This window comes from Symphodus melops, assembly GCF_947650265.1.
Source record: "Symphodus melops genome assembly, chromosome: 21".
Classification (NCBI taxonomy): Eukaryota; Metazoa; Chordata; class Actinopteri; order Labriformes; family Labridae; genus Symphodus; species Symphodus melops.
The window spans coordinates 10,831,263-10,892,210 of NC_136711.1; the positions used below are offsets into that span (position 1 = coordinate 10,831,263).

Below are 60,948 nucleotides of genomic sequence, written 5' to 3' on the forward strand. Positions count from 1 at the left end.
AAAGCGTAAGCTGGTGTGCCTAAACTTTATATTGTCAGCTGCAGAAACACATGCCCACATTGCTTTGGCTGAGTTCCTGCTCTATCAAAGGAGTGACCAATTTGCAATTACCAAGTTTCAAATGAACAATAACTTTAGTTGAACTTAAATAGATTGGTTGGGGATCCTTTTTTCTATCTAATTTTATTTTACTGGAGAGTTTTTGACACAGAAGCCTGACATGAGAGACTGGTAAACATTTGCCAAAAACAGCTTTTCAGTGATTAAAATGCATAGTTTATTTTTACATGCTACTTTTTTAATGCAATAGATCTTTGACAAATGGCCTTAAGCTCGATGCTGTGCTCTGCTCAAATCAAATTAGTCCCTGAGGTTGTGAATAAAATACTAGAAAATAAATATTAACAGTATAATTTGAAAAGTCCTTCATCATCTGTCGTATGTCTTAGGGTTTCGCTGCATCATTTAAATCTCACCCAGCTTTGCATACATTTGCTTTCAAAACAAGACTTACAAGCTGTTTAGTCAGCAATGTCTTAATCCGAGCTAAAGTGCTGAAAATGTTCTCTGAAAAAAAAAAAACGTTTTCTTTTTTTTAATTCTCAAAGTGAAAATATTCAGTCTTAGGTGTTTCTGCAGGCCAAATCAATCTTTATTCAGAGTAGAAATTATTTTGAAAAGGCTGAAACGGCTGGCATTGTTGAGTTTCTAAAAACATATAGGCAGCCTGTACTTCATGCTTCATTAATTATTTTCAAAGAAAAGTGAAAAGAGGGAATCGATTTAAAATGTAGTATTGATCAAGTATTGATAGCTATATAGAATATATAATTTCCTGAATGAAAACATTTTGTTACAGATGGTATTTCATCTTATTTCAGTGACCTAAAAGGAGTGATATGTAACTCTGACACATTGAGTTTAAAATTGGTACTGCAGTCCATATTCAAAACATTGGAGAGAAATGTATCCATCCCCTCATCCCCCTATCATAAAAATAAAAATAAACTCGGAAAAACTCTGAGATTTTGGTGTGACAATCTATTCAAAGTGTGAGATCTGATGAGATGAATATGGAAATATCCGACACGTGCAAATTATAGGCTGAGGGGTGACAAGAGAGGCTGCAGAGTAACAAGCATGAAACAGGGCCCCAATTATGAAAAATGATAATTAATAAACACATGTTATGACAAGACATGTTGTTTTTTTATGCCTTGTAATTACATGATTAAGGCCTGAGGCTGTCTGCAAGTTTGTTGGAGTGTATGAAAGTGCAGGATTAATGAATTATTCTTTGACATGAGGGAAAAATAGACAAGAATAAGAAGCTACAGAAAGGAACAAGAGGAACAAAGGTAAGACAGACAGGAACGGAGGAAGGACACTTATGCAGCACATATCTCTTTGGGATCAAATGAAATGATGTTTTATGTCATCATATGTAATCTCTTAAAGGCTGCATGTTAAGAAAAAGATGGTCCATTGATCAGATTCTCTAGAATACGCATCACAGGGTAAACTGAAGTGCAGCTATTGATTTTACATCAGTGACACTTCCTTCACTCTTGTACTGTAAGGCTTGCGAAAAGCCTTGGGGATTTGAGATTTATTGGAAAAAATATCAGAGGTTCTTTTTAACTGTCTGTTCATGTACATTTGACAATAACAGCCTCAACAGCCATCTGAAAACCCCTCCATTCGCACACAGCTTTACAGATTAAACAGCCTCTGTTTGATTTCATACCTTACCCTTTTCTATTATCAGCTTCCTGATGGATGCCTTACAATTTAAGTGTCGTATTTTAGGGTGCATGAAACAACTCAAACGAGAGTTGAAGCTTTGCAATCTGATGTTCTGGTCATTGGGAGTGTGCGACTCTTCAAAAACAATTGAATTAGGTTTGTCAGATGAGAACCCAGTCGAGTGATGCCTGGAATATTATCTTCACGAGTGCCCTTTCATTATCCAGTAGTGCACTTTTGCTTTCACAGGAATGCAAAAAGAACAACGCATTATGGTAGACTGCTTGCAAAAAGAAATTTGAAATGCAAATTTAAGATTTAAATGAGTAAAGTTGGACAAGTAAACAGCAAAAATATATTTTTTAAATTTTTAACAATGGGAAAAAATTAGAATCATATATAGCTCTGTAAGCTTTCCAAAGATTGTGTTTTACAGGGGTTATGCACTGATGTGGAATTACAATTAAAAGAAAAACTCTCATATGCTCCACATATATTTTTCTGCTTTTCAAATTGGATACTTTCCTTTCACCAGGATGTGTCTGCAGCAGCTCTAAGAAGGTATTCACTTTGCATAAAGACATCGAGGGCATGAAGCTTAATCATAATGTTGAACTTCCATCTGTGCTGCCTTGTTTAGTTCTTGAGACATCGCTTTTGTTAAGCAAATAATTCTGGAGCATATATGTTTCATGGGAGTATAAGGCTAAAAAGTACATTTCTGACGGTGTGTTAAAGAGCCAAACTGCTTAACTTTTTTCTGGTCCTCATGCTAAGCTTCACATTTCCTGGCAGTCATACATATATACTTATAATTAATTAAGTTGTAATCTTATCTAAGTCACTACATAGACTCTATAAGAATATTGATGACCGGACATTTCCTCAAAAGTGAAGCTGAAACATTAAACGTTTTTGTGCTCCCCCTTCTGACTGGCTAACTCCTCATGAGCTAAATAGCACTGTACTGAATGTAAGCACACGTAAAGTGTTAAAAATCAGGTGACACAGTCATATACACTAATGTCAGTCATTAGCCACACACATACACACAAAAACATTCTACTCACTCAGACACAACTTCAATGCTGCATGTACACACACTCACATATAAACACACTGATATCCGCATAAACAGTGTTAAATCTGAAGCATAGCAGCCCCAATTGTAATCTCCCTCCCAGTTGCTAGGCAACACTGGAACTTGCAATAGCGCCTGGGTATCATGGCCTACTGCAGGTTAGTTGTGTGTGTGTGTGTGTGTGTGTGTGGGGGGGGGGGGGGGGGGGTTAGATTGTGACCTGGGTGAAGAGGTTGCAAGGGTTCTTCTTGGAGATGGAGACTCTCGGGGGGAGGAAGATGTTGATTGCTTCTACTGGTGCTCTGATGAAGACTTATTAACTCCACATATGACCATCCAACCATCTCTTCAACCGCCAGCGGACCCCCACGGCCAGCCATTTCTTGCATGGAGCATTATGTAGGACGGGTTATGTTGCTAGGTGAGAGGCCAAGCAGCAGGGACAAGTCACAAGTGTTTCCTTTACCAGTTTGTTTTCAAGGTGAAAAGGGTAAGAACGCTTGATACTTACCAAAATGTCTGAATTGTTAAACAAATCAAAGGCCACAGAAAATTATTTTTTTGTCTCTTACATGAAGCTTTAATTGGTCTTGCCAATTGCCAAATGGCATGCGGGGGAGTTCCCACAGACGTGTGCAGTGCCACTGCGCCACCGGCGGCCGACCCCAAGCATTTTGATGCAAAACTTTATGTCCCTTGACTTCTTTGGATGCAGAGAAACTGGTGTATCAGACAACCATGACAAACAAGCTGAAAGTGGCCACCGGTTTCATTAATCTGTAGTGTGAAAATAAAACAATATAATATACAACACCTCTCTAGTTTTTACCATAATGTCTACAAATGTTTTGTTTCATCGTCCTAAAACCTAAAATGTAATTTATTTCAATAAAAAAATTAAGTCTCACCTAGCAATATTATTACCATTGATTGTTGAATCAATATGGTTTAAAATACACAGGGGTGACTGAACGATTACTCATGAATCCTTTCTGAAGCAGTCTGGAACATTATCAGGAGAAGGCTGGATACTACAAATAACATGACACTCACAATAATTTGATGAAATACTTCACATTGATTATTTTGTGATGCTTTAGTTATAACCTGTTAAAAAAGGGAGAGGGTGCCAAATCCAGCAGGAGGGATGGTGTTGGATTTGGCTGTAAAGCTTCATTGCCCATCCTACCTTCAGGCAATCTATGCTGCCAACACATCACCCCAGCGCCGATAAAATAGTCTCTCCACTGCATCCCTCATCCCTAAGAGGCAACCTGGGAGCAAGTTTGTCAGGCTTAGTCAAGCTTACAGTACCTTCTGCCTTGTCGCCAAGCAGAGCTAAACTAACCACCCCGCAGGAGAAGCTGCCCTGCAGCTAAACAATGCCGAAGGGGGCAATTTAAAAAAAACCATTATAATCACATGAGGAGAAATGTCTCTGGCTTGATAATTAGCAGTGGGGAATAGCGGGTATCTTTTATGCTGTTTGGTTTGACTGCAGTGCAAATGCATAATGGGCTTCTTCATTATCCCATTTCCAGCTGTCTCTGAAGTACTTTCAGGAGAGAGGAAATACCAACACTCATAATTCATACACATTTTAGGGTACACAACGGTTTTTTACTGAATTGACCATCAACAGCCACACTTTGTTTCTGCTAGAGTCAAATAAAATTCATTTTATTAAATACACAGCGGCTTAAAAGAGTAGTTTGATTTTTCAGGAAACACACTTGATTTCTTGCAAAGAAAATTGTGTTGCAGTAGTTCATTAAAGACATAATTATAAATAATAAACTTGCGTATAAGGAATGTGTAATGATATGTAACGATAATAAAATTAAAGTAAAAATTCACAGAATTTTGGAAAACAATCACATGTACAATAATGAATGGATGTATGGATGTTTTGGGGCCTGTTCTACTAAGTGAGCTACACCATCGCCCCAAGCTAACCATATACTAAATGTAGTTTTATTTTTACAAGACCAAGCTGAACCACAGTGATGATTCAAACGATGATAATGCAAACTCTAAAATATCATACCTACGAAACAACTTTTGTTCTATTCCTTGATGGAGCAGATATTTCTATACAGGTGACAACCAGAGCCAGATATGACTTGTGCAATTTGAACATATCCCTTGGCAACCTGGGCTGAAATTTACAGACAGCCTCCAACAGTCTGTAAGATTTGATAGAGGTTACTGATGCAGCCATGTATTTTTTCATTCTCTCTGGAACACTCTTACTCAAACAGACGTGTTCACAATACAACAAGGCCCCTCGGCTACAACAATGGTAATAGAGAGGCACTTTCACTGACCGCCCAGGCATATCTGCACATGGACCATTTGTTTCACTGCTTTCACAAACGTGGATCTATCTCCGGCTCTGCTCGCAATCTGCCTTTATGGCCCCTGACAACTCATGTGACAAATAACCTCCAGGCCGCTCCCCTCCTGATATCTTCGCTCCCTCCACAATCTGTCCTTCCCTTTTCATGACAATCGTCTAGTAGCTAGGGCTGACCATGTGCATTAGCCGTTGGGAATCAGTGTCTGGCATGATTATCCACCTGCTGCCGGCATCAGTCTTCAAGTGTGTCCGTGTGTTGAAGTGAAATCATGCCACCCTGTGGAGGGAGAAGCTTCAGAGCAAACCACAGAGATGAGCAGATCACAAGTTTGGAAAGACTGGGTAGCTCGGATCCAAAATATGATTTAAATGTTATGTAATGCTTTATTGATCCCTGGAGGAGATTATCTTTTTTACTGTTCTCCCCGTAGGCTAACTTTAGGTCAGAGCACTGGGTCACATACAAAACAGCCTTGTCACACTACAGGACATGATTTAAGGACAAATGCTTGCTGACACTGGAACTAGAAGCTAAAACTGCTCTCACATTGTCACCCTGTTGCACGAACAGCATTTTAGATTGTAGGTTTTCTGATTCAAACACGTCAAGACTGGTATTGAAAGGGAATATAAGGCAGCTGCCATCTCTCAACTACTAAACTTTAAACTTGAGAAGTATCCATCTATCTGACAAAAAAGGGGAAGAAACCTTGGGAGAGCCTAGACTCTAGAGCAGGGGTGTCAAACTCCAGTTCTGGAGGGCCGGCTTCCTCAGACTGTTAGATGTGTCCCTGCTCGGATGCAGCTGAATCCAATGAGTGACTCGTTATCAGGCTTCTGCAGAGCTTAATGACAGCACATTGGTTTAAACCAGGTGTGTTAGAGCAGGGAGACATCTAAAAGTCTGAGGGAGCCGGCCCTCGAGGACTGGAGTCTGACACCTGTGCTCTAGAGGGATCCCTATTCTGGAAGATCAGCCGAATGGGTGGCCGAAGCAGGCTTATTTGTCAATTAGCTGATAAGCTTAATGGGAATAAAACATTCAGATGTTGTTTTATGAGAGATAACTAAAAGGAGGACCTGGTTCACCATCATTACAGAGATACTATTCTGAGGCCAATCATTAAACATTATTATACAATGATAGAGTAAATGTGAAGTCAATCATATTAGTCAACGGTCACTGTTTTACTCTTCCCAGAAACATGTCTGTTAGTTTCATGCCTATCTTTTTTATATTCTTTCCTTGGACTCTTTGTTTATCTCCTTGGGCATGGATTGTCCTTCTCATCCATCCTTTCCATAGTTTCTTCCATTAAATCTCTATCCCGATAACTATGCTCAGGACTGTGAAGAATTGTGGTCCCAGAATAATCATTTACGTCGTCCGCGAACTCTAAACATTCTTCTAAGTTTTGACTTTCCTTATCTTGTACTCCGTTGCGCTTTCTTGATCTTTTCCTGGGTAAAGAAGGCTGTGGGTCCAAACTAAATGTTGACTTTTTGCTGCTCTCATCTCCTTTTTGAACGCTCTCACTTGATTGTTTCTTAGATGGACCAGGCTGTGCATCTTCATAAGCAACCTCAGGACTTGCACGTGTATGTTCAACTTGACTTGTCCCAGTGTTGTTACAGTAAGGACTCTGAGTGTCACTGTCACTGCTGCTGTCAGCAAACTCGTCCCACCATCGGTGTTGTTTTCTTTCTCTCTCTTCACAGTTTTCTCTTGACCGACTTCTACACACTCCAGGCAGAGGGTGATCATCTTCCATACTCTGGTTGGTGTCCACCCCAATCCCAACCCTGACCCTAAACCCACAACTAGTACTAGCTACCAGATTGTCAATGTTGTCAACGTTGTTACCTTGGTTGTTGTCGTCGTTTTCATTTTGGGTGTTGCCAAGATTGCTGATGCAGTTGTTTTCAGCATTTTCATCACTGTGACGGCCAACAACATCATTTTCTTCTTCATTGTACGGATTGTTTCCTTGGTTTTCATCAATTTGATTGTTGTCATGGTTTTCAACATTTTGATTATTGCCAGCGTTTTCATCGTTTTGATTGTTGCCATGGTTTTCAACGTTTTGATTGTTTCCTTGGTTTTCATCAATGTCAGCATTATGTTGCTGTTCATGTTCCTGAATTACATTAAGAAAGAGAGCAAAGCCAGCCTCCTGAAATCCGTTATTCAAAAGGAATTCCATCCAGGGTAGGAGACCAAACTGACGTCGATTTCCAGGTAGCTGATCACCTGTGTAAGACACATTTCGTTGAAATTGTGGGCCTAAAAGGAGAATTAAGAGAATTTAAGTAGATTCAACGTTCAAAGAATTTAACCAAAGTCATTAAATCTTAAATAGCTTTTGGAGAGTCTTAACAGAGTTCTGGGTGAACTTATGAACAGATACATACGATTTCGACCATTTTGTTGTCCGTCTCCTTTTCCATTCATTTTCACCAAAAAGATCTGGAAAAATTAATCGAAAAGGTTAAAAGGTCAAAACAGATTACCTCAGTATATCTTAAATGTTTACATTTCAGTTCTGATATGAAATCATTTTTGTAACCCCACATTAATTAGACATTATTCTCCAAAGACTAATAAATCGGATTAACAATGAAATGTAATGGTTTACAATTTGGCCAAAGGTTTTATGTCTAGATGGTCCACTGTTTCTTAAGATATGATCACATAAAGAGATACAGTACATGTCCCTATAATATGTTGTTAATAAAACAATTTCAGAAGTTTTTAATGAACTTCCAACACGCACTAGATTGCTTGTAAAAAAAAAAAAAAAACGTTTACAACAAAATGTCAGTTTAAAGATTCATACAAAAATGTTATTTTAAGTGTGTCACCTACTATGGTCATGTAAATGCTTAAATCATAGGCTACAATAATAAGCCAAGATTTTATGTACAAAGTTATCGACTTACCTTCTTCTCTGTGTAGTCAGATTATTTGCAAACCATTGAAAAATGTATGGTCATCTGATGCAGAAATGTAAATTTCCAATAGACAGTTATTTCCAGGAAAAGTGTAGTTAGGTTTTGTTGTGGAGCTTGTTTTGTTTTGACCAAATCATCGTTGTTAGTGCAGCATTCTGTAACATCAGTGTTTCATTCTACTTTGATGCACCAAACTGTAAAACACGCAGAGCTCAATCATATATTTTTATTGCATTGCCTCTGACATGTGTCTGTTTTAGGGACTGCGCTGATTGGCAGCAATATAAATGTAAGTATTCTATGCCATATATAATATTTAAAAAAAGATTACATTTGCTATAATAAGTTTGGGTGAAATAGGTAATGTTTGCAGTTATGGCTGCAGTCAAAAGCTATGTTTAAATAAGGCTGGAACGTGACTTTTGTTGTTGATTTTGTGAATGATTTGCATGTGCTACACTTATGAATTGAGTGTTTTTTTAAATATATTTTAAACATGTTAAAAAGAGAAGATAATAAAAATGACAAATAAGAAGACAGATAAAATTACTTGTACAATGAAAGAAACCCTACAAAAAAGCTTTCAAATGCTAGCTTCTTCATTTTCATTCGGAATATAAAATGTTTAATTCTGGCAGTGACTGAGGTTTGTCACGAGGATGAGAAACCTTGAATCCTATCTATGCTTGTATAAACACTGTATAGATGTATTTTATATCTATATAGATGTATCTTCAAAATCCTTACATTTCATATCAATCTTACTTTTCATTAAAAAAAACAATATATGGATATACATAATTCTTTATACATTTGCAGTTTGGCTGGTATGTGTTTTATGTGGGAACCTGCCAACAATATTTACCTAACCCCTTTTATGTTAATCCCATCTGTCTGTAATTTGTGTATCATAAACTAAGGTTATAAAATAACTTCATTTTAGTATTGTTAAATTTAGTGATATTTTCGCCATGAAAAAAAAGTAAATTCTCTACAGAACAGAACACGTTAGTATCATCCACAAAAAAAACAAACAAACAACAACACACATTTGAAAACATTTAACCCGTTGCATATATTATGTGTCACCTATGTGAACAGGCTTTGTCGGCATGCTACCAACGTTGGATCTGTCACATAGTCCTTTAAGAAGGCTGGGACTTGTGTTGCCTTACCACTTCAATGGCAATGAAATGTTGTTGTCTTCAGATCTAGCCCCTGAAAAACGGCTCCATATTGCAGGTGTAGTACAGTAAGACTATAGATCATTAGGGCTGACTGAGCAGGTTTGGCTTAGATGTGTCGCCCCCTGGTGGTGGAATGAACTTCTAAATTCCATTTGATCTGCAGAGTCCCTTAGCACCTTCAAGAAAAAGCTAAAGACCCAGCTCTTTCATGAATACCTATGATCTTGATAATGATGGTTTTATTTGATAACAACAATGTTTAAGATGATTTTTATACTGATTATAGCTGTGAAGAACAGCCTTCAATGTTGTGCAATGCCCAGCACCCTTGTTTGCAATTTTCTAAATCATTTTCAGTGTTGTACTTACTCTCTGATGTAAGTCGCGTTGGATAATAGCATCTGCTAAATATATTGTATCCTCACTCACTCTTTAGTTTGAATGTCATGTCTGGCTCGCAGGAATATTGTTTGAGGTCAGTAAGATACAGACTTCACTTAAAGTTTTATTCAGACAGTTTCACCTTCTTGTCAAGTTCCTGTATTTAAAAAGATAAAAGGAAGTAACACAACACATTTCTAAATTATGCTCATTCTCAATTAAGCAAAATGACCTTAATTAACAGTTATCTTAATTACACATAATAGCGCATCAATTAAAAAATAAATCAAGATAAAAACATGGCTAAACTAATGAAACCTCTGTTAAAAACTACTGTTGAGTGTCAGCACTACTAAAATGTAGATATCTACATTTCATCAAATCTGATAGCTTGGTAAAGACCCACGGTGCATCCCAGTTGTTCATTTGTAGAAAGCCTGCATGCCATTTCTTTTCTTACGTCTCCATCTTGAAAGGAGGTTTCTAAACTTGGTTTGCCGCTGCGTCTTTTTTTAGCACACGTTTTCAGAGCCACGCCTGCTGCCTTGAGTTTGGTTCGTAGTAGTAAATCAACTTTAGTGAATGAACGCTTGTTGTTTGCTAAAGGGCCTTTGTTTGAGCACAGCCCCGGTGTCCTCGTGCGTGTTTGGCCGCCTGCTGAAGCCTGATTTCGCGAAGCGACGCTGCAATGGACCGGTGAGTCTGCGACTTCACTGAAGGAGGATTTCCTGTCGCAAGTGCAACTTTTCTCTTTCTCCTACATAGCCTACATTCTTAAATGTAGGCTATGGAACGATTTGATAGGCTATATTTTTTTAATTTATGGAAACAGATGACGGGTTAGCTAGTTGATCAACAAAATATTGACAACATTTTCTTTTTTCTTAGGACATTAATTTTTAATATTCTTCAATAAAATATATAATAATTTTGATTCATAGCACTGTTAACATACATGACTACCTAACCTTATTTACTCAGTTTTACTCTTTACAGGCAGTCTACACTAAGGTCTGTAGGCAAACTTTCAGTTATTTTAAAGACTTGTTTTATGCTAATATTTTATATTGTAACGCTCTTTCCTCTGAGAGACTACATTACCCATCATTCTTTGCCACATGTCAGTTTCTACAACAAGAGGCAGCACAAAACCAGACAACTGTTATTCTTTTTTGTGATACAGTATTTTTTACACAGACTGCCTCAATGTTGATAATTGTTCAACATGAGTTAAACATTCATGGTAAAACTTTTCCAACAGTCTCTTCATATGTTTTTTTTTAAATGGGTCAAGGATTCCCCGTCTAGAGTTACTTCTCAGACAGGCGCTACAGTGTACATTTTTTAGTGGCATATTTGATACATTTAAGAGCAGTGTATTTGTGCCTTCATGTAGTGGATCTGCTACATTGGAGCACTATAAGGCAGCCATGTTGCTGAGCGGTGTTGGTGATGCTCTGGGATACAGAAACCAGCTGTGGGAGTACAATGAGTCCGGGCCGGCTATTCACCAGGTTGGTGCTGCACACAGAGGAGTCATCCTAAAATCTGTAAAAAGTACAAACACTGCTCTAAAATGTGAAGCCACATGCTTTCTGTCTGTGCAGGAGCTGAAGGAACTCGGCGGCTTGAAAAACATCAAGGCTGAGCTTCCCGATTGGCCGGTGAGCGATGACACAGTTCTGCACCTGGCGACAGCAGAGGGACTTGCAACTGGTGAGCTCAAGATGACATCGGATTAATTTGCTCTCTCTGACTTTTCTATCTCCTTCCCTCATTTTCTCTCAAACCAGAAACTGAATACATTGATCTGGTAGTAGGTGGCGTCCTGATGAGACTTAATCAGAACACACCACGCCCTCCAGCTAAAGGTTAAATCTAATCTCTAGTCTTGTCATGATTTGCTGCTCTATTACGTCTCTGTATAAGTGGAAGGAAAATTGTCGCAATTCTGTTTGACCTTTACTTTGACAAGGCCTTGTTAGAAGATATGTAACATCTTTAGGAAAAAAAAAACTAAATATGGACAACACTAAAAAAAGTTGTCTCCCTCATAGGTAAGGTGGGGGAGGAGCTCCTGCATGAGGTGGCTGCTCGATACGTTGAGGGGATGAAAGACATGGAGGGGAGAAAACCAGGGCCTTCAAGCATCCTGGGTGAGACAAAGCTTTTATCTCTGAATTGTCATCGATAAGGTGAATCTGTGGTGAAGATTGCATTTATACCCTTTCAGGAGTGTCCCAGCTGAAGCCTGGAGAAGAAGGGGGCTACAGAGTGCCCTATAACCCAGAGGGGACGGGCTGTGGAGCGGCCATGAGGTCCATGTGTATTGGACTCAGGTGAAACAAACACATTTTAGACCACTGAAGGCCACATGAAAAACTTTTCAAAAAGCTCTGTCGTTTGTTTTGATCTCCATGAGCCTTAGTCCCACAGAGTAGACGTCAAGAGAAGTTAATGTTAGAGTAGATTAAAATGGGGATAATTAACATAGTTTTATCAATGCAGGCCTCTAATTGGCTTGTGTTCCTGCAAATGTCTTTTATTTATAAATATTTATAAATGCATTATTTTAAAGTAATAAGGAGTTGCCCTTCTTACGTTACAGACATGACTTTTAAAAAATGAAGGTCACACTTTAAAATAGCATGGAGGTGGCTGACTGGCTCACTGTCACTGAGACAGTAACTCCAAGTGTGAATAAGTTTCCTTCCTCTGTACTGCTTTGTATCTTTCTCGTTATTATTTTCTCAGTTGATAGTTTGGACTGAACATGGAGAGAAATAGTTTTGCGGCACTTTAAAGAAATCTCTTCAGAATTTTTTTTTCCAGTTGGAACTCAGTTTCCGATCCTATGAAATAAATCTGGAACAAGATCTTTAGGCTGGATTCACACAATGCAACTATAAGCATGAATCACAGCATGAATCCATCAGTAACAACAACAAAAAATGACGAATGTGAATGACGTTGGCGTTTAATCCCCGTCCCATGTCAAGCTAGTTCTGCAAACTTTCCATTGACTCAAAGAACTGAAGCACCATCTGGTGTAGCTCAATCATCACATTTGAGTGAGCAGAAACATTCATCAGGAGGTGATTGGATTTATCAGTGCTCTTGTTTCTGTGGTGTATAGGCGTTAAGGCAGGTGTCATTCATCATCTCTTTTAGGATAATGAGGCACCGTGGTTTCCTCAGTCGCAGCGACATTGCTGCTGTGGATTAAACGCAGAAATAAGACGATGAACATTTCAAATAAACATTGGAGGCACATTTCTGCGTCTGGTATCCAGATGAATTTGAAATAAATGCAACTGTCAAACTCATCCTTTGATCATGAGCAAATGTGACAAATAAAAAAATAACAGAAAGTGACAACCAGTAAAAAGAGTTTGTGGAGTCAATTAAAGAATGAAAAGAAGTCATTACTACAAACATATTTTTTTATAGAGCTGACACAGAAATCTTAATGTGTTTCTCAGCTGTGTGACCGACCTCATTAGACATTCATAATAAATACTGAAAATGACTTTTCAATGTTTTGTCCTCACCAGGTATCCAAAGCCCGACCAGCTGTTGTCATTGGTGGCTGTCGCCGTGGAGACGGGCAGGATGACCCACCCTCACCCGACTGGTTTCCTTGGCGCAGTGGCGTCGGCCCTTTTTACCGCGTATGCCGTCCAGCGCAGGCCGATCACGACGTGGGGGCTCGGGCTGATCAATGAGGCCTGTCCAATAGCCAAGTGCTTTGTTCAGGGTCGAGGCTTCGCTGTGGAGGAGACGGAGAGAGACTGGGAATACTTCTGTGACAAGTGGCAGTGGTAGGAGCAGCTCTAATCGGGCTTTATTAAACGAGTGAGGGGTGATGTATAGTGAGCGAGCTGTAACCACTGCTGTAGACTTCACTGTTACCAGACTGTAGCCGTATTTAAAAAGCCTACGTAGCTGTTATTACTCACAATTATCCCAACATTTATAATCATGCTGAAATGAAGCAAACTGAACGGCACAAATCACCGCACACCTGATTGATCGGTTTCTGCCTCAGAACAAGTTCTTACCTGTGCAGAATCCAATAACCACGGACTATAATCCGGATGTCTCCGTGAACAGGTACCTGGATACGAGGGGCATCTCTAACGGGGTGGGGCCTGGAATCTGGCCCTCTTCCTACGGCCCAGCTGAGAGAGATGACGTCTACAAGAGCTTCAGCCTGTCAGGCTGGGCAGGACGCAGCGGCCATGACGCTCCCATGATAGCGCTGGACGCCCTGCTGGGTGCAGGGTCAGACTGGGAGGAGCTGATGAGCAGGGCAGGTTTCCATGGAGGTCAGACATTCAGACAACACAATCTACTCATTTTTTTAATTTCTCGAGTCTGGCCCAAACTGTTGTCCTTAAAAAATCACAAACATCTAATGAGCTAATCCCAAAGTATTTTTTATCTATTTCCCGTACCTCACGTCTTTATACCTTTATGTGGCCGCTTTAAATATTAAGCCTGGTCTGTTGCACTTCACACTCATTCCTCACACATTGTTTCAGTTCTTCTCTTTGCTCTACATTCAGTGCACTTCTAGCTCAGACGCGCCATTTGGTGTGATGCTCTAAACTAACCAGCTTCTCCTCCTCTCACGGGAGCAGCTTTAGTGTAGGTGTGAAGGATGACGATGAAAGGGAAACTTCTTTGATGTAACACGCAACCTAGCTGAGAAAAAAAAAGAAGAAGAAAAATCACGAAGAGACTTTGGGTATTTAAGTTCTATGGCTATCTGTGGTTTAGATTGTGATACAATGAACAGAATGAGATATACTCACACATTAGTAAAAACCCTTGTGACTATGTCAGTGCAGCAACTAAGGCTCAAAATGATAATCATAATAATATAGCATTTATTTCTGAATAGTTTTTAGGATTTAAAAGGTAAAAAAGACAAATTACTAAATCCTACATGATCATTCACACTGTTCGATTTCTGGCTGTGATTTAACACATTATGATTTCTTGAGTTTCGTTGTCATCCAGATAAACTCATTATATCGTGATGACAACTAACTAGGATTAACATGTAGATGTACACTAGAAATGACATTTTTGTTTGTGGTTTTGAGATCTAGAATCCTCTGTAAAATGCTGAGTCATCCACTGGGATCACCAGCTGCGGGCTAACTTTGTTGGAGATGTGAATCTGGGCAGGAAGTGTGGGAGCAGTGGGAGAGTTGTGAAACAAACTAATTCACTGAAAGACCCTGGAAATGCTCTCGGGCTGAGAAGAGCACAGCTGGATGATAATCTGATAGCCCCCTGAAATGTGCTCACCAAATTGAAAATCAACCCGCATTTGATTTCGGATGGTTACTGCAAATCATGTCTTTAAAGTATCGATGTGAACCGTGACAACTTTGAATTGATTTATAACTGCCTCACGATGTTCAGTTTCATCACTTGTGCTCATTGTCTCTCGTACAGGCGACAGTGACAGCACCGCGGTGATCGCCTGCTGCTGCTGGGGGCTGCTCTACGGCACCCAGGGGGTCCCCGAAAGCAACTACAGCAACCTGGAATACAGAGAGCGACTGGAGCGCAGTGCGGAGCAGCTCTACTCCCTGTCACACTGAGGAGGAGACCACAGCCTGCCGCGCTGACAGGATGTCCAAACGTCAATCACCGCGGGGGAATTAGAACATGCACTCGGACACGTTGACGTCGAGCTAGTCTTTGCGCTAGGTAGTGCATCGATCCAAAGTGAGGTCATGCATGTTTGAAGGGGTGAGCCGTGTCCCACTAACCAAAAGAAGACTCATCAGTGGCACAACAAGGACCGTCTCCTGACGCTGAGGCTGCTTTGTATAAAGGGCTCCCTCTAGTGACCGTTTGGATGTGAACTTGAAGAGTAGTACCGCTGAGTGGAACCAATCCCAGCTAATGAGAATACAGAAAAATCCCCCAGGAGCTAATTACTTTGTTTTGTCAGCCTGACATAATAGCCGACGCTTACCAAGCTTCAAATTAAATGCGCTCTCGTTATCAACCAGTAAAAAACACATTTGTGTCTCATTATTAGCTAACTGTTGTTTCATGGAGTGTGGAGCAAAGCTGGAACGATAACGCGCCAGAGACAGTGAATTATTGATACAATAAAGTTTAACAAACAAAGCTTTGTAGTTGAGTTGAAAACTTTATTTTTTGGTCATTGTTGTTTTATTGTTTTTTTTTGTCTTGTCCATTTTTTATTAATTATATTTTCCTACAGGAGAAGAAGAAGAAGGGCAAACGGGGAGGGGGGGGAAAAGGGGTTAAACTACTAGATTGAGTAAAAAAAGAAAGAGATTGTTTTCTAAAAATCCCCTCCTCTTCAATCCCTGCTTTTAGTCTCTGTTTCCCACTGTGGTGTCATGGTACTCATGAAACCTCAAAAGGCAAAAAACACACAAGTGTCTTCTGTGGGTTTTTTTTATTATCCCTCTCCGACTGATCCGCCCAGTAAGGTGCCTCATGTCTCTGAAAGAGGGGAGTGGAAAGAGGAGCAGAATGGCAGTAGTAGCAGGGGGTCGCACTCTGCTGCGGTCCTCTTGCGTCTTCGTCATTTGCATTAAAAAAAAGATTCTCCTCGTCCTCCTCTAGGGGCCAACAGCGCCGAATGAAGAGCGTTACAACAGGAGCATAAGGTGCTGTGAGACGTTTTCTCCTCTTCCCTCCTGTGCACGACAGTGTCACTCTCTTTTTTTTTTTTTTTCTCTGAGTAGGATTCAGTGTGGGCCTCACCTCCAGAAGGCAGCAAGGATGTCAGGGCTCATTCCTGGGAACAATTTGGGATGAAAGGAGGGGAGGGGGCAGGTGGGGTTTAGTTTCCAGGCTGATGGAACGAAGCAGGGTGTGTCTGTACCTGCATTGCTGTGGGAGGAAAACAAAACGACAAGAACTATAAAAAAAACAAACCACGCCTCGTGACTTCAGAGAGAATGGAAACCACTTTCATGTGACAGGACAATGGCAGGGTTTTTTTTTTTATTTATTTGAAATCCTCGTTTCCTACCTTGTGGATGTCCTATGTAAAAGTGTTGGTGTGCTCCTTGCTGAGGTCCGTGCTGGCCCGGGTGTTGGGGCACTGAGCCGGGGCCCTGCTGAGGGGGCGGCTGCAACATGACTAACTGGGGCTGACCGTGGCTCCCCGAGTGGTGGGGACCCGACATGGCTCCTTGTACATGGGCCTGGAGTTTAAAACAACAAGTTTGGGTCGAGTTAAAATCTTCCTAACACATTTAACCCGCTGTGCCGGACTCAAGTCAAGAACTTTATTTGACTCAATCATCAGGCATGGGACGGTTTTTATAGCCACAGACTGTTAGCACAAGATTCAATCATTTCATCCGGGACAGTTTTCTTCCTTTTACATGGGTGAGGGATTTGATTCAGCTAGGCACCTTTAAAGTACTGAAGCCCCATCAATGTACTTCTGTTATTTTCACTGCCAAACAGTTACTCCTGCATTGTTTGTGTAAAATGCTAACGCTAACTTGTTTCAGGTAGCCCAAAACAACGAACTGAACAGCGATGCTGAAGCCATGGATCCGTACCTGTGCGAGCTGTCCCAGGGGATACGACTGTGGGATGCCCTGGTGGCTGTGGATGCTGTAGCCCTGGATGGGGTAGGAGCCCTGTGGAGACGTGTGGCCTGGCGGCATGTTAGGTGGGGTGGGTGCCGACATGGGACCTGAGTGGTACAAGGACGGGGGCTGTGGGCCTGACTGGGCATTCTGAGAAGAGAAATCAGATCGCAAGTTAATCTGGCACGCAGATGCTGGATCCTTGCCCACAAAGGTGAGTCCTTCAAATGCCAGTAGTACCGTAATTAACATCATAGAAGTGCATGTTAAATTATACATGTATATAAAAGACCAACAACATCAAAGACTCGATGCTGTGACAAGGAACAACAAAAAGGGCCTCGGTATCCTCACCTGTCCGGGGCTGGGTGCAGCGTGCTGGGGAGGGGGCTGGTTGCCTGTGGGGGTGCTGGAGGGCTGAGGCTGATGCACTGCGCCCGAGTGGTGGGAGAAGGACTGTGGAGCTTCACAGAGAGAGAGTGAAAGAGAGTGTCAGGATAATAAAGCTTTAGTGTCGGTGTATTGTTAAGGCTTTTAAAGATCGACCGCCTCTCAGCGACTGATGATGTCGACATTTCAGAGTCTTAATCGGGTCATCTGAAGAGCAATGCAGCAGACAACCGATAATGTCACGTACACTTGTGTTCCACTGAGGAGCTGCGTGAGGATATTCTGTGTCTGAAATCCATCACTGCAGGTTTCAACTCACCATAGATGCCCTGCTGTGGTCCCTGAGGTCCGTCTCCCTGTGAAGGGAACTGAGGGCCTCCCGGGGGTCCCATGGCTTGTGGATGGGGACCCCCGCCTTGACCTATCATCCTGGCTCCACCCTGCAGCATGGAGTACATCTGTTTGAGAGGGAAGACATGAAAACGTTCTTATTTCGAGCCTCTGTTGAAGAAAACGCCCTCTGAAGTGAGTTACAGAAGCGATCCGAGGGTCCTACCTGTCCGGGGTACGGGGCCATGGCCTGGATGACCTGCTGCTGGCCGTACTGCTGTGGGTTGTACTGGAGGTAGGACTGGGCGTAGGGGGACGCTACCAGAGGGGCCCCGGTCGCTGATGCTGCCGCCTGCATCATGGGGGGCCCCGACGTACCGTGGTCAGAGCGCTGAGCCACAACCGAGCCTGGTGATGGAGAGGAATCATCAAGACGACATGAACATGAGAAACATTTAAGACCGTTTCAAATCTTTTGTCATGAAGCAGCTGCGTCTGAAGTTTCAACAATGTGATAAGACAAAGACGACCGTCACAGACACTTTTATTTTTAGAAGATTTTTGTTACAAAATGATTACAACCACACACACACACACACACCTCAACAGGAGAACAAAAAGGTTTACCTTTGGTCCTGGGGTATTTCCCCTGGCTCACAGTCGACATGGTGTACTGGTACATTGGTGGGGGCTGAAAAACAAAAGATAGATGTCAGCACAAAGAAGAAAATGTTGCTGCATTATGAGAAGAAAAACATGGGGGAAAAAAACTGCCATTTACTTCGGACAACATTTAATAGTCCCACACAGCGGCACTGTATACTATAAGCCGAAGGACAAAACACAAATTGTCTTACAACATGCATGTTCAGGTTTTAATTTTAATTTTTTTTTTATGGAATAAAAGATCCAACTGATTATTTTCTTGAGTTCTTAAAAAATGAAGATGAGTTTTAGTCCTATTTGTTCTCTGTAATAGTGCCGAGTCCAGCTGGTTAGCTTGTTTCAGGATGGCATGCACAGCGTGTCGAGATTCATGGCACTGTTGGAGTTACCTGCACAGAGTGGATCTGTGACACATAAGAGAGGTAGGGGGTGTTGTAGAGGGGCCCCTGTCCGCCCGGGTGCTGAAGGACCACCGGGCTTGGAGGAGTAGGCCGAGGTGGGGTGGGCGCAGTGTTGGGCTTTGCCTGAGGTGAACATTGCTCATGTTACAGTACAGAACAATAGTCTTAAATTTAGCTGCGTATAACATTTCTCAAATATCTTCAGCACAGAGAAATCATCTTACCATCGGCATCGGAGCTTTGATGGGGTTGAACTCTTTCGCGTTGGGGTTTAACGTGGATTTTTTCACTTGTCTACAAGAGATTAAAAAAAATAGTGTTAAAAAGAAGGAAAAAAAAAAAAATCACAGTAACACACAGGCGTAATGACACATTGTTCTTTGAGACACTCACTCTGGCACACCCTCTGTCCTCTCCGTTGTGTCAGATCTGACATCGTCGCTCCCCGGGGTCCTCGCAGGCTGCGGGGTGGCTGGCGAATGCCGGTCTGAAACGGCGGCTGCGGCGTTGGGCGTAGCGGCGTCCTTGGCGGAGTCATCGGCGGGGGCAGGTGAGGGCTGCGGTTGGGGCTGGGAAGGACTGGGAGCCGAGGGCTGAGGTTTGGGCTCTGACGCAGGGTGAGTGTCTGATGGCGAGGATTTGGCAGCAGCTGCTTGGGTGACCTCGCTGATGGCAGGAGGGTTCGCTGCTGCCGGGGAGCTCGGAGAGCTGGAACTACCTCCGCTCGCTTGAAGCTGAAAAAACATCAAAAGAAAGATTGTGATTGATGGGAGAGAGGAGGAGAGGCCACAAAAAAACTCTTTTAAGTTCTAATAATCGTTTTTTAGCCTCTGATCTGCAGATTTTTACTGCAAACGTAACAACTACATCGAGTCCAACAACTTTGTATTCTTTACTCGATTAAATGTCAGGTTGATGAAACGTGTTGTTCTTGTCACTTTTCAAATGAACTGTACATAATGACATCATAAAGATAGAGCCAGAGTGAAGATGTAAAAACAGATTGACGTCTTTGCTTTGAGCATCCAACACAGTGAAGCCTGTTTTCGTTTCCGATCCATTTAAACAGCATGATGTCAAAAATAATCTCCAGGTTGGAGGTTTGCCAGCGGATAAAGAAGTCACCTGACATCGGTCATGTCTCAGGTCACTGTCTCCTGATTGTTCCCAGATTTTCTCATTTCACGCCTCGCAGGAAGCAAACTCGACTCTTACCCTGAATTCCTTGCCAAATTTCCGCAGCTCCTCAATCTGCGACCTCTGCTGAACCGAGGGAGCTGCCGGAGAAGAGAGGGGACGGAGGTTAATGAAAATGGGAAAACTGCACAGTTAGTGCGTGGTTTAAGTGTGCTGTGCAAACCCTCGGAGCGAGGCAAGTTCTGGTTACACGTCGTCTGGTTTAAGTCTCCAGATTAAGACCTTTCGGATTTCATTTTAAGTACACACCTTTACCGCCCTTTCCTTCGTCTGTGCTGCCGGGGCTTTCGGCTGAGCGTTCTTTCGCAGCTGCACCGAGGATCTCGTTCACTGTGAAGACATGAGAAAGTAATTAGTTCAAACGCTTCATTTCATTTCACCTTCAGCAGCTTGTTGCTAATTGCTCTGAAAGTGAAGAATTAAGTTCACTTAGTCTCAGAAAGAGAACGGTTTCCACTCGGATTGTAAATGATGAAAACAGAAGTGAGACAGTACCATCTACAGGGAAAAGAGGGGCGGGGCCAGACGTCTTCTGGGGGGGCATGTTGACGGACGATGTGTCCAAAAAAGGCGTGTCCTGGGAAGAACCTGATTTCGGAGAGCGCGTCGCTGTGAGGAAAGGACAGAGGACAATAGAGGTGACGTTTCAGACAAAACCAATCGATCATAGAGAAAACGCAGAGTAAATTAACTAACCTGTTGACTGAGAATGTGAGTTAGAAGTGCGAACTGTTCTGCTAGACTGTGGAGGTCTTTGGGCTTTCGGAGACGTTCTGGTAGAGACTGGAAGCAACAACAACACAAAAAAAGGAGTTTTTAAAGTGAAACGCACAGATCAAAACAAAAACATCTTGAACAAATGTTCACGCGTTTACCTCCATTTACAGGTCTGCCGGCGTCCGACAGCGAGTGCGGGAGTGACTGGGAATGAGGGACCGCGTGTCCGTGTGAGGCAGGGGGGCTGGTGGAGGACGGGGCAGCAGAAGCAGGCGCGGCTGGTCCTCCTTGAGAGGCCGCTGTGTATTGGTTGGAGGGGCCGGAGCCTGGTCCTGGGCTGGGGCTCCCCTGGGGGTGGTGTGGAGCGAAGGCCCCTCCGCGGCCAGACAGAGGGCTGCTTCTCTCGGAGGGGGAAGCAGCGGACTGGGGCCCAGTGGCAGAGGGCAGAGGGGGTCTGGGGGCAGAGGAGGATGGAGGGTTGGAGCGATAACCTCCGCTCAGACGGTTGTGTGGTGGAGGCCCGCCAGGACCTCTCTCGGCTCGCTCGCGGTTCATCTCTCTCTGGCGCTGAGGTAATGGAATGTACTTCCCCTCCCTGAAAGATGACCAACAGTACATCTCACACAGGGAGAATACAAAGCTTAACATCTGACTTAAGTTTCTTTTTTTTCCCCTCAGCAGATGGAACTTGAACTTACTGCATGATATGACTGAAAGTTGCATGCTAAAGTCCTGAATAAACTTGAACCTTTACATCGAAATAAAATAAATGTTGAGAAGTCTTCAGAAAGATGAAAAGAGTTTCCAGTCTCCAATACTAATCCTTGAATTGTTCCCGTCTAAAACATGCGTCATATCCTTTATCAACTGGGCTCTTGTGACAAATTTGAAATGTCCAATATCCCCAGCTGGAGTTGGGATCACACTACAAAAGAACCATGTAAACCTTATTGGAGTGTCAAGTCAGTTTTACGTCGTCCAGGATGAGAAATAACTCGGGGTGGGTTGGAGGTTAAAAAGAGAATTTTCACAGCAGATTTCTGGTTACCCACCTGGTGCTAGCTCCGGGGCTGTCTCGGCCCCGTTCTCGCTCTCGATCGCGCGGGCTCTCCCGTCCCCTCTCGCGATCGCCACCGTCCCGCACCACAGCGCTGTACTTGTCCTCCTCGGTTTTGCAGTCGTCGTTTTCCAGGCCGACGCGGTGGCGATACTGGGGGCTGGACTCGATTTCACTGGCCAGGCGAGCGGCACGGGCCTCCCTCTGCCGATAGTTGTCATTGTTACCCCGCTCCAGCGGCACGCTAAAAAGTAAGTTAAAATCATTGTAACATACTGGATACAGTGCAAACGCTGTACTAACAATTTCATTAAAAGAACTCTAATTAAAATATAATGATGGCCGATTTGAAGAGTTTAACTTCCTCCCGTTTAAAATAAGAGGAATTTAATTGAATGTGTCTGTCATTTTACGAACCACGGCTCTGTTAGTACACTACAGACGCCACAAGAAGCCTTACTGCACACATTACACTCTGTCTCTGTCCGTCGCTCGTTTGACACCATTCTTTGAGGGATGATGTGGAGCGAGTGAGGAATGTTGCAGAAGTAAAGCCCGGCATGGTGCAGGAGAAAAATACTACTTTAATAGCAGTTTTATTCACTTGAAATCGTTGAACGGCACCCATAGCAACAGTGTGTAACTCACAGGAGCGGCCTGCCGTTTAGAAACTGTGGAAAGTCACACTGACCGGAATTCACACATTCACTAAAGTGGTGTACGAAAACTTAAGAGACATCCACCATCTTTTTCCTGGCGTCTTAAAAGAAAATCTAAAAACAGACTTGCAGAGTAACAGAATCGTTTTCAGAAGGAAAAAATACTCACAATTCCTTTTTATAACTTCCTTTTGTGTCATTATCTGTGTTTCGTTATTATTCTGTGAGCAGTTCACGGAGGGAATGATTCATTCTGGAAACTTACGTATACATGGAGAGGCTGGAATCATACGTTGATGTGACTCCGTATTTCACTTCGTTGTAACGGAACATCTCGTTGGCGTCCCAGCCATTGGACTAAAGACAGAAGGAAGGAAGACGGGCTCATTGTGGGGAAAATAATCTAAACTATACAGTCATGCTTAATTACTGCCACATGCATTTGTCAGATTGCATATTAAATCTGATTATTGGTCAACTTGTTTCATACGCCCACTAAGAGGCGATGTGTACAGAGTTTGTAATGTTGCGTATCTAAGCCTTCGGGGTCAAACGCGTTCATATCCTAACATGGCTCTTTGCATTAAAGGCACAGGGCAACTCACAGCATCGTTTTCTAGATCGTAGCTCTCTCCATTGCTGTCTCCTCCCTCCCATCTCTGAAGGACTTTCTCCTTGTGTTCTCCATTGACACGGGTGGAGCTGATGGCTGTGTCTGTGAAGGTGTCTAAAATCAAAGACGACAAAAAAAGGGATGAAACAATTCTTGTTCCCGTCACAAAATATTTGCTTTGAATACAAAATCACAGGGTTCTGGTATCATTTGGATGTTTTCGACAATATTACAAAAATTAAGATCTAAGAATTCAAAAAGTATTTTCTCTTCTTTCCTCACAAGTTAGAGCAACAGTTCAAACTATTCAAACTTTAATCACATTATTGTCAATCAATGATGCTCTTAGCGTGACCACAGTCTAATGCTAACTTCAACACAAGGCCACTTTGTCTGATCCAGGATGAACGATACCTCTCGACAACCAAAGGTAGCAGGTCTGCGAATGGCTTGCCTTTTGTGTGGTTTGTACCTCTGGTGGCGAAGTTCAGGTCAACGTCTCTGCAGATCATAGTCACCAGGTCTGAGGGGCTGAAGATCATTGTGTCTGTGATGTCTTCCCTTCTTGGTGGAGCTGATGACGAGACCTCCTCGTCGCTGCGTTTGTGTACAGCGTCCACAGCCAACTCACACTAAACCAATCAAATATCAGAAAGGCAGCAAAGGACAAGGTGAGCTCGCAGAGTAGAAATTTGATTTTTTTCCCCACAATACAAGTCCAATATACACAAGATTACTAATGGATTACTGGCAGTGTTTCATTCATTTGGCGGGGGAACAGTGTGCTCAACTCGAGCTTCTTACCCGGGAACTGAGAGTCTTGAATATGCCTTCAAATACACTGCCATTCTTCACTCTTATGTCACAGGTGGAACCCTGAACAGGATTAAAAACAAAACATGTCAAACTAAATCTTATAGTTAGGGTAGCTCCACGGTGGGCAGATTACATTGTACCTCTAACTTTTATGATGCATGTAAAAAGGGGTTCATTGACTTTCTTTTTTTGAATAGTTACACAGATGTTTAAAGAAAATGGATATTGACTCACCACGACTGCTGTGAGGAAATGAAGCATTCTGGCATTATTGTATACGCCATCAAAGCCCTGTGGGAATGTAGAAAGTACCATTAAAACATGACGTGATGCAAAGCAGCATATATATTTCTAACGTGGGTTTGCATGTAGTATTTCATTAAGTATTATTGAAATAACTGGGCATAATTCAAAGAAAATATTTTGATGCACTCTCACAAGTAAAGAAGTTGAAACCATAACAGACTCCCATTTGGGGTTGTATTAAAATGTTTATTTCAGGTCATTAGGTCAAATGCAATTATAGCCGAAGGCCAACATTTCTCCTCAATGTTAACTAGTAAAATATAATACCTACATTTAAGATCCATTTAGAAATACAAAATGCTGATATCCTCTTGTTTTCAAATCTTAAATTGTAGTCAAACAATGATGCACTTTGACTTGATGACTAGATATTAACAATGTAAGCAATATACTTTATGTTTGTTTGCTGCCCGACTTTGCCAGATCGGGATACTTACAGAAGATGACTGGAAAGATGGCTTTGCTGAGGGTCGGTTCCTAAAAAACCAAAACACACACAGGACAGAACAGTTAAAACATGTTCGATGTTAAAAACAAAAAGCAGCCTGACTTGTTTTCAAAACCTGCCATGCACTGGCAGGGTTATATCCAGCAATAATAATAATAATAATAATAATATGGAGCACGTTGACACTTAGAGAGAAGCATGAATAGTGTGCTTGGTCTTTAAAGCACCTTTTTAAAATGTGAATTTTGCAGACATTTGACAAGACTGAACCCTGGCCACTAAAAAAATACAAGCATTAAAAGTAATTTGCAGGGTTTTTTTTTTATTATTATCTTTTTTTTCTGTTTTACTTACCTATATATCAGGTTTTACAGAAATTGTTTAACCATATCTTCCAAAAGGGCAAAGCTAAAGCATTCAATTCACACCAACATTTTTAAGGAAAAACAACAGCGTGATTTGAAGCAATACTTGCACATTACTTTATTCGATGAAAGGATTGAGATTAAAATGATAATTAAATTCTTCATCACACACAAGATGGTTCTAGGGTAACTTATTAAGACAAAACAAAGAGAAGAGAAGCTTTGGAAAGCAGCTCTGGAAACACACTCGTCTCTAACATGTAAGTTTTACCTTTTGCCGGACTTAACATTTCACTGTGAATAATGTTTCTGTATCTGGCACCCTCAAGCTGCAAAGCCGGGTTGTTGTTGTAAATGTGTCGTTTTGTCAGACATTATCGTCCGCATTTACAGGCCAGAAAAACTTTGTTTCTCTTGTATGCTAATGTGCTACTTCTTGCTGGAAACCTAACTTAAGCTCACCTCATGTATTGGTCTTCTTCTAAATTGTAAGATTCTGATTGGCCTGTGATAACTGCCAATCTAAAATGTACTGCTCTCATTGGCCCAGAATTCAGATCAATTACAGAGACACACCCCCCGCCCCCCAGCGCTTTAACCGGTAGGCCTTTGAGTCACAGGACAATCCCCAGACTGTCCTGACAGACCACCCCGCAACAACTCACCTCCCGGCCGGTGTCCTGTTGATGCCGCTGACCGGGGAAGACATACCACCGGGGCCCGAGGTTCCGTTGGACGCTTTTCTCCCGCCTGAGCCGGGCTGCTGCTGCTGTTGTTTCAGCATTACGAAGCACAAGGCTTAGATAGTACCAAGCGTGCGCTACACTTATAAACACGTTTTGTCTTTTTCTGTCCTAAACACAGCCGGTGTAACCTCAATAAGACCCGGCTAATGTAGCTAATCTGGCTAAAGGAATACCGGTCGCTTGTGGCCTAAAATGTGCAGGCAGAACCCCTCCTTATATATAATGAAATGTGAAATATAAATTAAAAAAAGGTCCCCCAACTATCTACTGTGTGCCCACAATGGTAATGTCAAAGTATATGACTAATTAAACGACACGATTTTCCGTATAATTATGAAGCAATAGCTAGCAGCGTTAGCATTAGCTTTGATCCTCAAGCTCACTTCTGGCGCTTTTCTCTCCAGGATTTTACTTTCTTCTCTGCCGTGTCGCCTCAACTCCGCCGCCGCTGACCCTTCCGGTACAAAATATAAGGTCGTAGCGTTGCTGTCAGTTGCCTCAGTAAGTTAGATTCTCCAGGTTTCCTCAGTGAAAACCTGCTGCGGTCGGTCAACACCACCTCTCGGTAGGTTCACTTGACTCAATCCGCGCGCGGCTGACTGGAAACAGGCTGGAAGGGGGGAGGGGGGCGTTGACGTGCGCGTGCGCTTTTGACCCACAATTGGTGCACGCTTACGTGGATTGATACATCGAGCCATTATCATTAATCACCATTCTGATTTATATCTGATATAACAAGAATGGGTGGTCTTTACTGTACACGTGGCAGCTTACATCAACGTTACTGTGTTTACAACGCCGAAACTTTATGATTATTTATTTTACCTTCTCCTCTCAACCTTTTACACACATTTTACTGTCTCTTACTTCATTGTCCCCCCCCCCTATTTTATTCATGAATTTATCTTTATGTTATTATTAGCAACGCCGGCGCCAACTCCTTTGCAAACAAAGCTGGACCTACAGTAACAACCTTTTCAATGCGCCTTTACTACACTTATTACGACCAAGAACTACAGACAACATGGCAGCCTCCTTAAAGAGCGTTTGTTCCTACATAACATGAGTTTTGTAATGTTACCACGGGTATTAATACTCTTTCATTCATAGAGGGGGTCTACTCCGTTGGCAACATTATAATTAAGATCTCCTTTGTCGAAACTGTAAGTACATGTGACAATTAATGTGATCTGATTTCTGTAATAGACTTCCACATGTACACTATGTTCCAGGGAAGTTTGTCCTTTATCTTAGTCTAGCTGTTCAAAATTAAATACAGACGTGCATGCCTTACTAATGTTATTACAACTAGGGATACCGTGGTCTTTAGATATGTAGGACTTTGTTAAACCAACATCTAAAAGAATTCATAAACACAGCAATGATCAGTTTGCTGTTCTTTGCTACCCTATAAAACACAAAACACGACTGATTTTATAATCAACATATGAACTTCAGTGGATTTGAACAATCTAACGTTTAATCCCGGTAACACATTCTTTCATACATAGATATAAATCAATCAGATCACTTTTAAATACAAAGACAGTCAGAATCATTGATATCATCTAAATGCAAGTTTATTCTTGTAAGTGTATAAGTGTAGGACTCACAAGTGACAAAGTTAAAAGAAGAACATTTCAAAACCAAAGAGTCACAGATCAAACTTCTAACTTGACGAGTTAGAATAAATCAAGTTTCTGTTCTGTTCCAATGAAAACACTCTTTTAAATTTCTGACCATACAACAAACTTTCCACAGGTGTGTATCCCACATGTTAACAAAGAAGATCTCCCCGCTCAGAGGTTTCCTGGTTCTGGTTTCCAGGCATGCCAGTCACCTTGCAAGACAGCAGTATGATGTCATTGTTGTGGGTGGGGGTCATGCAGGAACTGAAGCAGCCGCAGCAGCCGCCAGAGTGGGAGCTGAGACTCTTCTGGTCACACAGAAAATACACACCATCGGTGAGAGGACAGGGTCCCATTACTCTTTATGAAAATACATATTTCACTTGAAGCCCAATTTCCTTATCTTTTCCCTTCACATCCACAGGTGCCCTGTCTTGTAATCCCTCTCTTGGGGGAGTTGGAAAGGGTCAGCTGGTGAAAGAGGTAGATGCGCTGGATGGTTTGTGTGGACGGGCAGGGGACTGGGCTGGGATCCATTTCTCCATCCTTAATCGTAGTAAAGGCCCTGCTGTATGGGGCCCGAGGGCTCAGCTGGACCGCCAACTTTACAGAGAATTTATTCAGGTAACTTTTACTTGATTAAATCTCTGTGTTTACTATTAAAATAAAGCAAATGAAGAGGAACTATAATCATTAACTATGACTGTTCTTTGTTATCTCTTGTTCAGGCCGAGCTGCTGTCTACTCCAAGACTGACGGTGGTGGAGGGTTCAGTGGAGGAGCTGCTGGTATCCGAGCCAAACCCAGAGGAGCCGGGACAGCACAGAGTCACCGGGATACATTTAGGTAGGGAGAACCTCTGCACAGCACAGCTTTTGTGAAGTTGTCATTACAAATGATTTTGACATGTCCTAACTTAATTCTACAACTTAGTGTAGAGCATGTGTAGTTTTTTTATACAGCTCAAATTTAATTCTAGTGCAGTTTTAAATACTTAGCAGTTAAAGTTATTTATTTGAATTAAAAATAACCCCCATCCTTTTTTTTTTTATGATGTCGTCTCAGAAAATGGCAGCCACCCAATTTCTGCCACCTCTGTGGTTCTTACAACCGGAACTTTCTTGTCGGGCTCCCTCTTCATGGGCCAAACCACATCCCCAGGGGGTCGGATTGGAGATGCTCCTTCAGGGCTGTCACAGACACTAAAGGGGAGACTCGGGCTGAGGGTCGGCCGGCTGAGGACTGGGACCCCTCCCAGGATTGTGAAGGATTCAGTGGATCTTTCTTTGGCTAACATTCACCCACCTGACGCTCACCCGACTCCATTCAGCTTCCTAAACACACACACACACTGCAAGGTGAAGGTCATGTATTTTTTGTATTGTTTGCATATGTTATATATACTGTGTATATATAAAAAAATCTATAAATATATATATATAAATCGTTAAAAGATAGTCAATTTGAATTTCTTACTCTGACTTACTGATTTAGCAGAAGTGCTTGAGAGTATCATTAGTGTATACGATTAAAAAAAAGGTGTTTAGAAATACATTTTATCCTTTGACTCTGTTCTATTTGAAATCAATGAACACGTTTTGTTTTGTTTTTTATCTAAAAATGTCTGAAGCCTGAGGATCAGCTGCTGTGTTACCTGACCTTTACAACACCTGGTGTAGAGAGAGTGGTCAGGGAGAGTATTCATCTCAACTGTCACATACAGCAAGACACCAAGGGCCCCAGGTACACAAACACACTCGAACACAAAATCACTTTTTTAAAAATTATTTTACTCATTGTATGTTTTGTTTATACTGTTTCTGTTCCTAACCGTTACTCGCCTTTTATTGTTGTAAAGCACTTTGTGATCTTTATCTGTGAATCTCTATAAATAAACGTTACTTACTTTAATACTGCTCTGAAACTCAAATTTTGTTCCTTCGTTTCTCACAGGTACTGCCCCTCCATCGAGTCCCGAGTGCTTCGCTTCCCCGGCCGACAGCACCAGGTGTGGTTGGAGCCTGAGGGGTTGACCTCTGATCTTTTATACCCTCAGGGTCTCTCCATGACGATGCCCCCTGATGTACAGCTCCGCCTCATCAGAGAGATCCCCCCCTTGCACAGAGCTGAGATCCACACACCTGGTACGCTGCCTGAATCCCGTTCAATACTCAGAAACATAAAAAAAAAACTTGTATGATGGGGAATTTGTGTCTGAATCGGTCTTCACTTTACGCAGGGTACGGCGTGCAGTACGACTTTGTGTGTCCTACCCAGCTGAACCCAGCGCTGCAGGTGAAAAGCACCCAGGGGCTTTTTCTGGCCGGTCAAATCAACGGGACGACGGGGTACGAGGAGGCGGCTGCACAGGTAACTGCTTCTTCACTCTAAAAAGTCATTGTGGGTAATGAAAACCAAAACCAAGCAAACCTGGGGATAAGTTGTGTTCCTGACCTCGCAGGGTCTGTGGGCGGGGGTGAACGCTGCCCGTCAGGCTCTCTCCATGCCTACTGTGTCGTTGTCCCGGACGGAGAGCTATATTGGAGTTCTCATTGACGATCTGGTGAGTCAGGGAGTCACTGAGCCGTACCGCATGTTCACCAGCCGGGCGGAGTTTCGAACTTCTCTGAGGCCGGACAACGCCGACCTCCGCCTCACTCTGAAAGGTAGCTAACATGTTTGAAAACTAAAGTCATCGCAACGTCTACGATTTTGAAAGCAAAACACTTTCCTAAAAATGTATTAACATCAACATCTTTCTCATAATGATACGCACTATGTTGTCCATTTATGTTTAATGTCCTATGCATTATGACATCATAGTGCATTTACTTAATTTCATTAAGTTTAACTTCCGCTTTCCCTGTTTTAATAAACTAATACAATACAAGGCTAAAATAATCCCTCTTTGCTATTTAATACATTTTAAATAGATTGATCTAAGGTAAAAAGTCTGGTTAATTAACAGGACAAATTTCCCAGAAGGGACAAGAAAGTGTATTGTCATATAAATAATATTATCAATATAATTATCAGGGTGTAGGACGATCTTAAGTGTTGTGAATGGATGTACAAGTTGTGTTTCTTCCTCTGTCAGGGTTTGAGGAGGCGGGGTGCGTGTCCTCTTTCCGTTATAACAAGGCTGTGAGAGTGAGGAACAGCCTGCAGGATGCTCTGTCAGCCCTGCAGGCTCTCACGATGTCAACCCAGAAATGGAAAACAAAGTTCCCCAACGTCGGTATCAGCGAGTCCAAAAGCAGCACACTGAGGTGAGTACTTCAGTGAGAGGTACATCTGTGGTAGATCGGTCGGTCCTGACGGCCACTGTGCGGCTTCTTCTTTCAGTGGTGTCGATCTGCTGCAGTACAAGGACGTGACCTTTGAAATGTTGGCATCGGCCGTCCCAGAGTGCCTTTCACCTTACATGGAGTTCTCTCAAAGACTCAAAATAGAGGGTAAGAAGTTCTCTCGTTTTCTAGGAGCTGTAGGAATGAACACCTGTACTTATTTATCTTAAGCTACAAAAAAATGTACCGAAGTGATGCACGCCTTTCCTCCTGTATTTTAGCTGTATACCGGCCTTACTGTGACCTCCAGAAGAAAGAGATCGAGAGAATTCAGAGGGAGGAGAACATGGATCTGCCTCAGGACTTGGACTATTTCACTCTGCCGGTTTCGCTATCTCAAGAAGTTCGTGAGATTTTAGACCGAGTTCGGCCCAGCACTGTGAGTATGCGAGAACTTTTCGCTCCGACGAGGAAAGGAAAAAAAAAACAACAAGTGAATATGCCATTAATCATTCATGTGACGGCTTTATCTTACAGCTGGGCGCTGCGACACGTTTGCAAGGTATAACTCCAGCTGCCATCGTGCATCTCCTCAACTACGTACAGCCCGGGAAACAGAAGAGGAGATCACACAGAAACAAACCCGACCAAAGGAAGGAGAGAGAGGAGGAGCTGCTTGAGAGAAATGCATCTTTACCTCAGTGATATGATGAGCAAGAAATTGTTTTGTAAAAAAAAATATTTATTTCTAAAAGTGTCCACAAGAATAAAAAAAGGGTTTTTGCCATTTTAGTGTTATAAGAATAAAAAAAGTTAAACATAATAAATACCTTTCTTCAAATTCTTTCCCATACAAATATTTCCCAGCTGCTGCCTTGTTAGCGATCACGCTACCTGGACAACAATACTGTCAGTGACATTACTGCAAACAGCATTAAACTCCATGTCAGCCTCTCAGTGTCACTGCTGTTGGTCACAAGGTGTCCGTCCAGTTCAGCAGACCCTCTGGTGAAGAAGCCGAATGGAAACTTCCAGCTAGGTTGAGGCCAGCCCGAGGGGGGTTCTGGGTAAACTGTGGTGTCTACAAATGTCACCTCAGTGGTGAGAGCGATAGGAGACGACAAAGGACACTGGAAACAAAATAGAGGGAGGACGTTTTCATCAAGTTTAAAGAAACATGCAAAGAAAAGCATGATGTGCCTTACAGTTGGAGAGTATACCTTAACACGTTGACACTTGAAAAGGTACTTGGCCCCCAGGATGTAGCTCTGTGGTAGGTGTAAGAGACCCTGGCGAGCCCAAAGCACTCGGATAGAAAGAGAGTTCGGGAGGACACAGCCCGTCTCACATGTTTCCTAAGGAGAGGAATCAAAGACTGTATATACGAAGCAGAAGAAGCTCCCATGACCTCAAGTGTGACATTTTTCCTTTGGCTATCTGATTCTCGAGCCAGGAGTCACCATATCTCGAGCACAGGTTGGATTGTTATTACATCTCCACACCGGTCGATAAGCGGTCTTGAATGACAAGTAGCCACCTCTTGAAGCAAAGCCTGCTTTATTGTTAATTTGACTCAAAGTGTAAGAGAGTGTAAACTAATGAGGAATCTGTCGAACAACAATAAATCAACTGAGAGGAGATATCATTTGAGTTCACTGTTCCCATGGTTACATTTCAGATTGCGCCGTACCTGCATGCTGACCGGACACTGCTCGGTGATGACCCTCGTCCAGTCTGGTTGGGAGCCAAAGTTCATGGCGATCAGATCAGGGGTAGCAAGTCCCTGCAGGATCCCATAAATGTGGGACTGCAGCTCCGAGCAGTCGCGAGCCAGGGAACTGCTCAGCACAAAGAGAGAAGAAGTTACACGTGAAAGACGGGTTACTCTCTGGGAAAGAAACACGAGTTACATCGGAGACTGCAGAGAGGGAGCAAAGCGGCGTACCTGAATGTGCAGCCAGTGATGGTGTTGTGTGCGAAGAGGATGGGTGCTCGTCTGTCCGGGTCGGAGGAACACTCCCCACCCTGTGACACCCCCATTGTTGTCAGCTAACCTACTGTCAAGGAACCACGGTGTATGATTGACCACGCATCAGACTGAAGACGCCATTCATCTGTTGCGTTCAAGGATACAGGCTTCACTTCGTCATAGAAGCGACCGATGACAGGAGATCCAGGGGGAAGTCCGACTGCAGAGATGGGTGCACCTGTAGTGGGACTGGGTGCTTCCAGCTGGAAGAGAAAAACGCAATCATGTTGGTGTTTGAAAAATCAATGCTGCATTAAGTGACGAAGACGCTGGCTTTGACCGTCTACCTGGAACTGCACAGAGTGCGTCTGCGACAGAAGCTGCTTCGGATCGACATCAGCCAAGGTGACGTTGACTGTGGCGTACACGAGCTGCCCTCTGCCTGTGTATCCGATGACAAACTCCACCTGCAGGAGGGTGAGGAGACGAAGAAGTGAGTCCGACCTGTTTTTTAATTTAGGAAACACGATCACAACGTTTCAGTCTACTCACTTTTTTCACCACATTGGCGCAGGAGTTGTTCAGCTCACTTGGTGCAGGCCAGTCAGACAGCAGAGTAACTGGGACCTTCAACCAGAATTTATACAGATGTATGACTTTTTTTTTATTTTTATTTTTTTAATGCTGCTTCAAAGAAAAAAAAAAGTTGTAATACTTTAAAAAAATAACTCTTAAACAGCTCATTGTTGTGATCTGATAATACCGATTACATTCCCTTATCATTGGTATTACTTTACGGGTAGTTTCTTGAAACCTTGTTCTTGAATTCTGTCTTATGAACAGAAACGCCTGACAGCTGATTTTACAACTAAACTGTCGTTCAACATTCGCACACTGTAAAATGAAAGTGTTTCTGTCAGCCTTTACATGTATATGACGCGTAACTTACCAGTAAGTCGGGCACATGTGGCGTCCCAACAATTGGAACCTGCGATGAGAATAATAACGTTAGCCTATTAGTGTGGACACATAAAAGGTGTCCAGCTCTAGGAAGGTTTTTGGCAGGCGGCCGTGCTGACCTTGATCAAACTCAGGTCAGAGAAGTAGGAGCGAGCGCTAAGAGCTGGGTCGGTGGTGCACGACTCAGTAGTCAGCATGCGGGTACAAGACAGAGACACAGACCTCAGGAACTCTGCAAAAAGAACAGACACTGTGATGCTTTACAGGCATTGAACACTTAACATGGACCAAATGTGTTTGCTGTACTGTATACATTTTTGTTTTTTTATATTAAAAAAAACAGCACACATATGATAGAAGGAATTGCTTGGAGTTTCAGTTTGAGTCTTTTCAGTTGTTAATCAGTGGACAGCATTACTGTGAGTAATCCAGGGACTGTTCCAAATCCTCATGCATGATAATAGTTCAACAGGCAAAACATTAAGTAAAACTTCTCTTTGAGTTCTGTGGGTGTCCTGACTAAAAACGTGCTTGTAGCAGGATGTGTACGTACTTGCAGGATTACGATTGACACACAAATCTGCAGCAGCCCCGGGAGATGGCTGAAGAAGAAGGCTCCTCACCGAAGAGTCCGGGAAATACGTCTGGATGACATCATTAGCCTATAAAACACGAAGGGTTTTATTTGCATTTCATCTGTTAAAAACACATTCAGTGTCAGTTCTTTCTAGAAAGTTAAAGTCATAAAGTTTTGGATATCTGTTTACTCTGTAGAAATCTCTGCTGTAGGTGACGCTCGCAGGTGCCGGTGATGAGAAATGGTACGAGTCTCCTAAAGCTGGATACTGAGGCAGAACTGGGAGGGACGAGGGTGCATTTGCTGCAGGGAAGGGGTTAAAAAAATGTCGATTATACAGAGCATAAGAAGTGTAGACATATATGCTGTCCATTGGTGATATCACTGAGGTTTGTTAATAAAGATAAATGATATCATGTTTTGAATGAATGGTTTCTCACCTTCACGTCGTACGCAAAACAAGGAGTCAGTCACAGTTACAAGAGACGACTCCACATTAGCCCTGAACATCAGCCATTTCTCAATGCAGACTCCCGAGCTGTAAAAGAATTGATTTTTTTTAGACATTTAAATGCAGAATGGGTGGATCGGTTGGTTTCACTTCATAGACTTACATGGCTTTCTGTGGGCACCCGGTGAAGACAGTACTCAAGTTTGCAACATCGCAATCAACGGTGTCACAACAGCAGCCAATATCGCAGAAACCAGGGGTTAAGTCACAGAGGCAAGCTGGACAACATGAAACACATGACAGTCAGGACAAAGCAAGTTATGAGTTTCCAGGGTTCAAGAAAAGCACATACGAATAAGTTCGTAAATATATATTTTTTTTTTTAAATCAAATGATTTATTTGTTTTACTGAGTTTATTGTACACAAGATAGGATAATCCTTTACTCATCTGACAGACGGAGAACTTTACAGTGCAAATATACATAATTGTAAAAATACATTTAAATGTGTGGGATTGTTACATTCAAAATAAAATTATATCTAGCAAGAAACTGTATGCATAGATTTACAAGTTTGAAATACTTTAAGAATAAAATATGTATTCATATTAGATTGAATGAAAAATGTTTGGTGTATCTGACTTTTAACATGATTGAATTCAGAGCATCACATTTTGAATCTATCTCTCTATCTATCTATCTATCTATCTATCTATCTATCTATCTATCTATCTATCTATCTATCTATCTATCTATCTATCTATACATACATGATCATATACTCTATAGATGTATATCTATGAAGACAGCCCTCAGAATGACCTCTGCAGTGTAAAAACAATCAACTGAACAATCACAAACGTCAGCTGTAAGTTACCTGAAGCCACCACAGGCTGGATGGTAGGAGGAACAGAGGGGGTTTCAGTCACCACAGTGGGAGCCTCAGATGGGGTCTGAGTCCAGGTTCCATTGGAGTCCAGAGTGGAGTTCACACTGGTGGGCTCTTCTGTACCAGCAGAGGGAGGAGGGCTCACTGAGCTGAGAGCTTCCCCATTAGAGATGCTGGAATTCACGGTCGAATTGACCCCCGGGTCTGTGGCTGCGTGAGCCAAACATCCACACAAGAACAACATCTGAACCGAAAACCACAGGCAGGGATTCATCTCGTCGATCAAAAATAACTAATAATCAAACAGGTTGAAGTCAACCTAATTGGTTAGCTACATGATTAATGTAGACGTGTACAGCTATCTGATATATCTCCCATGGAGCTTGTTGCGGCCTGAGACCTGAGACTGAGCAATATGATAAACAAAATTGCACTAAAACTTAAAAAGGCAATTCGCAAAAAGTAAGACTCGGATATATTCACGTAAACATGCTAATGCTAATGAACCGAACAGCAAGCTTCTTGTTGCCAAGGAAGTTGTCATGTTGGCTTCCGTTTCCAACTTACTATTACCGTAAAACACCAAAGAAACGTGTCAGGCGGGTTTTTGTGTTTGCTTGTTTTGTTTTCCCAGAAAGGTCAGAGCAAGAGAAGAATGCGAGGAAATAAGAGTTTCAATGTCTTTCTGTATATTTATTTGTTCTCATTCTTAGTAACAATTTGTTAGAGGACTTTTGAAAACGTCATTTCTAAAAGCAGGAACACATTTTGAAAAGTAATTGTAAAATACAAGAAATTAATATTTGATTATATTTTATGTTTCTATTCATTTTTCTGCAGTGGTCATAAATGGCACTAACGTGATGTATATATTTCTTTTTGAATGAATTCCAGAGGTGTAAAATGGACTGGTATTTATTTCAGATATGATCACAGGTCAATTCTCAGACACAGAACTGTAAATACTGTCCCCTTCAATTAGCATGTGAGGATGGATTATCAATGGGTGAATTTATCATACGATTTTGCTTAAACTACAATAAATCAAAATATGTATTAATAAGGACCCATACATATAAAATGAACCTGCCACACCATTCCTCAGCTTCGGATTTCTGTCTGTGCTCCTGCTGCAATTATTTTTACTTTTCAAATGTGATAATGTCAGTGATTTTTTTTTCTATTCTAATGTTTCTTTTTTTTTTTTACTCTGTCATGATGCTTTTGATGTCTTGTGTAAAGCACTTTGAATTGCCTTGTTGTTGCTATATAAATAAACTTGCCTTGCCTTGTAATATATATCAATGTTTTCAAAGGTTTTTGCTCTTGTATGATGTTCCAGAGTTACAGATTGTAAATGTGACTTTATATGAGGGGTAATTGAGCTAAGCTGTTTCCAAATTACTTAGATTTCCTTCTTTGTCTTCTGCACTGTACCTTACCCTATTTTTTTACTTCCTTGTGATAAATTTTGTGCAACTAAATACTTATGTCGTCCAACAAGATGTAGATCTTTAAGGTGCCCATGCTGCAGCAGTCTTTTTATATAATGGGTGACACAAGGAGAATGTATACAATCGATAACATTGCCGAAAACATAGTCCCTTAAAGGGATACTTCACCCATTTACATGAAGCTGTGTATCATTAGGAACATGGTTGTAGTGTTGAATGGTCATGAATCCAACCCTCATTTTGCACTGAGACGAGAAAAATGTGTTTTTCTCAGCTTAATGCAAATGGGTGAAGTATCCCTTTAATGATGGAACCACTGGATAAATGAACTCAGGAGTCTTGCCCTCACTGTTTCATCCTGACATACTTAGTATGCCTCAGTGGCTGTGATGAGATTAGCAGCAGGCTACAGGCTGCACTGAATGCCAATCAGAGTGAACAGAATGTCCTTGGAAATCTACAACACACAACAAAGTGTTTGTGTGTGTGTGTGTGTGTGTGTGTTTCTGAGTTACTTTTCTTAAATGAGGTAAATACATGGGTATTGACCTAACTGCCTATGTGTCTTATAATTGTCAAGCCTGGCAGAAATGCTTTTAAATTTCATACTTCTGCAGAGTTCTTCAGCTCTTAAGCAGCAAGATTTGAAGAGATTTCATGAACGATCATTGATTAAGATGAATACATTATAAATACACAAAGTACAAATCTTTCAAACCTCATTATTCCAGTTTACAAAGCAGGATTTTGTTGACGTACCTCATTCGGTAAGCCTATGGATATACTAAAGGCGTAAAATGCATAAATAGTGCCACTTGATCATCAAATAGATCATTAGCAACAATAGAGGCTGACCCTCCTTTGCTTTTTAAAGTCAAAAAGAGACCCTCACAACATATCTGGATGGCGTGCCACACATATTTTGTGGATCCTGCAAAGTTCTGAACATCACAAATAAACTGAACAATAGGCGGTGTAAAGAACAATTTGAAATCATGTAAACATGAAGTAAAAGATATTATACTAATACTGCTTCATGCTGTGAAAAAGTGCTGGAAGCTACAGTCTTTGCTCTCCGACCTAGTTACGTAACTTATTCTTTGCATCTGTCCCTAAATAGCGTCTTAAAATGGGAAAGTGGAGTTTCAGGTTTACGCTGCTCCTGCATGTGGCCTGGAATTTCCAGCAGGATTTGGGTCTTGAGGAGTTGGGTCTCTTCAGATCTTTTTAACAGTAGATGGAAGGCATTGGAAGAAGGTGTGTCAAGTGGTATAGATGCCTTGCTCTGTGACTCAGTGTTTGTTATGGTGGCTCCGTGTTTGTTTTGTTTTCCAAAATGTTATCTCTTTAAGGAACGTCTGTCTTTTTTTATATAAAGGTCAAGAAATTGAAGCCTGATCATGAATCCGATCCTCTTAACTTGCACAACCTTTTCTTTACTATTAATACAGATGTGTACTAATGTGCACTCTATAGACAACCGTTTGTAGAAAGTCGAGGGTCTATACAGTATATCCACTATAGGTAACCAGCTGTGCCCTCTGCTGTTTGTCTTACTGGTAAACTATAGAAATCATTGACTTAGAATTGAGTTGTGAAAAGAAAAATGAACCTATGCTAACCCTGACATATTGTTTTGAGAACCTGTTTCCCTCTGATCTATTGAAACCTTCAGTTTTTATATGATTTAGGTTTTTATAACAAAATCAAATTCAACTCAAATTAAATCTTGGGTTTATAAAATCAGTGTTCCGACTTCATTGGTTTTACTGTGAGAGACGAAGGTGGAGACAATCAGTGAACTCCCTACTTCCGTCTGTTAGTGAAGACTTAACAGCTGTGAGGGAAAAAAACGAACCTGGTCCCGACCTCGGGTTCATTCACTACACGACTCTTTGTTAATTTGTAATGTTCCCGCACTGTTGTTTTACTGATGTCTTTGAATGCTGTTTTGTTCCAAGAGATTTTAACTCCTGCATACAAGTATGAAAAGAAAACTCTTGTGTGAGTTTCTCCTTTATATTTATGGTCAACATTGAGATTAATCGCAACGTTTCTTAAAGATTACATCCCTGGTGAAATGTTTTGTGTGTCTTACAAATGAAGCATACGACTATAGAATAAAATGAATGTGATGAAATAAATATACTGAGACACTGAAACCAAACCTCAGGTGCATCAGGGACCAGCTCTGCCTCGTCTTTGAAAAAGTCTGTGCAGTTACGGAAGCATTGATTTAATTCCAAAGCTGAACTTATTTGCTTTACCTTTTATTTACTTACATTTACAGTCTGTCTGTCTGTCTGTCTGTATTTTCGGGCTGCTGTGGATTTTGGCTTGTTTTCTGTGAAAATATTATTTCTACCTCTGCTGTGGAAATCCTGGAATGTTCAATCCAAACAGCTGTTTCTGGTTAAGCAGAGCTCACATGAAACTTGAAAATCATTCAGCTCCAGTCGATTACCATGAATCTATTGTTTGCAGGCAGAAACAAGTTTAGCAGACCTTAATCATTTGATCATTGGACATCTTTTTTTCCCTTTGAAAAGTTTGAGTCCAAAGGTGAGTCTCAGCTGCAGAGCGAGTTTTTTGTCCCTTAAAAAAAAAGTGCTCAGGTTAGTTTTAGAAATACTAATAAATCAAAGTCTCTCATTGGGAAAATTGTTGTTTTTCTTCTGTTAAAACATTTTTTGTGTAGTTCTGTTTTTCAAACTTTCATTGAATCTCTTTTGTCATTGTTGTTAAGTATTGCCTCCCTGCTGTGTGTAGAGCTTTTTATGGACCCTCCCTTGTTGCTTCCTCAAATTACACAGGAAGTTATCATAGTGAGCTATACGCAACTGTGAACGTTACATAAAGGCACTTTAGTGCAGGTCTCCTGGTGCAACTTTCACAGATCGAGAGACGGACAAGAACCTGGGACAAGCACTCAGACAGCCAGGTTACAAAGATAGAAAGACGGCAGACACAAACACATTTCAGAGCGACTGAAGCACTCAAGCTGCAGGAGGGACTTTTGGGAGGTTCTTCTTCTGGTGTTGGGGAGGATTTTAGCAAGAAAGATAAGGACTACACCAATAAATTCCTGGAGAGCAGAGCGCAGACTGAGATGATAAAAGACTTACCTGGATGTGTATGCAGTAATAGTGAGACTGATTTTTAATCATTTGGCACTTTTGAAAACAAACTGTGAATGTTTGACAAAAGGTCAGCAGAGAGAGGAGCTGCATAAAAACAAAAAAGAAACACAGTCAAGTTACATCTTCTTCTTGTCTAAAGTAAGTTTTCGTAGCGTATCATGTCGCAGAACGAGGAAGAGTTGACCTACAAAGTGGCCATAGAGAAGGCCACAGCCTCCATCACCCGCTTCCCTCTCATCCCAGTCAGAGGGATTCCTCTCATGAGCCACATCGCCCAGAACTGGGACTCTATCTGGGCTTTCCGTCCGGACCCGTCAGACCTCCTCATCGCCACCTACCCCAAAGCAGGTACGCTTCTGGATACAACTTTATTCATATACATTACACACCTACATTTGTATTAAATTAGGTTTGTGCGGGAAATGGTAACAGAATCATTCTGTAGACTCTGTACCCCACTGTAAAAAAACACAATTATAGTCATCTACATTTTAAAATGTATTTTTTATGAACGTTTGATCTATTAAACTTGCATTCCAGTTTTTGGTCAACACCGTCAGACTTTTGCAAAAACTTTGAATGATCAGGCATAAAAAGAGCTGAGCTACAACCAAAGGACCTCTTTCCTAATTCCCAGTTTCAAAAACTTACCACAGATGTGCTGATGAATAAAACAGCCAATGAACTTTTAAAATGTATTTTCTCAGCATAATCAGAGAGAAAATAATTTACAACAGAAAAAATAGGGTTTTGTCCCAATACTCAAGAATGAGTGTGTTGTTATTTATGACACCACACTCAAGGTATGAATCAGCTTCCCCTCAACAAGAGATGTGAATATGGGCCATTGTGTCTTTATTGGATAGGGCAGCCTAAGAGAGACAGGAATTATTGAGAAGATAGAGTGGGGGATGACATGCAGCAAAAGGACCCCATGACTGCTGCAATAAGAACTATAGCCTCTGTACATATGGCGTGCAACATAACCGCTATCCGGTGTTTCAGATCTGAATATTTCTTCCATCCATAAAATGAAGCCTAAAAAGGTACAGCTCAACCTGAAGAATCATGGGTGAAAAAAGGCTGTAAAAGAATCCTAAATGAAAGAAAAGAAAAGAAAAGAAAGAAAGGAATACAAATAAAAGACTACCAAGCTTCTACACATTTAGGTCTGGTATTCAAACTTACGTTGCCTTTTTTCTAGAAAAAGTTCCACTGGAACTTACAATTCTCAGAGAGCTGGAAGTTGTGAGCTTCAGCTGCTAACATTACTGCTCGAGCCTCCTCTGCATCCTCCTCTCGTAAAACTTTAATACTCTTGTGCATAAACTAAAACTGACGCTGTGTCAGTTGTTTCAGACCTTTTCATTGGCCTAGTCTGTAAAACTTTAATGAATTTGGTCACCATTAAGATCACATAAAAGAATGATTTACAAACAGCCTAAAGCTGGTGCTATTCAGGTGCTATGTATGAGTATATTAATTTTTCAAAAAAAATCAAAAGGAAATTCAAGAATTCAATACAATACAGAATTGTAAACTAAGCATAAGTTGCTACCGCAGTGCATCCTGTAGGTTATATGTTTTGAAAATGTTGTTTTCGATTGATGATACGAGCAATAAAAACACAAACCTGCTCACATGCCTGCATTGTTAGTGAGAAGAACTTTTGAACTTTGGATGTTTGGATTGGTGTAAACATGTTTTTTTTTTTTTTTTACTAACTGAACCACAGTGAAGCACGTACCTCATACATTTCAAGTCAGTGACATAAAAATGTGCTTTTTGGCAGGCACACTTGAAATGCATACAAAATTTAAAATGTTTGTCATTACATTTTAAAGAAAATCACTGCTGTTTGCAGTAGTATTGTCAATGATTGTGGTTAAGCGAAATAAAAAATATTTAGCATGCAGTCCTTTAAACCATAAAGCACTGAACATCACTGCAGGCACAGGGTCCAGCTCTCAAACTAATAAAATATCAAAGTTTGTCCTTCAGAAAAAAAGTCCCTGACAGTCATTTTTTTGTGTTTACCTATAAAGAATGAAAAAAAAGATATTTTCCGATACTTGATTCAACACATATTTCCTAATTGTTTTTGGTTTGCCTAAGGGACCACGTGGACTCAGGAGATCGTTGACCTGCTTCTTCACAATGGAGACGCTGAGGCCTGCAAACGAGCCCCCACACCGGTACGCAGTCCTTTCCTGGAAATCTTTTCACCTCAACCCATCCCGTCAGGTTTGTATGATGTGGATATAATTTCATTCATGTAATTGCAATTTAAATTAGGTACATTTGTTAAATACATTCATAAAATAATGTCATGCTCTTTATTTCCAAAACCTATACTAACAAAGGCTTTTTGTATAGCTCTGCCTTAAAAAATAAATAAATAAGACATTGCATCTTGGAGCCATGTCTGACTCGCAATTTCAATTAAAATGCTCCATATCAGGTTTCCTTTCCCTTTACTCAGGGTCAACAAAGCCATACCTTTAGTCCTGGAATTATAAAGATTAGCTTGTTTCTGAAGCTTTTCACTTCATCAGTTAATTTAATCTTGTTGTGTTGAAAGACAAATACTAAAGAGTTTAAATTAAGTTGACATTTACCCATATCATATACAGTATATTACCATATCATTTCCATAGGCTATATAAACTTGAGCTGTCTCCGGTTTGTAAGTTTATTTTGAATATTACTTTTAAAAGACTTGGGGCCAGAAAACATCAAATAAAGCCTTAAAATCAGATGATTCTTCAAAAAAAAAAAATTAGCTCCTTTGTATTGATTTGCAGGTTTGTTTCTGTCAAACTGATGAGACAGCTTGATTCTGTAAGATAGATATGAATTCTTCACCAAGTTTGTGTTTCTGCTGTTTGAAATCTAAAGCATTAAAACATGCATGATCAAATCCTCTCTTCTCTCTGAACTTTTGTTCCAGGTCTTGATCTTCTCGAAAAAATGGATCCACCAAGAATGATCAAAACACATCTTCCATTTCAGTTGGTGCCTCCCGGATTCTGGGAAAACAAGTGCAAGGTGAGTCCTATGCCCCACCTAAAGGCCTTATTTTAAAGAGGACATAATATATGTCCTCTTTAAAACTTATTCAACTAAACAATTACACAAGTGCTGGCTTCCTCTCCTGAAGCCAGCACCTGGATTTTAAGCACTTCTGATTGCACAACGCCTCGCTGTGCGATCAGATCCAATTCTATATAACATCAACCATTCTCTGTATTAATCCTTTTAAACCTCTCCCTGTTTTGCATAAAGGCTATCTACGTGGCACGCAACGCTAAGGACAATATGGTGAGCTACTTCCACTTTGACACTATGAACTTGACCCAGCCTGAGCCCGGACCCTGGGACGGATATATACACAAGTTCATGAGAGGAGAATGTGAGTTAATGAAACTGCAAAATACCTCATACCTGTATCATATTAGGCTACCTTCAGTCAAACTGGTTATTTGTTTGCACCAGTTTGTGTGGTCACATATACTTGCTCCTTCAGTAATTGCGTTCCTTAACAAAAATGATCTTAAATGTTCATAAACACTTTGTATCTCCCCTTTTTAAAGGTTCTATAGGGAGTGCTGATAGCCTATAGCTGTTATGTTGTGCAGCCAATGTACAGAGACTTTAGTCCTTTTTACAGCAACTGTGGATTCAAATCCGTCCTCAGACCTTTGCTGCATGCCATCCACTACTCTCTCCTCCCAACAATTCCTGTCTATCGCTCTTTATGGCCTACAGAGAGAATAGCATTACGACCCTGCTGCAGACCTTGATGTTGTAATAATTTGTATTTGTAGCTTTTTTTCATATTTTCATTTTAAATGATAATTTCATCTGAAGTCAGAGGTGGGACCAGGGTCACTCACAAAGTAATACGTACAACCAAGGACATCTTATAGGCCTAAAAATGCCCTCCAGTTCTTACACAATAAAGATAAAGAAAAAGAATACTCTTCATATAACTCACAGATTGTTGTAAAAATAGCAAAAACATCTAACATACCAGAAAAAGACTTTGCCCTTATTTTATTTGAATTTTTCTTTCATAGCCAAAGCACTCCTCTTCTATTTACTTCTATAGCGTACATGAGTGACATGTGTCATGGCCACCCCCTTGATTTGCTGATCAGTCATTCAGCCAGAAGGCCACTGATCTTCAACCAATTAAAAATGGGGGAGGGGGTGTACAGTGTGATATACTTTTGGTTTTATTAGTTATACAGTTCTCTAATTAGGCCAGAAATTATTGGTTGATTGATTGATTGGCTGATAGTCCATCAAGAAAGCATCATTCAAAGAAATTCGTGTTAGAAATGGATTTGGGTAGAGATTAACTGCAGACCAAACCCAGAAGATTACAGTGGTTGTTTGTTGGTGAGTTTTCTTTAAGAGCTTGGTGACACTTAATGAACATTTTACATCTTATCTCTTTGCTGATCGCTTCCTGTACATGTGTAACACACGTTTTCTGATTAGGACTCTCAAATTGCTTTGTCTGAATTGTCAGAAAATACACACAATGTCAATCTTTGCAGAGAAAAATGTAGACAGTTGCTGCTTTCTCACGATCAATCTGTAAAGTGTATTGTCTGACACCGAGTCAGTCGTAGCGGTAATAACTAGAGGAAGAAGCAGCAGTAGTATTAGAAGAACATGAAGAAAAAGGAGGAGAAGGCTAAGTAGTTGAAATAGTAGAAGAAGAGTAGGAGAAGACCTTAAAATGATAGCAGCAGTATTTGTGGTCAATTCGTTCTCAGTAGAAAACGTTAGTATAAACCTTTTTTACTCTGGAGCTAAAGTTTCCACAGAAAAAGCTTTAATGAATTTTGTTTCCAGTGTCCTGGGGCTCGTGGTACGATCATGTGAAAGGTTACTGGGTGGAGAGAGAGAGGAGGAACATCCTATACATTTTCTATGAAGACATGAAAGAGGTGAGAAAGACATCTCTTCACAGTATAAACTTAAAATCACCAAAGCATGTTGTTTGCATTCCTACCCTTTCCGGTTTTTTTTGTCTCCCTCAGAATCCTCGACGGGAGGTGGAGCGCATCATGCGGTACCTGGACCTGTCGCTCTCTGATGAGGTCATCAGCCAAATCGTGGAATTAACTTCTTTTAAGAACATGAAGGAGAACCCGATGGCCAACTACTCCTGTATCCCAAAAACAGTTTTTGATAATGCCATCTCTCCGTTCATGAGAAAAGGTGCATCAGTCTTCTTTTATAAACTCACATGGAGGAGGAAAATAATATTTTTCATTGAACGTGGTTACATGACTTTCTGTAAAAACAAAAACACAACAGTATCACACAAAGTTAGGACACTTGTTTTGCCACATTGTGTCCTCTTGACAATGTTTCTCAATCCTGGTCCATGGGGCTCCACTGCTCTGCATGTCTATAGACGTTTCTCTCTTTCAACACACCTGATTCAAGTTAATTGGTCCTTTTGATGGGCTGATCATTGAAACCAGGTGTGTAAGAAAAGAGACAACCAGCATGTCCCAAGGACCAGGATTGAGAAACACTTGTACATCTATTTACCCACTACAGTGGCGCCCTCTAGAGGTAGTGTACAACAAGTGAAAGAACAAAGAAATGGAACTAAACAAACTTGTTGACAGTGTTTTGTTTCCTGGTCCACAATCATGATCCACTGAAAACAGCTCTGTGAACCCGTACACCACTTTTGGGTCCCGAGTCACCAGTTGAGAACTCTTGCTTTCGACAACAGTTTTAGAATATTATTTACTAAACAATCCACAGGCAAATAGTTACAGAGGCCAACAGTTGCAGCCATAGTTTTCAACAAAATACAAACTTAAAATGCTCGATTGATTTGATAATCTAATAGCTGGGTTTAGGCTGCATCTGTTTGACCCAAGACTGGGTTGGAAATAATGACCCAAGTGCTGAGAGGATGAACAATTTGTTATAACTGGTTGATATCTAGGCTCATGAGTTAGACTTAATTGTGTGGCTTATGTGCAGTTCAGTTTGCATTTGCCAATAATAGAAGTGCTAATAAGGGTTATTTTGATCTGTATATGCTTTTTGGGGAGGAATTGATGAAATGTTCTCTCAGCACTGCAGTAATATAATAGTATGTGGTTATTTATTTAAGTAACGCTGTTTTTGTCTTCTGCATTTTGCCTCACTACAGGTGAAGTGGGCGACTGGACAAACCATTTCACAGCCGAGCAATCAAAGATGTTTGATGAGGATTATGAGAAGCAAATGAAGGGAGCCAACATACCATTCAGGACCATGATCTGACAGTTTTCATTGGCTTTGCTGAGTTGATGCAGCTCTGCCAACCAAAGACTAAATAACTAACTCTCTGCAGTGAAGAAAAGATCACATATGCTGCAAATTTAATCAAAATAGTGAATGAAAACAGTTGAATTGTTGTCATCTCTTAATGTCTGGGAGTTTAACACTGACATATTATTTGCTATCATCAAAATGTGTGCCTAAAGGATCAATAAAAATGTGCTCCACAATACAAGTCCTTGAGTTTGTAATAATCAATTTATTGCAGCTTATCAAGTAAACAATATATAAGACCAAAAGTGTTGTGACTGAGTGGATATGCCCATTTTATGTCATGAGACTTCCAACAGAGTCCGCTAAGCGCATGGAGCCTATAGAAAGCACCGGCAGCTGCAGGCATGTTGTTTGGTTTGTTTTTTTCTGCCCGTATGAAGTCATCATTTTGCAACCCTACACCACACTGTACAGATCCCAGCCGAAGCAGAGAGGCTGCACACTAGACGAGCGACAAAGATTAAAAAGTAATATGCTGGAAAGTCAATCATATGAAAATGGACAGAGGACACAAAAACACAACATCTGAGGATATCCAAGTTTAACAAAAAAAACACTTTTAATACATTCTTTATTTCTTAGCATAACATCTTAAATACGTTTTATTATGTTATTCCTAGAGATACTTCCCTTTGGTTTAAATAGATCTCCTTCCCTACATAGAGGCTATGTTTATGTAGGTTTTGACAAGTTTTATTAGTTTTTTTTGTGTACATTTTCCTGTGTTTTTTCCTCTCTCTTCTAGTGGTTGGCTCACTACAGTTCCTCTCTTTGGTTTTGATCATCTTCTCTCTCTCACTCCTCCGACTCTTTCTCTTCCAACCCTTAAGATCCTCTTCTTCTACATCTCTATCTAGCTTCTGTACCTGGAAAAGAGAGAAAATGAATCAATTAGGGGAAAGAAAGTATATTCAGGCACGTGATAGGTTCAATAATTGAAGAAGACACTTAAACTACATCTATAGACAATCTCATTACTAAAGCTAGATCTTGAATCCTACCGTACATAAAACAGGATGCAATCAATAAGAATTTTTGCCTTGTCACAAAATTTCTGATGTCAAATCTAGTATAAGCAGCCTGAAAATGATTTTTATCATCATTCTGTTTCTATTTTCAGGCCAAAGCTGAAGTATGTTGAAGGCAAAGCAATGCTAAACATGTGTTTACATGTGAGGAACATGTCAACAGCTAGTGAGTGGGAGTATGTAGCCCATTTTACAGCGAAAGGTTTAGCTTATTCTGGAGAAATGGCACATATATTTTAGAGACATTGACAGTTTGTGAAAGGTTTTTCACCAGAGGGGACGTTTTTTCTTATAATTTCTTTTCTATGGTTCTCAAACAGAGAGAAACAACCCCACACACAGCGGCAGCAGCAACTCCTGAGCTTGATCAAAGCTGGTACGACATCAGAAAATGAGACACAGAGAGGCATTATAGGACGTCCTCATTTCAAGGAAATTGTGTCAATTTGAACATGATAGATAGAGGTTTTTGGTGATTGATTGATTTAACTTTTTTTTTTTTTATTTTAATTGAAATTGATGTCAATAAAAATTGAAGAGATCCAGGTCTATCAACAGAGGACATGACTGAAGACACACTCGAAATAATTGCAGGAACAACAACGATAACACCAACATAGACACAAACTGAATACAAACAGTGATGCGACATGCAGTGAACCAATCGAGTACCTTGCTTTGGTTACAGGCTAATGGTGGTGGGAGAACTGAATTTAGTCTGAAAATCGACAAAAAAGGGTTATGTGAGTTAATGATGAATGGAAAGAAGAGGGTGAGTGGAGAGAAAGGAGTGAGAATCAAACAGAAATGAATAGGTTGATGAATTGGTAAGTAAATGGGAAGGAGATGTGATTAAATGAAATGACAATACAGGATGGAGAAGTATTAGAATTTCTGGTATTAAATTCACCAAAAGGAATTCAAAGCTTTAGAGTTATTTGTGAATGAAAGGTTAATCTGAACTTGTTTTAATATGTTAGGGTAAATGTAGAGAAATGCAAAGGTTACTTACACTCAACGTAGTTGCGGGCTACGAACTTCAGCACCTCATCAATGAGGATGACAGGGAAGGAAAGCTTCAAGACCATGAGCCACTGCTCTACAGACAGATGGGTCAACTTGAAGATCATCTAGGGGGCAAAAGAGAGAGAGAGTGTCAGAACGGCTAGAGCAGAAAAAAAAAATACAACACAAACCTCTTCTCCCAAAAAGCTTCAATGTTGCTCTTAAAACTGGGAGGTTTGCCCACAGATGTTAAACTGTACGCAGCGCTGGTGGCTGACTTACGGGCAGGGGGTCGACGTAGATGATCATGAAGTGAAGGGACATGGAGAGGGTCATGGCGGACAGCAGCCAGAAGTTGCTCCATGGGGGCATGCGCAACAGAGACTGGTTCTCAGACAAGCTTGGAAAAGAAAAGAAATTTTAGTTATGATCAGTGTAGCCTAAAGACCTTCACCCTGGTGTATTGTAAGTTCAAGTTTCAGTTACACATGTTCAGTTTTACCTGTTGAGAGCGTTGCACATCTCAATGGTGACCAGCACGGACAGAGCCATGGTCATGGGAGGAGCAGCCTCAAAGATATGGCAATTAATGCCGTCGAAGTCCTCGTTCTCATCACAGCACTGCATGAAGTGGGACTGCACAGAGAGGAGGGGAGGTTTAAACGTGTTTTCAATCAGGGGATTGTTTAAGAGAGGCAAAAAAATTGATGAAAACTCACAAGCTGGTAGTAGGTGACGCCGGGGCCAGAGGCATCGTAGAGGAACCACCAGGCAGCACCACCAACAGTGGCAGCACCGACGTATCCTGTGAGAGAAATAAAACAGTAAGGAATAGTAGACAAGAGTTTTTCATGCATAATAGCCAAATCCAAAACATAATCTTTAAAGTGCTACTTACCGCCAATAGCCATGTATCTGAAGAACAGCCAGCCAGAGATCAGGGGCTCCTTGGGGGAACGTGGGGGCTTGCCCATGATGTCCAGATCAGGGGGGTTGAAGCCAAGAGCGGTGGCGGGCAGACCGTCAGTCACCAGGTTGACCCACAGCAGCTGGACGGGGATCAGAGCCTCGGGCAGACCCAGAGCGGCAGTCAGGAAGATACTGAGAGAGGTAAAGAAGAAATGATATAACAGCCAGAGAGGAGAGGGCGAGGGCTGCAATATGGCGCTCAAGAGTAGAAGGGTCACCTACCAGACGACCTCACCGACGTTGGAGGAGATGAGGTAGCGGATGAACTGCTTCATGTTGTTGTAGATAGCTCTGCCCTCCTCAACAGCAGCCACAATGGAAGAGAAGTTGTCGTCAGCCAGGACCATTTCAGAGGCAGACTTGGCAACGGCAGTGCCAGAGCCCATGGCGATGCCGATCTCGGCCTTCTTCAGGGCAGGGGCATCATTCACACCATCACCAGTCTGGAACAAGAGGAGAGGAAAAGTTAGTTAAACATAATGTTTCAGGCAAACAGCTTTTTTTTTATCATACGCTGCTAAGTTCATACCATAGCAGTAATGTCATCATGACCCTGCAGGAACTCCACAATCTTGGATTTGTGGGCGGGCTCCACACGGGCGAAGCAGCAAGCTCTGCGCACAGCTTCGGACTGGTCATGGAGGGGCAGATCGTCAAATTCACGTCCAGTGTAGGCCCTGCCTTCAACATCCTCTTCCTCAGAGAAGATGCCAATACGACGGCAGATGGCAATAGCGGTTCCCTTGTTGTCACCTGAAATATAGGAAAGTGTAATGGGGAGTCGGTGAATTGATGGATATTGATTTTAACAAGACATGAGTGGACTGATTAAACTATTGAAGGACTAGATCAAGTTGCAGAGAGTGTTTCAAAAAATACAATATAAATTGTACGGTAATACATGAAATACTGAAGGTTAACTAGAGCCCGATCGATCTTATTATATCTGCGGATATTAGCATATCCAGTGGTCTAGGCTAATTTGATCTCAGATACGTGTTGATGGGACTTTATTCACTAGTCAAATAGCCTTTCATTTGAATGTCATTGAATTAAACTCGCTGTTCTCTTTCACCAGCAGAGCATATGTGCGGTACAACAAGCAAGCGGTGATGCATGTAGTTACTTTCTAGGGAAGTGACCATCGTCTTCCATTCCCTGTAAATCTTTTTCACTTGTTCCAAATGTTTGATAGATGCATTTGAGGAGCAACACAATAAATTTGTATATCTATATTTAATCACATACAGATTGAACATAAATATATTGTATATAAATAAAGATATTGGCCAATATATCCCCCCAATATCAATATAGGTATCCAAAAATCCCATATCTGTCGGGCAGTAGTTAAGACAAACTTAGTTCAAAAGCTGACTTTGAAATGTTGTTAAAAGGATTGGAACAATTCCCAGAAATCCTCAAACTCCAATAAAAAAAAGAGTGAATTCACAGATTTGCAGCAGAGTAACAGCATGTTTTTGTAATCATAATGCAACCTGTTCATAATACTAACCAGTGATCATGATGACACGGATTCCAGCGGCTCTGCACAGCTCAATGGAGCCAGTGACCTCCTTACGAGGGGGATCCAGCATACCAACGCAGCCAACAAAGGTCAGGTCCATCTGAGGAGGGGGGAGTTCATGGAGTCATTCATTTGAGTTTTTACATGTACTGTGGTAGCTGTAGCATCCACATACTTTAATATCACATCAAACAAGGTCTCTGGTTCTCACCTCGTAGTCAGCGAACTTAGTGGAGTCCTCAAGGTTCATTTCCTCAACCTTAAGTGGGGTGTCACGGGTGGCAAGGGCCAGGCAACGCAGGGTGTCGCGACCGGTACCCCAGTCCCTGATGACGGACAAGATCTTCTCCTTGATAGAGCTGGTCAGGGGCACGCGGGTGGTGCCAACACGCACATATGCACACCTGTCAATCACACCCTCTGGGGCACCCTACGAGGAACACAGGACAATTTATTTTGTGTCATTTTGCTCATTGTGTGTGCTCAGAGCTCAGACTAGTAAAAAAAAAAAAACTGACCTTCACGAACATCTTGGCACCACCATCACCCTTAGCGGGAGTGCAGTACACAGACATGGACTTCCTGTCACGGGAGAACTCAAGAGTGAAGTTCTTCTTCATGAGCTGTTTGACCACCTGTGAGACAACATTTTTTTTTTGTTAGAAAGTGATTTACTTTGTTGCCATAACTCATCAATTGACAGTTTAAAACAAGAAAGACTGATGAGTATACAACTGGAAGAAACTCACGGAGCAGCAGGCGTTGGCTCTCTCAATCTTGGACAGGTTCTTCACATTGGAGTTGAATACATTCATCTTCTCAACAAGGCAGGACAGAGCGGTCTCAGTGGCCTCACCAACCTTCTCATAGATCTTCTTGGACTGGAGGAATAAAGGGAAATGGCGAGAACTGTTTAAGTTGTGCAAAGTCACAAGGTCTCAGTTGAGAAAATACACAGTTTGACTTTCTAATGTTACCTCGTTGTAGTCGAGAGAGGAGTCATTGCACAGGGCGCAGATGGTGGACAGCTCAACAAGGCCATCGTATGCACTGCAGTTTGTCTTGGCACCTCCCTGGGAACTGAAAGACAAAGAGACAATTGCAAATAAATAAAACATGTCATTTATATGGGTGGACAGTGAACTTGAATATAATTCTAGTAACTTACACTTCGCCCTCAGGGGTGTACTTGGAGCCAGAGATATCGAAGGCATCAAGATCAACATGGTCGCCGTCAACGTTCTTGATGATGAACATCTGTGGCAGAGGGAAAAAAACATTTTTATTTCATTCACTCCAAGCTAGTTTTATAGATAACTCCTTTGTTGAATGAAAAACGTTCGGTACCCACCTTGGTCACACACATCTGGTTGGTGGTGAGGGTGCCAGTCTTGTCGGAGCAGATGACAGAGGTGCAGCCCAGGGTCTCCACAGAGGGCAGGCTTCTGACGATGGCGTTCTTCTTGGCCATACGGCGGGTACCGAGAGCCAGGCAGGTGGTGATGACAGCGGGCAGACCTGAGACAGGAAAATAAGGACTATGAGCAAAGGAAACAAACACTACAGAAACAGCCACTTCCTGGTTCCTCCTTACCCTCAGGGATGGCAGCCACAGCCAGAGCGACAGCGATCTTGAAGTAGTAGACGGCACCACGGATCCAAGAGCCTCCGTGGACGGGGTCGTTGAAGTGACCGATGTTGATGGCCCAGACAGCAATGCAGATCAGGGTGATAACCTTGGACAGCTGCTCGCCGAACTCGTCGAGCTTGGCCTGCAGAGGAGTCTTCTCCTGCTCGGTGGCGACCATCTGGTCACGGATCTTGCCAATCTCAGTGGAGACTCCGGTGGCAACAGCAATACCAATGGCCTTGCCGGCAGCGATGTTAGTGCCCTGCAGAGGAGACAGAAATTGAAATTAAGCATTGGAAAACAGAATAAAGAATTTTGACACAGCAGCAAAATGTAGACAAAATATGAGCTAGGAGCACTTACAGAGAAAAGCATGTTCTTCTTGTCCTGGTTGACGGCCCTGGCGTCGGGGACGGCCTCAGTGTGCTTGATCACACTGACAGACTCACCTGAGTGAGGAATCACAAAATGACTTTAAAAACTACCACAAGGATTTAAGCAAAAAAAAACCAACAGGTATTTGTCGATGGATTCTTTAAAGCTTACCAGTAAGGATGGACTGGTCAACACGCAGGGTGGTGGACTTGATGGAAACAAGCCTGATGTCAGCGGGGACTTTGTCACCAACTATTGGATTCAAACAGCAGTAAAAATCCAAATGAGCACTTGTTTTATACACTAGATAGTCATACATGTACATGTTATATCCTGTACAGAAGAAATGCAGCTGTTGTTGCTCGAGTGTCTGTAGATGTTTTTTCATCTTGAAAGGTCCTTTTTGTATTTGTGCATCTGCTCAAAACATCACATTTGTAAATGCTCTCCAATTTATATATGTACGTATAATAACCAGCTATAATTCATGTATAGAATAATTAAAAGTTTAACAAGGTACATGCATGGTCCAATGAGATTGAAAACCACACAATGAATCCTTTTTTTTTTTTTATGGGGGGGGGGGACTTGTAAGTTTGGAGGCGGTTGCCTGCTAGAGTGGCAACAGGTGCACTCTGACAAATGAACAGAAGCAGGGAATGGCAGGGAGCGGAGAAGAGATGCAGCAGGTTCTGCCGAGGGTATTTATACTCCTGATTTTGCTTTCCTTCAGTCAGCATGTTTTCACAGCAGTGCTACTCAATACCACTCGCTCATATTGCCTTAAAAAGACACGAAGATCTGCCATCGACCTGTACCCTACACATATACAGTACGCTGGATTCATGTCAGTCTCTCTTTCAAACAAGGGAAGTCTCTGACCGAATGGATATTGTGTAATATCACAGCTACAACAGGGAAGACTGTGATATAGTAAGATGTGAATCAGCGGTCTTGCCATGTCTTACCGGACACCTCGACAATGTCTCCAGGGACAATTTCTCTGGCCTTGATCATCTGCACACTCTTTCTGTCAGAACGGTAAACCTTGCCCATCTCAGGCTCATACTCCTTGAGAGCCTCAATGGCATCTTCAGCGTTACGCTCCTGTGGCACAATAAAAGAAGAAGAAGACACAAACAGTTGTTAAGAAGAAAAAAAAACCTCTAACACTGATACACATTCATGCATTTCACACCAGACTTGGTTGAGAGCAACAGTCCATTTAAAAACCGAGATTATCAGGCATGTTTATTTTAGATGTCAACCTTACAGTTTTTGACATGGCCTGGTGACACAGCCTACTGATGCCATACGAGTGCACCAGAACTATGCTTGTAGGTGTGTTTTCCATCACATGTTGTGCTTTATTTTTTACCTTTTAATATAATTCATTGTGTGGAAAAGTGGGCATGGATATATTGTATGAATTGTGCCACTGAGAAATCTCTGCGCTACGTGGTGTGCTGAATATTTGTAGTAACAAAATGTGATCCTCAAACAGGTTGCCAAAGTCAGTTCCGTTTTCAATGAGCAAACCAAAACAAGCAGCTGGTTTGGATGCTTGGCGAGGATGTCACAATAAAAGTGTCCCCATAGAAGTGTCTGGTGACTGACAGCAGGGCCTCTTACTTCATGGGGATGACTTGCATTATGTGAATGATCAAAACAGACACTACGGTTCGAACAGAAACTGTCTGTAAATCACAGCGAATATTTACTTTGTAGAGCTCAACAATGAGTGAGAAATATTATTCAATGAAGTCAAACTAGTTGATGTTACTGAATCTTGTCACAGCACCTATGGGGGTCTTTATTTGAGAGGACAGGAGAGAGAGTTTGAAAAAGGGGCCAGGCCCCAGGGACGGAGTCGAGCCCGAGCCACCTGCTTTGGTATGTACGGCTTCTGTACATGGGGTGTGCGACCCAACCGCTTTGCCAACAGGCGCCCCTCACACAAAACTATTTTAAGTCGTTGAAGTGATTATGTTACAGTTAAGCAACCGTGAGGCATGTCTGGGTAGAAAACATGGCTGTAACTGGATCCTGTTTACTTTTCTGTCACTATTGCGGGGGATATGTCTTATTGCTTGACAAGTACGATATTTCACTCACCTGCCACACTCCAACAATAGCGTTAGCGATAAGGATAAGAAGGATGACAAAGGGTTCAACGAAGGCGGTGACGGTCTCCTCGCCTTCCTCAAACCAGGCCAGCACCTGGGATCAGACAGACAAAACAGGAGAAGAGTGAGTGTGACATTCAGACGAATAGCAAAGGCATTCAAGTCTGTCTCAATCTCTGTATTTATAAGACTTTCATATCAAACGGGATATTTGATATCAGACTGGATATTTGTCAGAATAAGTAAAGCTGCCAGGGCATTGATGTTGCATGATATAAGTAATAATACCAGATTTGTCATTTAAAAAGCTCATTTTTAAAGGTCATTTTCGAGGCCTTGTCTTTATGTACCTTAAATCAGCTCCTTCAATTGCTGTGTTATTTTTAGAATATTCTTGCATTACATAATTGTCATTAATTTGATCTCCACGTCCCATAACTCCTTTCTCTTCTGACTTGAGGCCTCTCTCTGCGGAGGATCTTCGTTCCTTCCTTCACGCCTGACCTTTCCCGAAGGATTCAGTTTCTCTCCTCAGCTTGGGGATTTCTTAAAATAAACCCCTTACCCCTCAGCCCCCCTATACTTCCCTGACCCCAGTCTCTCACTGGCTCCTCAATATTCGCCTTCTAAGGCCATCGTGACAGCTGCCCTGAAGGGGTAAAAGCTGGGCAAACGAATTAATACACCTCCTACAAGCCCCTCACAAGCCGTCTCCCTCCTCTCAATTTGTCCCCCTCAAAAATACATGGAGGGCCTTTGAGAAAGATGAGGAGTCATCTTGACAAAGTGACATGCATTTTGTGAACTACAGCTTGTTTACTGCAAGAGTATGTTTGATTTAAAGTGAAGTGTTGCTGGCAGTCAAGAATGTAAGAGGAGCCAGAGATCATCGTGCCAGAAATGCTGAAGTGAGAGAACTAATTTGTGGTCAACGCCAGAGTTTAATCTGAAGAGTCTATTTTTATTAAGGAGATTTGGTTGGAGCGTGTTCTCTCAAGTGTTTTTTAATCAAGTTCATTTCAGTGGCCCTTGTGTCGCCTACAAATTCTACCTCTGTAATTTCAGTTTAAAATGAATGTGGCAGGAAAAAGACAAAGTTTAGACTGACTGACACGTTTACTCACAAAAGAAATGCAGGCAGCCAGCAGCAGGATCCTGACAAGCAAGTCCTCAAACTGCTCAACGATCAGCTCCCAGATGCTCTTACCTGAGAGACGAAGAGAAGAAGGAATATAAATAACAGGATTACTTTCACACTATCAAACAGCGCAGAATGTTCAGCGTGTATTTCAGCACAAACAAAATTGTGTCCTTGTGATCGAAGTTGCCAAAGATGATGTTTGACATTTTAAATACATGGGTGGTGATTCAGGCTGGGATCATTAACTTGTGGGTGTAACACAATCAAAATGCTGCATTGATGTGTTTTAATTAAAACCGCTCTGTAGATAGTCTTTGAGGTAAACAATGATTTTTTTTTTTTTTTAATCTGGGTTAAATCAGGTGTCTGAAAGCTCCAAGGTGAAAGTGATTTGTAAAGGTGGCTGCTTACCTTCCTCAGCAGGCAGCTCTGTAGACGGACGCCAAGGTAGAAGAGACAGAATGAAAGGAAAAAGTTTGGTTAGTTTTTAATGAATATTGCTTAGAGAACAAAGATGGAGCTCATTGATAACATTTTCATCAATAGAAAGTATACTCTTTGTATGACTGTTTACATTGAACCCTTAAGATCTTTGTTGATCATATGATCTTTAGTGCAATGTTTTAAGGCAACAAAAAACAAAATTATCGCTGCTCTTAAACTTTACACCATAGCATCGGGCCGTGGCTATCCAATAAACCATTTCACAGGTTATTGATTAGCAATCATAGTACATATCATTTAGCCATAAGCAATATAAGGACCTCCCCTTTTAACCCGGCCTAAAATTATCTACCCCTCCTGTTAACGCCCGCCCCATATATAACCCAGGAAGCTTCTTGAGCCATCACCTGTCTCTCTCGCTCTCCAGCCATCTTCTTTGGCTATCTTTAAATAGCTCTTCAAAGCCCTCAAAGTCTCTGCTTCTCAATGTCTCTACATTTCTACCAGCTGTTCCAACTCCTCTCTAAAAAAGCATCCCAGAAGCAGCTTAAACCAAGACCTACACATAGAGTACCACCAATAGGGAAAGCAATCTCGAAAACAATTTGCAATATGCTGCTCTATGCTTTTAGTTTCTAAACAGTTACTTCAAGTGTCTTTTTTGCATCTGTAGGCCTCCCTCCCTATCCCTTGATGCCCGCTCTCTCACCATTGTAGCCGTACTTGTCCAGGTTCTTCTTGAACTGGTCGGGGCTGAGACCAACGTTCTCATTCACCCCAAAGTTAGCCAGGCATTCAGCCGGCAGCTTCATGTGTGCGTTCTCCATCCTTTCTGGATAGACAAGGGCTTTCTTGTCTAACCGTGCCTTTACGCGCTCTTTTAACTTCTTATTCTCTGCAGATTTTTACCCTTGATCCACCACCCTCACCAAAGAAGTGTGGCACCCTCAATTCAGGAGTGCTGGACTGACAGAAAGAGCGAATAATTGTACGCACGCTCAGGGTTTTATACCACCGAGGGGGTCAGGATTGGACACCCTTTTGACACACGCCTACAAATTCCAGCATGGGAGGATATGGCGTTTAGAGGGGGGCAAAGGGTGGGGCTGGAGGTGGAGCAATGGGGAGGTGAGATGGTGGACTTGGACAGAAACTGGGTGCGAGGATTGGATTAGGAAAAGAGTTAATGCAGGGGAGTGGGGGGTACATGGGGGGGGGGGGGGGGTGTACCATGGATGAAAATGATATCTGTTTTTGGAACATGCATGGTCAGTGGAATAAGACGAAGGGAGAAGGTGAGAGAGTGAGACAGGAGATCATCCAGAGGGGAGGAGGAGGGGGCCCATTGAGTGACGGCTCAACTGGTTTCTGCTGAGGATGGTGGCTGATCTAGTGAGAAGAGCGAGTGACGGAAGAAGAGACATGGTGGACGAATAATTCAGCACAATAAGAAGCATTAGAATTTATGACACACATGAAGTTCTCAAACCAGACATCCCAACAATATATGCAACGTCACCACATCATCCACTGCCATCAGCATGCACATGTTCAGCAGAGTCAATATACTTTTACAGTAACAGAGACACGTGGCATGATGATAAGCACGCTCAATAAGACATCGGGATGATAAAAGAGAGAAGACAGTGATAGTCTAGTTGAGGAATAAGAACTGTTGGACAGGAATTCCAAAGGGGCCAGCCAACTTGTCACTCTATCCCACAGCAGAGGAAAACTGCAGATAGACGAGGATCAAGTTTTATTTCTTGTTTTTTTATGAGGGAGGGAAGGCAGCAAAGAGATACGGCGCGGCTTAAGTCGATGCATGAAAGATGATCATGCAGCAAAATGCTCTTGAGTGAGGCACAATGGCCTCTTGTGGCGAACTGAAAGCACTGAGTGTGTTAGTTGGCACATGGGTACACAATAAGACAGAGACGACAGGTTTGTTTGGGTTTGTCAGCTTGAATAAGTCTTTTTCAGTGTAATTGGTTCATCTGTCTGGAAACATTGGGTTCACTATTTATCAGGAAATGTCTTGCGTCTAATAATACATCAGTATCGTGAAGTGAAATTGAGAAATTAGCTTGACAGTCACGTATGAAGGATAACGTTAGGATAGGCTGTTGATTTATTGTTTGTTTGAAAAGCAGTAAAAAGCAGTTTACAGGCTGCTGGGTGGTGCACAGGCCTTATTCAAACAGGAATTCAAGTTGTTGTTGCTAATCAATATGCTGACAGGTGTCCCTGTAGGAACTGCAGTGACCACTGCTCACCAATCTTTGACAACCACAGGACACGTTAACACTACAATTTATTCATTTGTGCATTTTGTTGTTGTTCAGCGTCACAGTGCATTTTGTTTCAGAGAGCATTTTGGCTTTACTGTGAGGGGAGTTTATTGTGCAATAAGTTACATACTCAAAAGTTTATTTTTGGGTCAAACTACTCCTGGAATGTTTTTTACTGCTGTCAGTGCGAGCCATCTGGGTCATTTAGAGAGTCATGCTGTGTGAAGGTTTCACTGTGTGGATTTTTATTTGAATGCCACTGACAAAATCCAACCAGCAGATTAAAAACCATAACGTCAGAAAATTGAGCAAGAATGAAAACAAACAGATATCCTTGTTTGTCACAAAGACCAATGAGACACAGTAGTCTATATTTACCTGCAGCATGGTGACTTATACAAGGATCCTAAGCAGAGCAGAATAAAATGACCGATTTGATTATTTAAAAACAATCCTAATAACTGCATAGCTGTTGCAAAACCCTCAACATTTGTAAAATCTTTAGACTGCAGACATCTTTGAAAGCAGACAAACACTTCCTGCTCATTTCCAACATCTCTGATGCATCTTGGTGTATCTTTAATCGAAAACTGCTTTGATCAGGTGATGATTTCACAACTGACCATGATGATCTCAACGACCTCCACGGCTTGCATCGTGGTGTGAATGGCCACAAGGTGACCTGTTCCTCGACAGAGAGGAGAGGTTGAACTCTAACTCAACAGATACTTTACAATCAAGCTCAATCTGACTGTTAGTTTATGTTACACTTTGGTATTCATCTACAAAGGAATTACACTTTTACTGTCATGTCATGTCATGATTTTAATGTATGTGTGGTAATCAATATCTAAGGCTCCAGTAGAAGTAACATTAACCATAAAAGGGTCAGGGTAAAACACAAGTAGGCCTAAAACAGATTCACTGACTTGCAGGGAAACCTCAGCCAGGTGGATCATTGCTTTAATGGAGGCTCTTACTAGAGAGAGCCTCGTTTGCCACAAGGACTCCCCTGAATTTGAAATGAACTTGTCTGTAAACTGTGCATCAATAATGAAGAAAAAAAGGCCACTGAATTATCTATTTTTAATTGGGCCACTACATTTCATGGGTCAGTTTTTGACGTGAAATACAACATGATCACTAAATCTTCAAACACAATGTACTGTCTAAATGTACATTAAGACATGCATACACATTTCATAGATCCACACCTTGGATATTAGGACAGTATGTACACTTGTAACTGATTCTTAAAGCACGTAGCCTTCTGCCGCTCTTCAGAGAATTTCTAAAATAGGAAGTTTTTTTGTGTGCCACCTTCCAAGTTTCCAATGAGGTGCTGGAACGTCAACTGACCTGGCCCTGTGGCCTTCTGCGCTGAGGGCCACATTCTTTCCCAAAAGGTACAGTAAGCTCTCCACAGTGGAACAGAGGAACTTTGAACAAGTTAACTTATTTCAAGACTTTTCGAAAGCAGACTTTTTTTTCCAAAGCGTCAAATAACAGCATGTTAACATTTATTTTTATTTTTTTAATTTACCATGCTTAATTTAATATGAGCATTTATATGTACTAATGTATGTTTCAAATAAAATATTAAAGTCTTTATTGAGATTAAGGTAATTTCAGTTTATTTGTATTTCCTTTGGTTACATTGGTATCCCACTGGTGT

The 60,948-nt window shown here is 41.6% G+C and overlaps 6 protein-coding genes and 1 long non-coding RNA gene across 12 annotated transcripts; 3 read left to right on the forward strand and 4 right to left on the reverse strand.

The window, feature by feature from the left end:
- The first annotated feature begins 3,053 nt into the window (after positions 1–3,053).
- adprh (ADP-ribosylarginine hydrolase) lies at positions 3,054–15,943 on the forward strand. 3 transcript variants are annotated; one of them, XM_079372136.1, is made up of 8 exons: positions 3,054–3,317; positions 11,103–11,220; positions 11,314–11,422; positions 11,764–11,862; positions 11,940–12,045; positions 13,261–13,527; positions 13,820–14,034; positions 15,176–15,943. In XM_079372136.1, the coding sequence occupies exons 2-8, from the start codon at positions 11,137–11,139 to the stop codon at positions 15,322–15,324; spliced, it is 1,029 nt and encodes a 342-aa protein (XP_079228262.1). In that variant the 5' UTR covers positions 3,054–3,317; positions 11,103–11,136; the 3' UTR covers positions 15,325–15,943. The 3 variants fall into 3 exon arrangements, with proteins under 3 accessions (XP_079228262.1, XP_079228261.1, XP_079228260.1); XM_079372135.1 differs by lacking the exon at positions 3,054–3,317 and adding an exon at positions 7,337–7,425; XM_079372134.1 differs by lacking the exon at positions 3,054–3,317 and adding an exon at positions 10,118–10,402.
- LOC306842093 lies at positions 4,426–8,568 on the reverse strand. The gene is made up of 4 exons (XR_013781667.1): positions 8,127–8,568; positions 7,599–7,653; positions 6,128–7,470; positions 4,426–5,906 (listed from the first exon to the last, which is right to left on the reverse strand). It is a non-coding gene; the product is annotated as an uncharacterized lncRNA (long non-coding RNA).
- On the reverse strand, positions 15,865–26,641 carry LOC306842073 (ataxin-2-like protein). Of its 2 annotated transcripts, none has more exons than XM_079372112.1 (23): positions 25,944–26,641; positions 24,903–24,942; positions 24,394–24,450; positions 24,148–24,219; positions 23,816–23,975; positions 23,336–23,457; positions 22,996–23,087; positions 22,067–22,315; positions 21,173–21,609; positions 20,994–21,080; positions 20,793–20,906; positions 20,547–20,627; positions 20,316–20,377; positions 19,494–19,834; positions 19,325–19,394; positions 19,089–19,223; positions 18,661–18,724; positions 18,260–18,441; positions 18,023–18,161; positions 17,668–17,777; positions 17,284–17,463; positions 16,743–16,917; positions 15,865–16,600 (listed from the first exon to the last, which is right to left on the reverse strand). In XM_079372112.1, the coding sequence occupies exons 1-23, from the start codon at positions 26,060–26,062 to the stop codon at positions 16,551–16,553; spliced, it is 3,138 nt and encodes a 1,045-aa protein (XP_079228238.1). In that variant the 5' UTR covers positions 26,063–26,641; the 3' UTR covers positions 15,865–16,550. The 2 variants fall into 2 exon arrangements, with proteins under 2 accessions (XP_079228238.1, XP_079228237.1); XM_079372111.1 differs by having other exon boundaries at positions 23,798–23,975.
- A 273-nt stretch (positions 26,642–26,914) lies between these two features.
- On the forward strand, positions 26,915–31,644 carry mto1 (mitochondrial tRNA translation optimization 1; the record flags this gene model as incomplete). The annotated part of the gene is made up of 13 exons (XM_079372123.1): positions 26,915–27,187; positions 27,786–27,988; positions 28,077–28,276; positions 28,381–28,498; positions 28,718–29,010; positions 29,283–29,395; positions 29,606–29,796; positions 29,892–30,022; positions 30,114–30,318; positions 30,750–30,921; positions 30,998–31,107; positions 31,221–31,378; positions 31,477–31,644. The coding sequence occupies exons 2-13, from the start codon at positions 27,799–27,801 to the stop codon at positions 31,642–31,644; spliced, it is 2,049 nt and encodes a 682-aa protein (XP_079228249.1). The 5' UTR covers positions 26,915–27,187; positions 27,786–27,798.
- Positions 31,645–31,660: 16 nt separating this feature from the next.
- Positions 31,661–36,360, reverse strand: LOC306842081 (tectonic-3-like). The gene is made up of 14 exons (XM_079372127.1): positions 35,774–36,360; positions 35,060–35,174; positions 34,886–34,983; positions 34,636–34,748; positions 34,422–34,530; positions 33,988–34,100; positions 33,858–33,896; positions 33,461–33,535; positions 33,256–33,375; positions 33,073–33,171; positions 32,885–32,988; positions 32,630–32,777; positions 32,160–32,294; positions 31,661–32,069 (listed from the first exon to the last, which is right to left on the reverse strand). The coding sequence occupies exons 1-14, from the start codon at positions 36,057–36,059 to the stop codon at positions 31,830–31,832; spliced, it is 1,794 nt and encodes a 597-aa protein (XP_079228253.1). The 5' UTR covers positions 36,060–36,360; the 3' UTR covers positions 31,661–31,829.
- Positions 36,361–39,702: 3,342 nt separating this feature from the next.
- Positions 39,703–46,917, forward strand: sult1st6 (sulfotransferase family 1, cytosolic sulfotransferase 6). 2 transcript variants are annotated; one of them, XM_079372460.1, is made up of 8 exons: positions 39,703–39,801; positions 40,532–40,727; positions 42,495–42,623; positions 43,330–43,427; positions 43,665–43,791; positions 45,246–45,340; positions 45,434–45,614; positions 46,573–46,917. In XM_079372460.1, exons 2-8 carry the CDS (start codon positions 40,538–40,540, stop codon positions 46,683–46,685), a joined length of 933 nt encoding a protein of 310 aa, XP_079228586.1. In that variant the 5' UTR covers positions 39,703–39,801; positions 40,532–40,537; the 3' UTR covers positions 46,686–46,917. The 2 variants fall into 2 exon arrangements, with proteins under 2 accessions (XP_079228586.1, XP_079228587.1); XM_079372461.1 differs by having other exon boundaries at positions 40,623–40,727.
- A 353-nt stretch (positions 46,918–47,270) lies between these two features.
- atp2a1l (ATPase sarcoplasmic/endoplasmic reticulum Ca2+ transporting 1, like) lies at positions 47,271–57,973 on the reverse strand. Of its 2 annotated transcripts, XM_079372459.1 has the most exons (24): positions 57,692–57,973; positions 56,950–56,967; positions 56,522–56,604; positions 55,387–55,491; positions 54,240–54,378; positions 53,443–53,523; positions 53,260–53,345; positions 52,861–53,158; positions 52,618–52,784; positions 52,435–52,523; positions 52,244–52,346; positions 52,016–52,147; positions 51,785–51,901; positions 51,478–51,696; positions 51,255–51,366; positions 50,268–50,491; positions 49,961–50,181; positions 49,668–49,870; positions 49,489–49,574; positions 49,272–49,405; positions 49,052–49,169; positions 48,777–48,894; positions 48,437–48,482; positions 47,271–47,602 (listed from the first exon to the last, which is right to left on the reverse strand). In XM_079372459.1, exons 1-23 carry the CDS (start codon positions 57,807–57,809, stop codon positions 48,478–48,480), a joined length of 2,976 nt encoding a protein of 991 aa, XP_079228585.1. In that variant the 5' UTR covers positions 57,810–57,973; the 3' UTR covers positions 47,271–47,602; positions 48,437–48,477. The 2 variants fall into 2 exon arrangements, with proteins under 2 accessions (XP_079228585.1, XP_079228584.1); XM_079372458.1 differs by lacking the exon at positions 48,437–48,482.
- Between the last annotated feature and the right edge of the window lie 2,975 nt (positions 57,974–60,948).

Excerpts from the sequence above, each read along its gene's own strand:
- atp2a1l (XM_079372458.1), bottom strand. The coding sequence starts at position 57,809 with ATGGAGAACGCACACATGAAGCTGCCGGCTGAATGCCTGGCTAACTTT. Across the intron at positions 53,346-53,442 it reads TGACCAGTCCATCCTTACTG|GTGAGTCTGTCAGTGTGATC; the intron begins GTAAGCTTTAAA and ends TTCCTCACTCAG. Across the intron at positions 52,347-52,434 it reads TACACCCCTGAGGGCGAAGT|TTCCCAGGGAGGTGCCAAGA; the intron begins GTAAGTTACTAG and ends TTTGTCTTTCAG.
- LOC306842073 (XM_079372111.1), bottom strand. The coding sequence starts at position 26,062 with ATGCTGAAACAACAGCAGCAGCAGCCCGGCTCAGGCGGGAGAAAAGCG. Across the intron at positions 24,220-24,393 it reads ATTTCCTCACAGCAGTCGTG|GGTTCCACCTGTGACATAAG; the intron begins GTGAGTCAATAT and ends AATCCTGTTCAG. Across the intron at positions 20,628-20,792 it reads CCCTCTTTTCCCTGTAGATG|TGAACGAGATCCTCGGTGCA; the intron begins GTACTGTCTCAC and ends ATGTCTTCACAG.
- LOC306842081 (XM_079372127.1), bottom strand. The coding sequence starts at position 36,059 with ATGAATCCCTGCCTGTGGTTTTCGGTTCAGATGTTGTTCTTGTGTGGA. Across the intron at positions 34,101-34,421 it reads TGTCAATCGTAATCCTGCAA|AGTTCCTGAGGTCTGTGTCT; the intron begins GTACGTACACAT and ends TTCTTTTTGCAG. Across the intron at positions 33,172-33,255 it reads CGCACTCTGTGCAGTTCCAG|CTGGAAGCACCCAGTCCCAC; the intron begins GTAGACGGTCAA and ends TTTCTCTTCCAG.
- adprh (XM_079372134.1), top strand. Across the intron at positions 11,863-11,939 it reads AGGGCCTTCAAGCATCCTGG|GAGTGTCCCAGCTGAAGCCT; the intron begins GTGAGACAAAGC and ends ATACCCTTTCAG. Across the intron at positions 14,035-15,175 it reads CAGGGCAGGTTTCCATGGAG|GCGACAGTGACAGCACCGCG; the intron begins GTCAGACATTCA and ends TCTCTCGTACAG.
- sult1st6 (XM_079372460.1), top strand. The coding sequence starts at position 40,538 with ATGTCGCAGAACGAGGAAGAGTTGACCTACAAAGTGGCCATAGAGAAG. Across the intron at positions 40,728-42,494 it reads CGCCACCTACCCCAAAGCAG|GGACCACGTGGACTCAGGAG; the intron begins GTACGCTTCTGG and ends GGTTTGCCTAAG. Across the intron at positions 43,792-45,245 it reads CAAGTTCATGAGAGGAGAAT|TGTCCTGGGGCTCGTGGTAC; the intron begins GTGAGTTAATGA and ends TTTTGTTTCCAG.